General features: G+C 44.5%; 1 long non-coding RNA gene across 1 annotated transcript; it reads right to left on the minus strand.

The window, feature by feature from the left end:
• Positions 1-41163: 41163 nt before the first annotated feature.
• LOC142814563 (uncharacterized) lies at positions 41164-55677 on the minus strand. The gene is made up of 2 exons (XR_012894946.1): positions 55366-55677; positions 41164-45225 (listed from the first exon to the last, which is right to left on the minus strand). It is a non-coding gene; the product is annotated as an uncharacterized LOC142814563 (long non-coding RNA).
• Between the last annotated feature and the right edge of the window lie 13468 nt (positions 55678-69145).

Genomic DNA, 69145 nt, shown 5'->3' on the forward strand with positions numbered 1-69145 from the left:
TTTTACATCATAGACGGTTATTTGAAAAGCAATGTTCCGTACAGAACTCAGGCGCGTAGCAATTCGACTAATTCCAATTGTGCTTCGTGTCATCATCGGTACGAATTCAGCCCTTCAAGTCGTGTATTTCGGTATGAGTGCGCTGAACCTCGCCCTCATTGTTTTTAAAGGTCTCTGAGTTGCGACCATCTACCAACGCCTGGAACGACGTCGAAACCAAAACTCAGCCAGTATTGAGGTTTTGTGGACATCATAGGTGACGCACTTCAGCGAGATGCCAAAGTGCGCATCGCCTGTGAGAATAAGTTGAGGTTCCAGCGGGCTTAGCTGGCGTATGGCTTCACCTTTACGCTACGCTGAAGCAGGTGCTTTGAATACGAAACATAGTTCAGGGATTATAAGCAACTCTGAGCTTGTCTATCTATCTATCTATCTATCTATCTATCTATCTATCTATCTATCTATCTATCTATCTATCTATCTATCTATCTATCTATCTATCTATCTATCTATCTATCTATCTATCTATCTATCTATCTATCTATCTATCTATCTATCTATCTATCTATCTATCTATCTATCTATCTATCTGTCTGTCTGTCTGTCTGTCTGTCTGTCTGTCTGTCTGTCTGTCTGTCTGTCTGTCTATCTATCTATCTATCTATCTATCTATCTATCTATCTATCTATCTATCTATCTATCTATCTATCTATCTATCTATCTATCTATCTATCTATCTATCTATGAATCAATCAATCAATCAATCTATCTATCTATCTATCTATCTATCTATCTATCTATCTATCTGTCTGTCTGTCTGTCTGTCTGTCTGTCTGTCTGTCTGTCTGTCTGTCTGTCTGTCTGTCCGTCTGTCTGTCTGTCGACGTCTGGACGTCTGGGTGCTCTCGCGATCGCCTCCATAAACCGGTGCAGTCCAAGATTGGCACGAGAAATCAAGAGGACTTATGAATGTGGCTGTGTAATCATGAAATAATAACGTGGAAATCCTCTCGCGTAGGTCGTGCAACATACCCGTTTACTAAGTGCCACGATGTACGGGTATGTGCCAGAGTTGATTGATAGCCGTAAATATACAGGTTTTTTCGTAATAATATTTATACAGGAATGGTGAAAACATATCTCGGTAATTTAAATGCAGGATCGTTAAGAAAAGCCGACATCAGTGGCATTGGCGCGACGAGTGCAAATTAAAAAAATAAGATCCGGGCAGCAATTAGACCCAAGCATTCTGCGTGGCAGTCGGGTATTATACCTCGATAAGTTTAGGAACTGCGTTGGAAAAACACGTTATGCAGGAGTAATGCCGCTGCAACGTCAATCGTAGTTGCGATGTTGGCAATCTAATTTTATACCAAAAGAAAATGAAACACTCCACATGTGCTTCCACGATACAGGCGTTATGTTGAGTTAACGTCCATGGTTCCAGTGTATAGGCTCCGCTTTTATAGCATTCACCTAACGTTCTGTCTCCCCTTCACCCGCTTGCGTTCTCTTGGAATCCAGTCTGGGACCCCCAGTGACCAGCGGTTATCTTGCCTTCGCGCTACGTGCCCTGCCCAAGACCTTTCTTCTTGATTTAAACTATAATGTAGCTATTACCAGTTTGTTCTCTGATACACTATGTTCTCTTCTTTTCTCTTAGGGCTACACCTAACATTTTCCTTTCCAATGCTTGCTGCGTAGTTCCCACCTTAAGTTGAACCCTCTTTGTAATCCTACTGGTTTCTGCTCCGTAGGTGCCCCGCCGCGGTGGTCTAGTGGCTAAAGTACTCGGCTGCTAGGATCGAATCTCGGCTGCGGTGACTGCAGTTTTAATGGAGGCAAAAATGTTGTAGGCCAGCATGCTCAGATTTGAGTGCATGTTAAAGAACCCCAGGTGGTCGAAATTTCCGGAGCCCTCCACTACGGCGCCTGTAATAATCAAATGTAGGGTTTTGAAATGTTAAACCCCACATATCAGTATCAAATCTGCTCCGTATGTAACTGCCGGTACAATTCAGCTGTTGTATACCTTTTTCTTGAGGAATAGTGGCAATCTATAGACACATGATTTGAGAACGCTTCCCGAATGTGCTCCACCCCCTTCTTATTCTTCTAGTTACTTCTGAACCATGGTTCGGCTTTGCGGTCACTACCTGTCTTAAGTAGACGTGCTCTTTTACAACTTCAAGTGCACTGCTACCTATGTCAAGCACCACTCCCTTCCGAGGTTGTTGTAGATTATTTTCGTTTTATACAGATTATTTTAAGCCCTACCTTCCTGCTCTCCTCGTCTATTCAGTAGTCATGAATTGTAATTCGTCCCCGGAGCGACTCAAAAACTCAAAGTCATTGGCGAAGCACAGATTACCAAGAAACGCCAGGCCTACGTGGTATGCGCAGCACAGTCACAGCGAAAGCTAGAAGAGCGACCTTTCAGAGCCTTTTCAAAACACTCATTGGGCATCTACTGCAAGCACACTTGCTTGATACCCACTAGGGCATTAATAATAAAATTTTGGGTTGTAGGCTAGCATTCGCTAAGCTACTTTTCCTTATTCTTCTGAGAAGCGTGGTACCTGCTAAACCTTTGCAAGAAATTTTGTGCCAATCATCCATGCAGTGGCTTACGAGGATGAAGAATTATGGCTGAAGTGGGTGGGCGCCACAGTTAATAGGAAAACAAGAACAAGATTTTATAATGGGTTAAAGCATTGCACGTCCCACTCGTTACGCTATTCACATTGTGCGACGACTGGCTTTCTATCGCTGTTGTAAAACGCTTTATGAGTCGTATTAACGCGATTGCTTTCTCGACATCAAGCCTGCCCAAGGAAAGTTTAACAACAAATAACAGGCACCGGTGTAGCTCGGCTTCCGCTGGAGACGGACGTGTGATGGCTCGCTCCGTGCGAGGTGCTTCGGCGGCCGCTGCTGGCCGCGGTGTTGGGTTTCCTTCTGCACCATCGGAATACCTGTTTTTGTGGCCTACATTGCCTTCGAGTGCCAGTATAGAACAGTGCGTGTTTTTGCACGGTGATTTGAAAAGAAGACCATACCGGTTGGAAGACTTTCGGGCCCCGTTAGAAGAAGTGGGACTCATCAAGGTGATCACTGACATTGGAGCTTTCCAGATGAATCACATCTGGCTGGTGAAGATGCGAGGCAAGGCTGACAAAGATGCATTAATCAAAACGGGTGGACTTCAAGTCAAGGGTGGCTTTTGTGCAATCATCGACCCTATCCAACAGGACGTCACCATGAAAATCCACTGGGTTGACTTTGCCGTCTCGAATGAGAGCATTCGACAAGCGTTGAGTGACTTTGGTGAAATCCTGGAGGTTTCGAACGACAACTGGACAATCGCGGGCTTTGAACACGCGACATCGACGATGAGGGTGGTGCGACTGAAACTGGAGGAATACGTGGTGCTAGAAGACTTGCCACACCTTATTAAGTTTGGAGGCGGCACCGATCGTCTTGTGGCCCCAGGTTGGGCATCACTTTGCCTAAGGTGTCACATGCAAGGACATATACGACGAGACTCCCAGACTCCCCGCTTTGGTGTATGCCCAGCTTTTGGGCATGAAAGTCAAGATTGCATCAGGGGTTATGCAAGAGTTAGGAAGACCGCGCTGCCAACAGACGACGCTCAAGAGAATCTAATGGACGCCGAGGAGGCTTAGAAGTTGGCCCCTGGCAGCGACGCCATGGGACGCGACGCAATGGTTCAGGCAACTGGAGAAGAGACAGCCGACGCGCCAAGCAAAATGGCAAAGATTCAATGAAGGGATCAGAGGATTCGGCCTCAACAAACAGCCATCTGGACATTAAAGAAACGATCGAGGAAGACATGGGTACCAGGGGCGAGGTTGGTACACCAGATGCCAACGCAAAATCTCCGAAAGCGACCGCGGGACGCGGCAGGCGTACCCGAGTGGAAAACGCGGAACGCACCTGAAACGCCAGGAGCGTCTGTGGAATCGCGTCACGGGCGTTAAGAGTAAAAAATTGTGCCCTCGAAACCCTATCGGCGTTTTCGTCACCGGTTCGGGGACAGGATCGAGACGCGTAAGACACCGGTTTTACCACTGCACGGTATACGAGACACGGTATACGCAGTATTTTAGTTTCATCCTTGTCTTCAACATGGCTAGCATGACTGCGCCTTTACGCATTGGTACGCTGAATGTACGTGGTCTAGGAGCGCATCACAAACAGTACCAGCTGAAACGCTTGATGCAAGAAAGAGACCTTGATTTGCTTGCGGTCCAGGAGACGAAATTTAGTACTACGGACGCTACTGATAGCTTGGTGTCAGAATTTTCATTGCGGTACAATGCATTTGTGAGCCATGCGGTGGGAGCATCAGCCTGATGTATTATTTTTGTCAAGAACTCTCTTGGTATTGTAGTGGAAGAGGTCACAAGTTGCTTACATGGGCGCTTCGTTTTGTGTGACTTTTGTTACGGGAACAATAAATTTAGAGTTATCTGTGTATACGCACCTACAAATTCGAGAGAGTTTGTTTTTCCGTGAAATGCAGGCCTACTTTGAATGTCAGAAAGGTGTGATTCTCTTGGGTGACTTCACTTGTGTTCTGGCCCAAGGCGATTGTACGCATACTGCTAAATTAAGTGATTAAAGCGTTGATTTGCTTAGAGATAGCCTGAAATATAGATGTGCCGAGGTGTATATGCCCTGTTACTGAAATGGTATGAAGCCTTTGTGTTCTGTACATGCTGTAAATAAATTTTTTCTAAACATAAGTACTTTTTCTATGACGTGACTCTGTTTGTGAAGGGTGGTAGTCGCCAACACTTCACATTTTCAAGGCTCTAGTCACGCACGACTAGAACGAGCATATGTTTGTTCTGAGATAGTACCTTTTTGTCAGAACTATGACATTTATGCCGTTTCCTTCAGTGGTCATTGCTTAGTCTCGTTTGGGATAGGTCGTAAGTGCAAAAAGAAAGTTGTATGGGAAACGTGGAAACTGAATACTAAGATAATTACGCATGAAGAGTTTGTTGATAAGACAAAGAAGGGAATTGAGAATGTTTTGAAAAACACATAAAAGAGTGTGACGGAAAGATGGGAATCATTTAAGCAAAGAATGAAAATGATGACAATAGAGTGTGGTTGCCACATGCAGTATCAAGCGCGAAAACAGGAACGCGAGCTCCGGGTGGAGATAAATGATTCGGTGAAAATTGAAGCAGAAAACCCGGGCTTGTTTACACATCAACTGCAGGATGTCAAAAACAAAATTGAATGTCTTGAAGAGGATAAATATAAAGGCGCAATTATACGCGCAAGAGCTGATATTTACCTCGTAGGTGAAGCCTCGACAAAGCGAGCCTTGTTAGATGAAAAGGCATATGCGCGAGCTCACGCACGACATACCAGAGATAGATTGAATGGTAAAGTATTGAGACAACATGAATATATCAAGAAAGCTTTTGAAAGCTACTATCAGGAATCGTTTGATTATCGTAAGCCAAAGGAGCCAGGTTTTGTAGATGCATTCTTGATAGAAATGCCGACACTTTGATGCTGAATACACAAATTTATTGGAAATGTCTATTAGTATAGGGGAAATTCAGAAGGCTATCGATGATCTTGGCATGGGCAAATCACCCGGTCCAGATGGCATTAATGCCGCCTTTTACAAGGCTTTCAAGGAAGATATGGCCGCAGCACTGCATGTGGTTTTTTCAGAGTCCTTAGATCGATGAACTCTGCCTTCATCGTTTAATCGTCCGCACACTGTGCTGATTTCTAAAAGAAAAGAGCAACATGTCTTACGCAAAGTGACAGGATGCCGGCCAATCACTCTAACAAACGTAGATTATATGGTGTTTATAAAAGTTCTGGCTAGGAGGTTGCAAGGAGTTATATACAAGTTGGTCGGGCGACATCAGACTTGCGGCCTCAAGCGTAGGAGCATATACAAATATTCATGTCGCCAGAAGCGTTTTGGAGTATTGTGACGCTGCACTTCTGGAAGTAGCCATGTCACAAATTGATCTAGCCAAGGCTTTCGACATGGTTCCACAGAATATACTGTTCACGCTAGCTGAGTACGTTGGTCTTGGTGCGATCATATGTAAAGGTATTAGATTGGCATACAACATTTCAACCACAAATTTAATAGTAAATGGAGAACTCTCACAGCGCATAAAAGTACTTTCCTCCGTGCTCCAGGGGTGTCCTTTAAGACCTTTGCTTTTTGTTCTATTTTTAGAACCACTGTATCAGAAAGTGATTCACCATGCAGGGGTTAATGAATTCAGGTTGCAATGATATGAAGTGCGTGTTTTGGCATATTCCGACGATATTGCCTTTTTTTGCTGTGGAAAGAGATAGTGTCACTTCGTTATTAGAAATCACTGAAACGTTCTGTGACACGAGTGGAAGTTTAATGAACAAAGAATAAAGCATTGGTTTATCGCATGGTAATTGAGATCTCACTCCCATTTTCATTGGAAATATTCAGTGGCTCACGACGCCTAGTCGTTACGTAGGGGTACCATTGGACAGGTATCAAGACACTGAAGCGTCTTGGCTTGAAAGGGCTGAGGATCTACGCGCGACAGCCGATGGATGGGGCGGTCGTGACTTACATCAATTTTCTCTCGGTGCATGTAAATTGTTCCTGGTTGCTAAAATTATGTACATTTTGCGAGTACTTAGTGTGTTTAGTTGTACGCGTAAAAGCATTCATAAAATCCACAGGATTTTTGCCACGTTCATCTGGAGCTCTACATGAGAGCGAACATCTAGAACGAACTTGTTTCGGCATGTTAAGCAAGGAGGGCTGTCTTTGTGTCATCTGGTTCTTAACCAAGAATCATCACGTTTCCTGCTGGTAACAGACCAGAGAGACAGCCTTTTATGTTCTTTATTTCAAACAACGCTATTACATAACATGCCTGACTTCATTGTATCTTCAGGTAGGGATGAACGACACACCTTGTCGCCGTTCTTGTGCAAAGTTGTGTTCTCATATCGTTTCTTAAGGGCAAGGTTTTCGATAGATTACCTAACTATAGTGAAAATAAAGCGCCTTATGAAATACTTAATACGGAATGTTTTTACTGTGCCCCTTTACCGTTCAAAGTATGAAAACTCATATGTACAAGACGTACTAAAACGAGGGAAAAACATGTGGACACCACCCAGTGTTAAAACTTTCTTTTTCAAGCTTCATACGGGAACCTTGCCAGTGAAAACGTGGCTTGAAGAGAGAGAGAGATGTATGCACCATGTGGAAGCAGCTGTCTCCTGTGTAACAAACCTGGGACCATTGAACATGTATTTATTGATTGTAAGAGTGCCATTTTCTTTTGGGACATTTTACAGAGGACTTTAAAAAAGATTTACCTCTTACTCCACATGGAATCCGTTTTTTGCCTTGTGATAGTTCTGTGCAGCATTTGGACGTTATTTTCTTACTTAGTCTTAATTCGGTTTGGCGTAGCATGCTATCGTACAGACAATGTGATGTAAGAGTTCTATCTGTTCATGAGTGCTTCGTGGAAGCTTTTTTTCAAAGTGCGAGATGTGTATAAGATTACCGACTGTGTTGAAGATGTAATATCTTTGTTTGATGCGTTAACACACATGAAACACGTGTGATGTGTGATTTTCAGATTAACTTGACCTGTAGTCAAGAAGGCAATAAAGAAACAAAAACCGTGTAGCTCAGTGGTAGCATACTGGGCTGGCACACAGCGGACCCGGGTCCGAGCCCCACAGTGTCATTGGGGCTAGGTCATGCCTGCTTAAGGCAAGTTTGACAAGTTACAAGCACCGGTGTAACTATGAGGTAGAATATTGGGCTGGTACCCAGTGGAACCGGGTTCAAGCCCCAGTGTGTCATTAATGCAAGGTATTTTTTTTCTTTTGCGCGATGTGGTTCCGGACACCGGCGGCAGCGGCGGTGGCGGCGGACAACATGCAACTGCGCGTGACCCGAAAAGTGATGTCATAACAGCTTTCGCTGTAAAAAACCATCCATTAACTATTATTCCTAACTCTTCCTGTTCTAGGCCTCTGAAAACTTCCTGTAAGCATGCCGTAAATAGCATTGAGACATCTCATCCCCTTCTTTTACAACATTTTAATTGTTATTCTGTCCCTTTCTTTATGAAACACTAAGGTGGCAGTTTATTCACTGTAGGTTTCTTTCAGGATTTTTAAATATGGTTTGTCGACGCGCCAATTCCACAGTGTCCGCATGACTGCTCTACTGCATAAAACGTTTCCTCGTAATCTATGAAAAGTATACATAGTGGTTGTGTGCATTCTGAGCGTTTCTATATCAGCTGATTGATAGTACGAATGTGAGCGATAGTTGCGTAGTCTGTAAGAAATCCTGCTTGATTCTTTTGTTGAATAAATTCTGATGTTGCCTCAATTATGCTACCAATTACCTTCGTAAATAGCTTGCATACGACGGAGAGCAAGCTGATCAGCCTGTAATTTTACAGCGAAAGCTGTTATGAGATCGAAACTCGGGTTACCGAGCCGTAGCTGTCCACCGCCTCCACCGCCGCCGGTTTCCGTAACCACAAAACACGAAATGAGAAAAAAAAAAACACTTATGAGCAATGACGCAGTGGGGCTCAAACCCGGGTTCGCTAGGTGACAGCCCAGTATTCTACCACTGAGCTACGTTGGTGCTTGTGACTTGTTGGCAAACTTGCCTTAGGCAGGCTTGATGTCGGGAAATCAATCGTGCTAATACGACTTATAAAGCATTTTAAACAGCGAAAAAACAACCAGATGTCGCACAATGCGAATAGCATAACGAGTGGGTCGTCCAATGCTCCAACCCATTACAAAAGCTGGTCCTTGTTTCCCTATTAACTGTGTCACTTATCCACTTCAGCCATAGTTCTTCATCGTCGTCAGTCACTTAGCCCCGCCGCGGTGGTCTAGTGACTAAGGTACTCGGCTGCTGACCCGCAGGTCGCGGGATCGAATCCCGGCTGCGGCGGCTGCATTTTCGATAGAGGCGGAAATGTTGTAGACCCGTGTGCTCAGATATGGGTGCACGTTAAAGAACCCCAAGTGGTCGAAATCTCCGGAGCCCTCCGCTACGGCGTCTCTCATAATCATATGGTGGTTTTGGGACGTTAAACCCCACATATCAATCAATCAACCGTCAGTCACTTCATCAACAATTGGCACAAAATTCCTTGGAAGTGTTCAGCGGATACCACGCTTCACAGAAGAATGATTGAAGCGGCTGAAGTGACAGAAGCATAGCGAATGCCGGCCGAATACCCGAAAAAATGTATTATCATCTCCCTAGTAGGTATCAAGCACGTGTGCTTGCAGTATTTATCCAATGAGTGTTTTGAAAAGGCTCTGAAAGGCTGTTCTTCTAGCTTTCGCTGTGACTGTGCTGCGCCTTCCGCGCAGGCCTAACATTTTTCAAATACTTGACGTCCCCTTCCTAATAGATTCAGATGATGTTAGCATTCTTCCAAGATTCTGGTACCCTTCCTATCAGGAGGCACTCTGTAAACAGCGTGGACAGTTATTATAACACAATCTGTCCTACGTCTTTCAGCGGATCTTACGTTAACTGATCCTCACCAGCACCTTTGCCTTTTTGCATTCCCTCCAGGCTTTCCTGACTTCTTCTGCCATTACTGGTGGGATGTCATCTGGAGTAGTACTTGTTCTTACATTATGGTCGTGGTTGTCCCGGCTACTGTACAGATCTCTGAAATAATACACCGCTACTTTAATTATCCTATCCATATTCGTAGTTACTTTGCTCCACTAGTGGGCTCGTGATTATGTGTATTTTTCTTTTCTTTCTCCTATCTCTTTTCTCCCCTTCATTTCTTCCCCCAATGTAGGGTAGCAAACTGGACGTGTGTTTGGTTAACGTCCCTGCTTTTCCATGCGTCTCTCTGTGTCTCTCGTGTCTTCCTTGTCGCTTAGTGCACACATGTGGTTCCTGATTATTCCAAGTTTCCTATACACCTCTTCGACACTTCCTCCATTCCTTAAAGCATGTTCAATTCTCTCCATAATATTCCTTCTTACACCAGATACCTTACGCTTATTAATCAACTTCGAAAGCTCTGTCAGTTCTATGTTGTCTGTTCTGTTTGATGATTTAATGTTTTCACGTTTCTTTATCAGGTTCTTACCCCCGTATTCACAAACGCTCCTCGACTCGACTTTCACCCTTCACTTGACAGAGTTGAGCACTGCGCCGCCCCTCGGCTGAAAATGGCGCTGCGATACTCAAGAATCGCAGCAAATTATCGCTGATGTGCAGTGACTTGTGAGTACGGCGCTCCCATCGGCTTTCTCAAGTGAAGGTGGAGCGTTGAGTGAAGGGACGTTCTAGAATACGGGGGTTAGTTTCCTGGGACAGCTGGCTGGAGTCCTGTCTAACTACAGTACGTCCAACTTTCACTTCACACTCCATAATGATACTCGTCAGATTATCATTCAAACCGTCAACACTAAGGCAGGTTTCTTCAATAAGAGCCGCGTATTTGTTCTTAATTATCTGTTAATTTGGAATATTGACCGTTTATTCGTTTCTAAATAAAGTGGTATTCATTTATTTAGAAAGACAAAAAGAGAGCTGTTTACCTCACTCAGTACAAGAATCTAATAAATAACTAATAAATGGGAAGAATGCTGCAGAATATTACTGCACTTGAGTATGTCATGTTGAATACGCAACGAAATGGTATATTCGAGTTTAAAAATTGGTTTCAAGCGCACTGAAGACGCGGACAATGAAAGTCTACAATGGAGAACTAATTTTTAAATGTGCACGTGTGGAAACTAGCTCAACTCACCATCGCCATCTTGTCGTGGCATCAGGGCGTCTTGCCTGTGGTTAAAAGACACTGTTGTCGTCAGTGACCCCGTCACAACTGCCTCGACAAACGTACTTCAGTATTGACGCGCAAAACGTTCCCCTACGGAACTTGACGAGACTAATACGCTTCAGAATGAAAAATTGAGTGAATACATTGGTTCGCATTGTCGTTATATGAGTTTAGAACATACGCACACAAATAGACGAATAAGCAAGGAACGCAGTAAACAGTCTAGGAACTGCCACCACAGCGTTCAATTAAGGAAGGAAGGAATAGAAACCTATGAACTATTATTAATATATACGAAGAAGAAGAGCAAGGGCCACTCATCATAATTGAACCAAAGCAATGATGATTCGACTACGGCAGAGTATATAAAGTAAAAAAATGCATGAAAACTACGCATGCCGATCCATCGACGAACGGTTCTCCAGAATATGCGCTTCGTTCTTCCAGCTGCTTTTTGACGCAAACCACGCTGTTTGTAGCTCTTTTAATGTGCAGAGCAAGATGGCTGAATGACGTCCGTTTTCTCACGCAAGAGACCTTCAGATCTGGGGTTCTCTACACTAATGAACAAACATTTCTGGGAACTCACTTTCTGCAAATTATCATAGGGGATTGTTCTGCCTTCACTCTCAGTAAAGGACGATTGCTTCAGCAGAAATGCGCAGAATCAATCGCGCACAAACCAAGTGAACCCTTCCTGCCACAAAAAGCACGTTTTGGCGGTACGAGGGCACGTCACTTAGTTTGTAGCGAAAGTCCGTTGCTTTTTTTTTAATTTCTCGAACAATAGTTATGCGCATTTACTGTGACCGCAGCAAACCGGCGTTTCTTTAGCAATTCACTGTGGATGCTCCTCTCTTCACAGGGGACCGTCGCATGATTAAGATGTCCTTACCACCTCTCGGCGGTGTACAGTCATGCGTTATGAATAATTAGGAGCCACAAGCCGGCAATAAAGACCGGCACTCCACAGTGAAAGCCGAAAGAGCCTTTATAACAAGATTTTTTTTACCATTTTTTGGGTGGATGCTGCAAGCGTACTTGCAGAGTACCCACTATGCCATAAATAATTTTGTAGTACGCACGCATTCACTATGCCTTCCGTAGTCATTCTTCGATAAGCGTGGTACACTTGCAAGGGACTTTGTGCACTTTTTTGTGTTGTGACTGATGACAATGAAGCATTACGCCAGAAGCTATAGATTGTAATCCTCACTATCCCCCACAGTGGGCATGCGGCACAGTTATTAGGTGAACAAGATGAAGCTTTTGTAAAGGGTTGGAGTATGCGACGACCCACTCGTTGTGCAGTCCGCATTGTGTGACACCTGGTTGTTGGTTTGCTGTTTTAAAACGATTACCCGACAGCAATCCTTTCCCTACAGCAAGCCTGCCCAAGGCCTGTTTGCAAAGGAGTCACAAGCTCCGGCGTGGCTCCGTGGTAGAATACTGGGATGGCACGCCGGAGGCCCGGTTGTAATCCCACTGTGTGCTTGGTGTTCTTGTTTACTGATATTTTTCCTATTTCGTGCGATAGTGTTTACGGACAACGGCGGCAGCGGACAACTATATACGGCGCCGCATGAGACCCGTGTCGCAATTTTATATAACAGGTTTCGCTGTGAAAGGTGGAGCTCACTCAGACTTGTCCAAGAAATATATCCCACGCTTGGGGCTCACTCGGACTAAGACTCACGAAAATATTACTCACCCGGACTTGCTCAAACTTGCACTGAACGCCCGATCTGAGTCTGAGTGAGTTGAATAATGCATGAGTTTGTCGTCCACTCATTAAAGTTAATCTTCTCTTTGCACTTGAGCCATAAAGATGGGTTCTCGTTTTTGCTGCACCAGACTCCCAATAAAGTGACAACACCAGCGCAAGTATAAATTCAAACCCGTCTGTAACGAACCTGTAAAAACGAATCCCCCTGTTAAACAATGATCAATGCTATAGGCTGGTAGGAAGCTAAGCATTTCCCGCTACTTGGGATGCCTCTTCCTGATCGTCTGCAGACACCTTGCAACAAGGGAGGCGAACTTCCAGAACAAAACTGTTTGTTAAAAGTAAAAGTCAAAAGCAAGATCAGGTCAGGTCAACAAAGATTATTGCCCAGCGGCGGCCGATTCCCGGCTCGCGCATTTCGCATTCACACGTACACCTCGTTTATCAACAGTCGTGATATGGGGTGGAACCACTGCTCGAATCTCTCACCCGATTCCGACCAATATATGCATCAGATCGTAATACTGAAATAAGAGGCGGGGCTATTCCAGTCTACATTGTAGCCACCCTCTTTAGAGCCCGCCCTCTATAGTACATCTTCGGAGCAACACTGCGCAATAACCCCATCAAGGTCCCAGAGCTCTTTTGTTTACAACTTCCTTCTGTTTCCTTGTAGTCAGCCTGGCATGGCGGCGTCACTCGTGAGTCCCCAGCTGGCTAGGATGTCGCCAACCCCGAGCAAGTTAGCTTGCCTTTGGCCCCACGCGAAGTCAAAGTGAGATCTCTCCTCACTGTTGTCATTTTGAAGTCAAAGATGCGTGCCGCCGAGGGGTCCCCAGTGTCCGCAGTCAGCCTTCCCCTCCTCGGCGCCCCCCCCCCCCCCCCCCTCCTCGGCGAAACGAGTATTCTCTTTTCGTTCACCACTTTACGTGAAGCCTGGCCGGCGCTGCCACGATCCTCTCAAAACCGCAAATTGCTTTCGCTGGTCACTCCCAATGCGTAACAAACTCTGCCTTCCGTGCCGCGCCAGCTGTGGCCCACGCCTCAATTTCCCCGATGTCGCAAACGACGAGCGCCTCCGGGGAGGCTTTTTGTACACACACGGGCCCCTCTCGACGTACACAGATGGTGGCTCGACCATCGTCTGAAACAAAGGAATGATTCTGCTGCCGCGACGCAGTGGAACCAGTGCAGCGGTGTCAAAACGGGTCTGTCGAAACCATTAAACAATTTGAACACGTGTTCTATGCGCTGCCCGCTGACTCACCCACGTGAGAGTTCGGCTCGGTGAAGTCAACTCCCTCACAGTAACGAATACCGTAAGCTTTTGAACAATGCTGGTGCAGTATAACTCACTCATGATGGGCATGCATTTCGGTATTTGGGAATTTTAATCAACTTCGTTGCACATTTGAAGAGATGAGGCACACTCCCCGAGTCCCCTAATAGGTCTGCTTGATCAATTACATGGAACCCGGTCTATCTTCTGCAAGCGTTTTGAGGATCATTTCCGAGTGACGCTCAGCTACTTTTCTGGGCGCTGTATAACATATTTGGGCCTCCACTAGTGTCTTTTCCCTACTCTAGCATTTCCTACTTTAGCGCCTATCTTTTTGCGCGAAGTGCATCAACGCGTCTATTTTTGGTAAAGACTAAGCGCAGCCATCGGACACAACTCAAGCGAATAAGGGAGCTTGATGTGTGTTTAGGATTTCACGCTTGTTTTTAAACACATTGATGTGCTTTGTATACTCCCTTCTTCTTTTCCCTTTCTGTCCTCCTCTTTTTTTCCCTCCATAGCCCAGGGTTTGCTTTCTGATAGTAACGTTACCAGAGATTTTCTTGCAGTTATTTCAGCCAATGGCTGCGCCAATTCCGTTACTAAACCAACAAGAATTACACCTACAACCGAATCTCTTATTGACCTTTTTATTACAAACTTTGATGAGAATCGTTATTTAAGTTCCGTGGTTGGCTACGGTATTAGCGACCACTTTCCAGTTCTATTCGCAGTTAAAACACAAGTAAACAAGACGGTGCCGAGGCGGCGTCTAGTACAACGCGTTACCGGAAATGGACTCGAGGCCTTTAGGGAGGCAGGTGCTTGTGTGAATTGGGCTCACGTCGTCGCCATGACGGATGCAAACGTCGCATACAACACTTTTTTTGGAAAATTTGTAGAAATATACAATACTTATTTTCCAACCCGCGCCTGTTTCCCATCTAAAAAAGCAAAAAAAGGGTGGATTACGTCAAGCTTATTGAAAAAAATTCGGAAGAAAAATCAAATGTACAAAAAATTTGTTGAACAGCGTAATCAAGAACTATTTTCGCAGTTTAAACTATACAGAAATAAACTCAACAAAGAATTACAACAGGCAAGAGATGCGTGCTATTACGCTCTGTTTGAATCCTGTCAAGATGACGTGAAAAAAATATGGACACAAATAAATACGGTAGTTTTGCAGTCGAACAATGTCATAGCTCCCGTTGAGATTGTTGTTGATGGAGCTAGCGTCACGGGCAAAGACATGTGTGATGCCTTTAACGATCATTTTGTTAGCCGCAGGACTGAATGTGCAGCACCGCCAAATGAAAATTTTTATTTTTATAACAGTAATTGCATGTTTATGAACTCAGTGACATGCTCAGAAGTTTATTCTGTTTTTATGAATATGAAAAATTCTCAAAGCCGGGATGCAGATGACGTCCAGATAAAGCCGGTGAAATACGTCCTTGATATATTAACCCCAATACTTACAGACATCATTAACCTCTGCCTTAATTCAGGCGTTTTTCCCACCGAAATGCAAAAGGCAAAAGTGTCCACCCTCTTTAAAAAGGGAGACAGGAGATGTGCGTCAAACTATCGACCCATGTCAATATTGCCGGTATTTTCTAAAGGGCTTGAAGAAATAATTCAGATTCGGATGTCATCATTTTGTAAAACTCATAAATTAGTTTCTGACGATCAATACGGCTTTGTAACACACAAATCTACGGAATTAGCACTACTTCAACAAAAAGAATACGTATTACGCTCCTTTGAAGAAAAGAAAGTTGTTCTAGGCGTGTTCATAGATTTTTCTCAGGCATTCGATTGCATTAATCACAACATACTTTTATCGAAACTTGATAGGTATGGCTTCCGCGGTTGTGTTCACTTTTTACTCGCCTCTTACTTAGCCAGTCGCACACAGTATGTTTGTATTGATACCCACAAATCATCTGTTAAACGTATAATAGCTGGAGTTCCACAGGGGAGTATATTAGGACCTTTGTTGTTTAATTTATATATTAATGATATTTTAAGCTTATGTCAACAAGCTAAGTGCATTTTGTATGCCGATGATATGACCATACTTTTTTCCTTGGACTCGTCTGACCAGATTGGAAGGGAAACTAACGCTGTCTTGCAGTCTATTCAATGCTGGTCAATTACTAATCGATTAAAAATAAACGCAAACAAGTCTAAAGCTATACTGTTTCGACCCCGAAATAAACAAATCATTGTTCCGCAGTATGTTGAATTTGGTTCTGACTCAATAGAAATCGTGGAATGTCTGAAGGTATTAGGAGTGCACTTCAGTAGTCACCTTACTTGGGATGACCATGTTAATTCTGTAATAATAAAATTGTCTCGCATTGCAGGAATTCTTAGCAAACACCGCCACTTAATTCCACCTAAAGTTAAGTTACTGCTTTAAAAATCTTTGTTTGAATCTTATCTAAATTACGCTCACCTAGTTTGGGGAACTACTACGCTTGCTAATAAAAATAGACTCAATTTACTACAAAAAAAATCCTTGCGTTTCATTTGGAATTTGAGCTTCTCGGCCCACACTGGTCATTTATTTCAGAAATACTGCATTACCAAAATTTTCGATCTTTATAATGTAAGATGAGCTCTTAGCTTCAAGAAAGAACTAGCGAAAAATTGCAAAAATTTATCTGAGCTGGCCTGCCTTTGCCCGAATGCGCCTGTATACACTTGCAGAAACACTGAACGATGGCACGTGCCCACCTTTCGTACATCATACGGTCTGCAAACATTATCTAATACTTTGCCATGCTTACTGAACAAATTGGAAGCAAGAAACATAGATATGACGCGTACTTCCAAAAAGGAAGTGCGTAGATTGATAGCGTCATCCTGGTAAGGTTTCTTTTTTTTACTTTTTTTACTTTTTTCCTGTGTGTACCGTTTTAATGCATTATGCATCCAATTTTTCGGGCCTTCAATTACTAGCCGTTGGTTTTCCTATGTGTAACATTTTAGTGCATATGCATCTCAGTGTGGGTGATACCCTGATTGGTGTAACCATTTTTTTTGAAGCGCTTATTCCTGTTCTGTTGTGTGCAGTAGCTCATATGTATACTTTTTATTATCAGTCTTTCTTTTATCGGTGCATCTTTTTTTGTAAATTGACACTATTTGCACTTTTGTATGTTTCAGTATTGCCTCGTCGTTTCTCTTTTTCTTGTTTGTAGCATTCCCATGTTTTTCGAATACAATATCGTTTCTTTGTTTAATTGTTAGCGTGCATATATTTTTTACTTGCATATTTTTGTTATCGCAATAGAATTGCGATACTTTGGTGTGTTGTGTCTATTACTGTAAATATCTACAGCATGCATATCTGCCGTCTGCTGCTGACGTTTGAATTGGGCTGACGGGCCTGTCAAGCTGCTTGTATGCAGCTTTTGTAGTCAGCCTTTCAATGTATTCACGATAAATAAATAAAAATAAATAAATTTAAAATAAAATAAATAAATAAAAATAGGAAATGTGGAAAAAAAACCTGGCTACGACCACTGGTTCTTGATTTACCATTATCCTCTCCCAATTGACCCTTATTTTGACCCTTCTTTTACCCCTCATTCGGGATTTACCGTTCTTGGTTCTTGATTTACCCTTTCTGATTTTCTCTAATCCTTGCGCTCTCGTGCTTACTTTTGTTCAAAACGTACTAAAGAAGCATAAAGAAAGAGTAATTTGACTCTTCAAATAGACCAATCAACACGCTTTGTACATCTTTATACTCTTGTCGCAAAGGAATAGGATTCAAGAGAGAGTAGGTGCTTATCTTTAAGGAGAGTCACATATGCGACAAGTGTGGTCTTGCCGGCATCATCATCATCATCATCATCATCATCATCATCATCATCATCAGGCTGACTACGTCCACTGCAGGAGAAAGGCCTCTTCAATGTTCCGCCAGTTAACTCGGTCCTGTGCTTGCTGCTGCCAATTTATACCTGCAAACTTCTTAATCTCATCTGCCCACCTAACCTTCTGTCTCCCCATAACTCGCTTGCCTTCTCTGGGAATCCAGTTATTTACCCTTAATGACCAGCGGTTAACCTGTCTACGCGCTACATACCCGGCCCATGTCCATTTCCTCTTCTTGATTTCAACTATATGATATCTCTAACCTACGTTAGTTTCCTAATCCACTCTGCTCTCTTGTTGTCTCTTAAAGTTACACCTACCATTTTTTCTTTTGATTGCTCGCTGCGTCGTCCTCAATTTAGGCTGAACCCTCTTAATAAGTCTCCATGTTTCTGCTCCATAGGTAAGTGCCGGCAATATACAGCTGTTATATACTTTCCTCTTGAGGGATAGTGGCGATCTCCCTGTCATAATTTGAGAGTGCTTGCCAATGTGCTCCACCCTATTCTTATTCTTCTATAGTTACTTCAATCTCGGGGTTAGACTCCGCGGTTATTACCTGCCCTAAGTAGACATAGTCTTTTACAACTTGAAGTGCACTATTAATAATCTCGAAGCGCTGCCCTCTTCCGAGGTTGTTGTACATTACTTTAGTTTTCTGCAGATTATTTAAGACCCACCTTTCTGCTCTCCTTCTCTAACTCCGTAATCATGAGTTGCAATTCGTCCCCAGAGTTACTCAGCAATACAATATCACCGGCGAAGCGCAGGTTACTAAGGTACTCTCCATTAATCCTTATCCTTAACGTTTCCCATTCTAGGCTTCTGAAAACCTCCTGTAAGCACGCGGTAAATAGCATTGGGGAGATTGTGTCCCCCTGCTTTACACCCTTCTTGATTGGTATTCTGTTGCTTTTTTTATGAAACAATATGGTAGCAGTTGATCCCAGATTTCTTCCAGGATGTTTATATATAGTTCATCGACGCCCTCATTCCGCAGTGTTTGCATGACCGCTGATATTTCTACTGAATCAAATGCCTTCTCGTAATCCATGAAGGCTATGTATAGTGGTTGGATATATTTTGAGCACTTCTCTATAACCTGATTGATAGTATGAATGTGGTTGATTGCTGAGTAGCCTGTTCGAAATCCTGCTTGTTCCATTGGTTGATTGAATTCTAATGTTTTCTTTACACTGTTAGCAATTACCTTTGCAAGTAGTTTGTGTGCTACAGAGAGCAAGCTGATCGGCCTGTAATTCTTCAAGTCCTTGTCATCTCCTTTCTTATGTATTAAGATGATGTTAGCATTCTTTCATGACTTCAGTATTCTTCCCGTCAGGAGACACCTCGTAAACAGGGTGGCTAGTTTTTTTAGCACAATCTGTCATCCATCTTTCAGCAGATCTGATGTTACCTGATCCTCACCAGCAGCTTTGCCTCTTTGCGTGCTCTCCAAGGCTTTTATGATTTCTTCTATCATTACTGGTGGGGTGTCATCTGGGTTACTGCGAGGTCTTATAGTATTATGTGGTTGTCCCTGCTGCAGTAAAGATCTCTGTAAAACTTTTCCGCTATTTTAACTATCCTATTCATATTGGTTGTTATTTTGCCTCCAAGAGCACATCCTTCCGATTCCTTTGTCAAGGACTGACGCTGCAAAGCAACTTCGTCACCTGGCACGTAGTCTGTGTCTGCAGGAGTGGAACACCCCAAGCATAAGACATACGAGACTATACCAAATAATCCATCGACTGGAACTTCGACCTCCATCCGGACTTCGTCGACGTGAAGCTTCTCTTCTTTGTCGCCTTTGGTTGGGGGTTGCCATCACAAAAGCATATGACCGACAATGCAGAATGTGACGTCTGCTGCACCAAAGAAGACATCGACCATCTGATATGCCATTGACCATGATTTGCCTCTGAAAGACAGAAGCTTTCGGATGCATTGCGACAATTGGACGATCGGCCACTCTCTGTGCAGATGCTACTGGAACACTGTCCTCGCCTTCGTCGGCTCAAAAAGCAGTCAGAGCTGTCTTGTGCTTTTTGAGCACTACACGCCTACGTGACCACCTTTAACTTTTGTGCAGTGCCACCGCTGCATACGCGCCAGCCGATTGACTGACAATCCTTTTTTTCTCTCTTTCTCTTCTCTTTCCCCTCTCTCTCGTCTTTATACCCCCTTCCCATTCCCCCAGCGTAGGGTAGCAAACCAGGAATGTGTCCGGTTAACCTCCCTGCCTTCCCTCTTGCTGTTCATCCCCCCCCCCCTTGCCTTCTTTGTCCCTTAGTGCATACATCCGATTTTGCCTATCCCAAGTTTCCTCTTCACTACTTTGACGCTTCCTCCGTTTTTCAGAGCGTGTTCAATTCTCTCCATGTTATGCCTTCTTACATCAGATACCTTACGCTTATTAGTCAACTTCGAAAGCTCTGACAGTTCTATTTTGTCTGTTGTACTTGAGACTTTCATGCTTTGGCGCTTCTTGATGAGATTCTTTGTTTCCTGGGAAAGCTTGCTAGTGTCCTGTCTAACTACCCTGCCTCAACTTCCACTGCACACTCTGTATTCATACTCGTCAAATTATCATTCGTTGTGTCTACGCTAAGGTTGGTTTCCTCAATAAGAGCCGTGTACCTGTTCTGAAGCGAAACTCTGAATTCCTGTACTTTCCCTCTCAGTGCTAGTTCATTGATTGGCTTCTTGCATATCAGTTTCTGTCGTTCCTTCTTCAAGTCTAGGCGAATTCGGGACCTACCATTCTATGGTCCTTGCCAACCACTTTCACATCCTGCACGATGCCTGGGTGTGCACTCACTATAAAGTCTATTTCGTTCTTACTTTCAACATTAGGGCTCCTTAATGTCCACTAACGGTGTCCTCGTTTTCGGTAGAAGGTGTTCAAAATTCGTAAATTATTGCGTTCTGCGAATTCTACTAGTAGCCCTCCTCTGGCGTTTCTAGTACCGATGCTATAATCTCCTACTGCCTCGTCTCCCGCCTTCTTCTTCCCTACTTTTGCGTTAAAGTCTCCCATCAGAATAGTATTACTCATTGCCGATTCCACGTCTTCATAGAAGCTTTCAACTGAAGCGTCATCATGGCTGGACGTAAGTGCATAAGCCTGTACCACCTTCATCTTGTACCTCTTATTGAGTTTATTTACAATACCTACCACACTTTCATTAATGCTATAGTATTCCTCTATGTTGCCAGCTATGTTTCTGTGAATTAGGAACCCCACTCCAAGTTCTCTTCTGTCGGCCAAGCCCCGATAGCAAAGGACGCGCCCATTCTGTAGCACCGTATAGGCCTCGTCTGTCCTCCTAACCTCACTGAGCCCTATTATATCCCATTTAACAGCCTCTAGCTCCTCGAATATTACAGCTAAACTTCCCTCGCTAGATAAGGTTATAGCGTTAAATATTGTCATGTTAAGGTTACCAGCAAGAGTAACACAAAACTTTTTTTGTTAGAGCGTACAGTAAATTAATAATTGCTTGTTGTTTCTACTGTTTCTACTGCAGATCAACAGTGTTACAATTTAGTTTAGTGGTCCATACTTCTCTCGTGTGCTGTGCTTCTGTTTTACGTTTCTGAAGATGGGAACGGCAAGGAGAAGCAACGACAACTTGCGGCACGCATCATGCTTACGGGCATAACAAACGCATAATAAAAAGGTTGTTTGCATGCATTACATTTAGGCTTAGACATATACAACTACTCGATGTTTTCAGATACGTCTTGCTAATAATAAGCTCGCTCTTACCGATCGTGTGTTTTACTCGCAATACCGGGTTCGAGCATACCATTCGAATGTAAACACTCAGCCGAGGAACTAAAGCTATTTCGCCAATACGCAAGGCCCAACTCCTTCAGCGTTTGTTTGTTGTCATCCTTGTTTTATCCGTGTTTTTTACTACGCAGTAGGCCTTTAACGTCTTACAGAGCATACACAGAAGAGATAAATGTCGATCTTGTCGACCATGCAGACTGGACACACGCGAAAAGAATGCACGCTATTGTTTCCGTAGCCCGACAGGTGCGGTGGACAGAGTTCGGATGAGAAGGCCACAAGACGGACCAGCTGCAAGACAGCCAGCATATAGTAAAAGCGAGACGATCCGGAGCGTCCCAGAGATTCGACAAAAAACCGTGGTATATACGCTTTCCGCGTGAATCATTCCCAGCAACGATCACACGTCACACGAGCCCTGGCCTCTTACTCACTGTCGCATTTGGTCCTCGGATACGCAGTGCTTTATATAGCAATATCTTACCACTGGGAAACCGTAGGAAAAATAGAGCGAACGATGAAAGGAAAGTAGAATCAATTGAGGCTAGCTGAAAGGATGATCTGCAGCGGAGTAATATTGCGAAGTAATGCTAAGCGATGCGCGACCAAAAATGTAACTTAGAAGCGTGGCGGTTCGTGCTAGTTGGTATGACATGACGATAGTTATAGCGCGAGAACAGAATGGCGAACGTCTCCTTTGTCTCCGTCTTCGTCTGCTTCTTGTACCTTTGTCGTCTTTCTGTTCACGCGCTATAACTATCGGCGCTAAAGAGATTTTTCAGTGTTACCAATAAATGGTAACAACCTGACAAGCTAAAGGACGCTTCTTTTTTAGAATGACCTCCTGCCGCTAGAGGGCTTTCTTTTTTGATGCAGCCTTGAGTGTACGGCTATAATACTAGTCTCATTTTGCATTATACTAGTTACTTACACATTGTTCCTGGCGTGAAGAATACATGTGGACGTGACGAAACATTCTCTCCAGTAACCTTCAGTGTTTAACGATGATTCTTCGTATTAAGCTTTCATTTACTCCCGCACTTCTGTCTAGTTTGCATGGTAGGTTTTAGCTGGTAATTTTATGTTAAGTTGTTTCGTGCTTTGTTATATTATCGCATGTTACGCTATATCATGTTATACGATGATACGATGTTACGTTATATTAACCTCATTGATGAAACTCCTGAGCTGAATGTCGTGTCGGCTAGAAACTTATCATTTCCTTTGAGTAGAGTCATCCTTCACTGCATTACCTGAGTGGGCTAGAAAGCTAATTCGTTGTTCTGAAACGCCGTAGTTGAAGGCCGTGGACAATTTCGGCAAATTATTATTATTATTATTATTATTATTATTATTATTATTATTATTATTATTATTATTATTATTATTATTATTATTATTATTATTATTATTATTATTATTATTATTATTAATTTATAAGGCCTCAGATTTTAGGACTCAGATAGGACAACCAGACAAGGCAATAAGCCCAACCAGTGGTCTGTCGCTGGATGAAAACCTCATCTGCTCATGCATTAGGCGCCTAAACCCGTCCTTATCAAGTGGCCCACATAGCATGCCTTCTGCCATACTAAAGGCTTGTGGTGGTATATTTGCCCTAATACTGACCACAATACTTAATAACTGTCTGAACGCTTCCACATTTCTCAGAATATGAAAAACTGCGTTTGTGTTTCCAGTATTTAAGTCAGGCCGCAAAACTTACGTTTCTATTTATCCCCCGATTTCTCTACTGTGTGCCACATTGAAGATATTTTAGCTCGCTCTTCACAGCATATTGTGTGTTAACGTGAAAATTTTATTGATTCCTAATAAATACAGGTTTCTTCCTGGCTGCTCAACTAAAACAAATCTTCATAGTTATGCAACCCAGCCACCGTTCTGTCAGAGAGGACAGCTTGACGTTGTCTACTCTGACCTGAGCAAGGCTCTTCATTTAGTCAGCCATTCACTGTTTTTCCAAGCTTCCAAACTTTGATGTTGACCCGTCTGTTATGAATGTCTTACACAGCTATCTGCTTAATAGGTCATGTTGTGTTGCCGTAAAGGGCCAAAGGTCTTCCTTCTACGAAGTTACTAGCGCGGTCTCTCAGGGGTCGGTATTAGGCCCGACCTTACTTTTAATTGACTCTAACGACGTTTCTTTTGCAATTCGTCATTATGCCTTTTTTTTGTATGCCGATGACATCAAGATATTTAAGAAAATTTGTTCAGCCAACGACTGTCGCTTGCTGCAGTCAGATTTATGGTCTTTCTCTGAATGGTGTGCCAAAAATAACCTTTCCTCGAATAACTCAAAGACCAAGTTCATCAGTACATCTCGCAAAACATCCGTCGTGTCACATACATACCCTGTGAATACCATGCTGCTATGTAACGTTTGTGGGTTCAGTGATCTTGGTATTCTTTTTGATAGCATACTCAATATTTTGTGCTCACACTAAACGTATTGCCACAGGACGCCTTCGTTCTCTCGGCTGTGTTTGCAGAATATCTACAGCCTTCCACAAAATGTACACCGCCATATGTCTTCCTCAGCTTGAATATGCATCTGTGATCTGAGATAGCAATGCTAAATCTGGCCGTGGCGTCATTGAGCGAGTGCACAAAAATTTGTAAGCCTTTACAATCATCGTTTCGCTATGCATGACTCCGGATCTCGTACCAGCAATGCCAGATTATTATCATTGCCTCCACTCCCGACAAAATCGCGCTGACCTCTTATTTCTGTACAAACTAGTTCATGGTATGTTATCCTGACCTTTACTTCTCAGTTGTGTAAATTTTCAGATTCCGCATAAGTTAACTAGAGAGAATCTACCACTTCATGTACCTGCCAGCTTCTTTCAACACGCTACTGTTCACAGAATGCAGTCTATAAAATGTTAACTTTCATGATCTTGACGTTTTTCACAGTCCGCAGTCATTGTTCTTATCTCAGCTCTGAATTGTTTAAACATAGTTTTTCACAATTTACAAATTCTTCCCATTCCGTCTTTCAGGGAGGTTTCTGCATAAATGTCTATATTCCCCTTTATTTTTCACTTCCTTTCGTTAGTTTTGTCTTTTTATTCTTCCCATTTTGCGCGGACTTAGTTTTTTACTGTGTATTTTAACAGCTTATTTGTTTTTTAGAGTTCCTGTTCTGTATTATTTGTATTGTTTTATTGTTATTTATTTTTTAATATATATTTGTATTGTTTTATTTGTGCTTGTGCCTGCACTAAGACCCCAAGGTTGTTCCAGGGCACGTTAAGTATATTATTATTATTATTATTATTATTATTATTATTATTATTATTATTATTATTATTATTATTATTATTATTATTATTATTATTATTATGAACACTCTACTATTCACAAAATACAAAGTCTCTATAGTGTTACCTTCCATGAGCTTGATGTTTTTCACAGTTCTCTGTCATTGTTTTTATTTCAGCTCAGCCCTTCTTTAACCTAGTGTTTCACAATGCATAGATTCTTCCCTTTTCCGTCTTTCAGGAACGTTTCTACATAGTTGTGTATATTAACGTGATAGCGTTAGACAGCTCGTGTCGCAGAAATTCCACCATCGGCGTGGGCACCGCTGGTTATTAGCGAAAAATGGTCCGTGAGGGAAAAATCGAGAAAGAAGCAAATAAAATGAATACAATTTTCGGTCCCATCAACGATCAAACCCGGCCCGTTCGAGTGGCAAGCAGGTGTCCTACCCCAAAGCCACGATGTTATTTGCAGCTGTTTCGGGAAAAAAACACTACATAAATGCCATGTAGTGGAAGGAGTCTCCTTAATGCATTTTTTTTTTCGACAGGTGTCACGACTAAAATGAGCCCATTCGGTGATTTGTAGGCGCATTTTGGAGGCCATTGAACTACGTCGAACAAGACCGGCATCGTGCGATTAAAGCCGCTAAAACACCAGGGCACGTTAAATAAACAAATAATTGATTGATTGATTGATTGATTGATTGATATATTGATTGAATAATGCTGTATTGCTGATTAACTCGGAGGAAGAACCGCAATTCATGATTTCTCAATAAGACAAGTAAAGCAGAAAGGTGGGTCATGAAATTATTCTTCAGAAAGCGAAAATAATGTACACAGCCTCCAAAGAGAACAGCGCTTCGAGATAGGTAGCGGTGCACTTTAAGTTATAAAAGAATAAGTCTACTAAGGACAGGTGGCAACCGCGCAGCCGAAGCACGATATTGAAGTAACTAGAATAATAAGAATAGGAAGGAGCCCATTCGGCATGCATTCTGAAATCACGAATGCTGTATTGCCACTATCCCCCAAGAGGAAGAGATATAACAGCTGCACCTTACCGGTACTTACCTACTCAGCAGAAACCTGGGTAATTACGAAAAGGTTTCCGCTTAAAATGAGGACGGTGAAGCGAGCAATGGAAAAAATAGGTGTAATCCTAAGCGACAAGAAGACAGCAGAGTGTACCAGGGAACAGACGGGTGTTAAGGACATCATAGTAAAAATCAAGAAGATATGGTCCTGGGCAGGGCTGCTAGCGTGAAGGCAAGATAACCGCTGGTCATTAAGAATCGCAGAATGGATTCCAAGAGAAGGCAAACGGCTGAAGGAGAGACAGAAAGTTAGGTGGGCTGATGAGACGAGGAAGTTTGCGGGTATAACGTGGCAGCAGTAAGCACAAGATCCAGTTGACTGGCGGAGTACAGGAGAAGCCTATGTTTTGCAGTGCACGTAGTCAGGCTGCTGCTGGTTATTATTATTATTATTATTATTATTATTATTATTATTATTATTATTATTATTATTATTATTATTATTATTATTATTATTATTATTATTATTATTATTATGTTAGACTGGTGATGATGGCGTCGTATCATATATGCTCGGTCATGTGTTGTGGCTGTGTCTGTACCACGTGGTTTTTTTTTCGTAGCTTTGTATTATCACGGGGTTTTGTCTCGGGGTAGTGACTTTGGCGAAGGGAGTTGTCAGCGTGTCCAATATTTGTTAGCAACGCGAAATGAAGCGTCTTGCTGGTGCCCCTCTTTCCGGCCCTCTCATAACGTTCTTACTTAGTTTTTTTTTTTATCAAGTCTTCTGTACAGAAAGCATCTACACTTCGTCACAGCTCAGCTACGTAACATTAAGTGCACAGTGTACCTGAGGTTCTGCAGTCTCTCGTAGGGACTGCTGCCTGACATCGAACATTTTCTAGGCTCCCAGCATCAATTAGTTTGTCTGTTTGTTTGCCGCTAGAAAGGTATCCTAGTTTTTTTGCTCATAACTGGCTGTAACATTTAGGAGCACGCTGTCTTTCCTTCTTAAAAGCTGCCAAAAGTAGGACGTCCGAAGCGTGAGAATGTCGTCACAGCTCTATTACTACCGATGCACCTGTTGCATTCGTGAGGTCGATACAACGTCTCCTGAATTCTTTCTCGTAGAGTGAAATCGACCGCGGCATTGTGAACATTAATAGTCTCGAATAGTAGGACCAGGGGCAATATTCGTCTCTGGGACCAAATGATATGTTTGTGCTAATAAATATGTTTGGCACAAATGCCTGCGTGGTGTATGCCTTCAGTATACTTTTTTGCCTTCATAATTGTGTGTATGTGCTCCAGTACACAACATTGTGAAGGCACAGTAGTCACAGATTAAGTAGTCCCATGCTCATCTGGCCACCCTTCCTGTCATCTTCTTCCAGCTTTAAAACCTTATCGCCTTCTCTCATACAAACAAATGTGTCTAATCAGTTGATCAGAAGAGAAACGCACTATACTAACCTTGGCAGGGGCGCGTATCATATCCTCGCTTAGACGTTATTTGGAGACGCCGAGTCGCCAGAGCCAAGAGTTTTGTACAAAGTGAAAACGGCATTCATGTCCAAAAAGTCTGGGTACCTTTCCATACTGCGTCAGGTACCGGCACAATTATTTTGTGTGGTTTTAATTACCACGTTCCTCATTATCTGGTTCGAAGTGAGTGTTGTGTCTCAGCTTCGTGGGCCAAACTCTTCTCGCCATGAACTGCTTATGATAATGACTGAAAAGTAGGGGGACAGAGGGAGAACGTGAATTATCAGGCGTAATGGTATGCAGCCACGGAGGAAAGGAAAACAAGGAGAGCACCAGGCAAACATTTGCAGGCTTCATGCCAACAATTGTTGACATGGAGCCAGCAAATGTTTGCCTGGCGTAAGATCCAGTACAAGCTTCACATGGAACGTGACTTTTCAACAGGCAATCTGCGTTATATCAGTCGTCTCGGGTGGAGTGCTGTCACCAACGCAGTAATCTCCAAAAATAAGGGTGTTGTCTGGAAGCATGCTTAATTAGTACAATTATTATTCTAGCATCATATCAGCCGATGCAGGAGGGTAAGTTTCAATTTTAAAGCGCTTCCGGGTTTTTTATGAGATTCGATTCGATTAAGCACTTTGCTTCGTTTGTTTCTTTGTAATGCTCTTCCGGACGGTTGAGTTTTCCGAAAAAAGGTAATTTTTTTTCAGCCAGCCCTCAAAACTACTTCAGCCAGTTTAATTACTTCATGAAGAAAGTTTCTTCGAAATGGTTTGGTGTCAGGCTTTAGCGAAGTATATCTGCGATTTCAATAATAATTATGGGGGCTTTACATAAAAAAACAGCAATTCGAATATGAGGGACGTTGGAGGGAATAAGTGCATATTGCGTCCACTTTGTTATTTTTTTTCCTGCCCCTAAATCGCAGTGCACTGGCATCACTCATTTTTGCCTCCACCAAAAATTTGGCTGCGATGACTAGGAGTCGAACCCGTCCGCTCGTGCTTAACAGTGCGACGCCTTACATGCTAAACTACCACTGTAGGTGATGTTTAAATTTGAACCATGCAAGGGGCGACACTCGCTTCGTTATAATCGCTCGTATACCCACATGCTAGTGTGACGAGCGAGTCCACGTGGGTATCTCTGATTGATCATAAGAAGCTGTGACGCTTGCGCGCCTATACAACTATTTTCTTCCCACTTTGTCTCACAAGACGAATCTTCCATTCTTTTGATTCTTCTTTTTTGTTGGTTTTTTGTTATGCTAAGGCTGCCATGGGACGATTAAGCTATTTGGAGCAGCTCGGCTGCTCACTTTGCTGCGCTGCATTAGGCAGTAAAGAAGCGAATGATTGATGATTTCTATTCGTGAAGACCTTACGATTTGATTTTGCCTGCGCTTGGCACGTGGTGTAAGTTGGCTCACAAAAGGTCGGGTGCGTCGTCATTCCGCCTGCTCACCGCCGCCGTCAGGGGGCTTTGACCCACCGCAACCTTGCGGCCGCGCGGCACTGACTGCAGGCTTCACTGCCGGCATGCTCGCAGAAATGCCGCCACGCAAATTCGTCATCTGTAGATGTGTGCATGCACGCTCGCGCGAAGGCACCGCTACGGCGTCGCAGAGCCCAGATGGGGAGAGTGTGCATTTGTGGTAGGAGAGGGACTGATCTCCCTTTCCCTCTTACTCCTATGCGATGAACGCCAGGCACCGTTTGCCGCCGCTGGCGTCGGGGCGCACTGCTATCTTGAGGCGCCGCGAGGGGTAGTTTGATACGACCTATCGCATTTTTTTTCTCTCGCTCGAGAAGGTGAGGCAAGAGGCCATCCCGCACACAACCGCGCAATGATGTGGACGTACGTGGCATTTCGTTCGCAGAGTGAGAAACTAGAAGGAAAGAAGAGTGCTACAGTTGCCCGGCGAGATATTAAACGCCACATGGATACAAGGCTCGCTCAATGTCGCCGCGCAATCAAGGAGGATGTGTGCACTGTGCGGGCATTTGCACATGCCGGCGGCCGGGTCGTCGTCGCACGAGGCATGCGCTTGAAAGACAGGAGGCGACATTTCGAAGCAGCTGTGCCGACGTGCCACCTCTGAAATGTGTGACGTACTCTGAGTGGTAATGTCATAGTGCCAATGGCAAGCCCGAGAGCGGCAGTAAGATATGTGCCTCGTGGCGTTTCGCGGACGCGTCGCCAGCTATGAAGCATTGTGTTTTTTTTTTTTTTTTTGCTGTTACGGGCTTCAGAGAAGTGTCTTTGTCTTCCAAACAAGAATTTTGTGATAAGTTAGTCCTACAGTTTAGATTTCTAAAGAGGAAAGCGCTGCCTTTATTCATGGATTGCATAAGCGGTAACAAACCGTGGATTTTATCAAAGGAGTGGCTCAAGCACCCTTAGCACTCGGTTATGCAAGGGCGGCTGAGTGGACAGCATCGCGATATGGGACGCCTCACGAGCCTGCGTTGTGGTACCGATAGCCGTGTCTCGCCAAACGATGTCAAGCACCCCGATTGTGTCAGTCTCTTTCGGTGTGTCTATATTACAATAAAAATATAGAGGGACAGTTTATTTCGTTCACTCCGCTGGCAATCTGAAAGTGAGGATGTGGCAACCAGGAAAAACGCTTTGAGCAAACGGTGTGCCGTGCCGTGCACAGAGGTTGGTAGCGCTACACTAACATACGACATCAATCCGTTCAAATTCCCATGTTTCTGCCGTAGGTACGAAAGTATTGCAAATGAGGAGCAGAAGCCACTTGGAACGTAACTTCACTCACTAGCAAGAGTCCTTGAATATAGGTGCAAGCATCGAAATGGAGTGATTACTATAATTTATAGAGAAGATCATTAAACCGATATAAAGAGCTCAATAAGAGGTGTAAATTTGTGAGAAGTCAAGTACGTGGTAAAGTGCGGGGGTGAGTACAACATCTGAAGCACTAAAGACAGGCGCGATGCCTGTATATATGTGACGCAGGAACATCAATTTCAAAAAGACGGTGATAGAGTCGGAAGTGTGTTGTCACTTGTATTTTATCTCAACTACATGGTTATGGGGTGATAGGTTACGTTTCGCTGCTGCATGTTCGATAAACCGATAAGATCGGTAAGGAATGGGAAATAGAGGGGGGAGGGGGGCATTCAATAAAACGAAACCCCATAATTCAGCTCACGAAACTAGGAGTTCTGATACCTTTGTTTGCACTGTTGCCAATCTGAGATTACGTTTTTTTACAGCCATAAATACATGGCATTGGATGACGGAGTGTGAAACGATATTGGATCATGGCGCTCTTCATAAGTGATGAAGACCTTTTTCGTCGTTAATAACCAACAGCAAAGACATCCACAAGTGAAAGCGCATGGGCACGATGCCTGATCCCGGACATCCCGGTGCTAGCAGAGCACTTCGAAGCTCACGGCGCTGCTGAAACAAATTGAGACGGAGACCATCGCGACTTCATATCGAGAAAGGCATAAGTGTAAGCCAACGAGCGAGCATCTAGAAGTTCCACACTATTACGTTTACGTATGTCTTATTAGTTTATTAGGCATACGTGCATGTGAACTATAATACAAATCAGATGTCAACGACGGTTAGGTGACGCCACAGCCATTTCAACCTCAGCCATTGACCCAAACCGTCATGCCAGTTTACTATCAAAACCATGCAAGTGCCTGACATTACCGTGGCTGCATAGGGGCTCGCTGTGCCATCTGTACAGGTTACCGAAACACTCTCAAACCACAGTGTCATCATGCGTATGTATATCTATAATACGCGCGACAGACCACTCACAGTGCTTAAACGTTATGCTTCTGTCTCTTTCCTTTGTGCTCATGTCACTAACTTGAGCTAGGTCACGTATAAGCGAAATAAACAGCGAAAAAAAAAATAGAACAAGCACAGTTCGTGATATCAGACCGAAGGCACGTTTGCTGGCGTCTCGCTTGTTCTTGTGTCAGAGCGCAACGCATCGAGAGGGGAATATTCCTGCATCGTTTATATATATAGGCCTTCTGCATGTTACCCCCGTATCACTGTTCACTCATTCAAGCTTCGCTATCATGGCGCAGCACATTGCCCCGGGCAGCGATCCACTCTCGCGATGCTATTCATTACTCGGGCAGCAGCTGACTAAGTCCGTGATCTCTTTACGCAACGTTGGCTTCACGGCCGTCTGCTCCGTAAAAAATGACGAAGACGTGGCCTCTCCAAACTCGGGTGGACTTGATGACGACTTGTCTCAACAATTACACAGGGGGCCACTTGTTCTCTCTACTCGGTGGCGCAGACCTTGCGACGAAGTATTCGTCGGCTCGTGAGACCAGTAATACGACGCGAATCTCCTGGTGTAGCGAGTCGCCCACTTACCAGCGCCACCCAAGCGATCTGCTTGAAGTCATTCGCTTAAAATTGCTCGCCTCTTAAGTTATAGACAAGCAGACATTGAAGTTTCTTTATTATGGGCCAGACGAACCGTTAAGTTAGCTATCTTTCGAGGCGCAGTGTACTCAAGTTCTGTAATGGCTTTTCCAGACACGCAGTTACGCCATTTTCATCGTAGAAAGCAAAAAGAAAATGTAAAAAAAAGGAAGCGAATAGCGTGTGAAACCTGTCTTGCGTTGCATCCATGCAGTTGCTTCTAGCAAATACCTACAAGACCGTTTTGCGACTCTGGTCAACTCTCGGTCACTTAGTTGTATTAAGCGCAGTTGTGCAAGATGTGACTATAGGTAAAGCAGCATTAATGTCGAAAGCTTGCTTGTTGCAAGTCACAACAGTGCTTTTACAGCGAAAGCTATTATGAGATCAAAACTCACGTGACGCGCAATGCCGTATGGTTGTCCGCTGCCGGTGTCCGCAACCAGAGCACACAAAATCAGATAAAAAAACCTAGTACCAATAACACAGTGGACCTCGAATCAGGGTCCGCTGCGTGGCAGCCCAGTATTCTACCACTGAGCCACACCAGTACTTTGAACTTGTCGGAAAACTTGCCTTAGGCTGCCTTGATGTCGGCTAAGGAATCCGGTTATTACGACTTCTCAAGTGTTTTGAAACGGCGAAAGAACAACCAGTCGTCACACAATGAGAATAGCGTAAGGTATGGGTCATGCGATTCTCCAACTCATTACAAAAGCTTGCTCTCGTTCACCTGATGACTGCGGGGCATACCCACTTCAGGTATGATTTCTCATCGTCGTCAGCCCGTGCATGAACAATTGACACAGAATTCTTTGCAAGTGTTTAGCGGATACCACGCTTCTCAGAAGAATTATGAAAAATAGCATAGCGAATGCCGCCCTACTTCCCAAGTTTTTTTTTATTAATGCCGTAGTGGGTATCCATCAAGTGTGCTTGATGCAGTTACCCAATGAGTGTTTAGAAAAGGCTCTGAAAGGGCGCTCTTCTAGCTTTCGCTGTGACTGTGCTGCGCTTTCTGCGCAGGCCTGGCGTTTTTTTTTTTTTTTTTTAGGGGCGGAGTTTCTTAGGGTCTAGCCTTGTCATCGTTTGCATCCGTTATTCGGAGATATGAAAAAAATCTTTAACAAGAGCTTACTATCAAAGTTGTGACGGAACATAAAACACCTACAGGCACAAACGCTTTAGAGTATTCGGTGACCTCAACGTAGACATTAGAGAGTTTAAGAATTGGGGACCCAAGGAGCAAGAGGACCCAAGAAGCTTGCGACACGACACGCTCTTGCGTTCGTTTTGACCCAAGGCCCGAAAATTGAAAACTAGCCTGGGCCCCCAAGGCGCCTTGGGTCGCCAGCTAGACCAACATTTGCACAAACATTTCTGGCGCGCTCACACAGCTTTAGTCTTGTCTACCTTAATTTCAGTGTCGTGTAATTAATAAATAATTATGAATTCACTCTTTTTCGAAAAAAATATGCGAATTGTTTTGGGAGAGAGAGACAGGAAGATAAAACAAAAAAAACTAGGGGACTCTAGAGCTTCGGCCCCGCCACGGTGGTCTAGCGGCTAAGGTACTCGGCTGCTGACCCGCAGGTCGCGGGATCGAATCCCGGCTGCGGCGGCTGCATTTCCGATGGAGGCGGAAATGTTGTAGGTCCATGTGCTTAGATTTGGGTGCACGTTAAAGAACCCCAGGTGGTCGAAATTTCCGGAGCCCTCCACTACGGCGTCTCTCATAATCATATTGATACGTGTATGGAACTGTCGCCCCGACACAGTTGAATTGGCACCCAAATGAAGAAGACGACAACGTTGTTGTTGTGGGTTGGACTCTCGAGCTTCTCCCGTTGGCCTGCATGACTGTGCGCTCTCTAAGCCGTTAGCAAGACCAGCTCTCGGTGAATAAATCTTCCCCGTGACAATATGTTGGTTTTGGGACGTTAAACCCCACAAATCAATCAACTCTAGAGCTTCGCCTTTAGGAGTTGAACGCGATAACGACATCCTGTTTCTAGTGCGTACTTCAAACACTTTCAGTGCATGAAACCTTTTCGAATGAGCTATGCACCCACTACGTGGCCTTAAGAGAATAGGCGCTGTAGCGTGTGTGCCTTCCGTAGTGGGGTGCCGGCTTTCGACCACGGAGCCATTATGATAATCACGTATTCTGACGCCCCTCGGCAATGGACGCTTGTACCATGAATTATTACTGCGACATTTTATGTTGCATTGTGAATCATGTATACATGACACATGCGTTTGTGAAACATGAAACCTACTTTCACTGCATTTCCAAGCAGATTAATTTTTTTTCACTGTTTTCACAAGCAGAAAACGCGAATGACCATTGTGCTCAAAGCTAATAAAGGCTCCCCAGAGCTATCCTCAACACCTTGCACGTCACTTTCTTTTCCTATGCATCAACAGATAATATAGAAAAACAGGACAGGGTCGTCAGTGAGTTCCGCTGGCATCAAGGTGCGATCTTAAAGGATTAGGTGCGTGGAGTGAACAGAATTTGAAATTCGCTTTTAATATTGGGTTATTTCTAATGACAATCTCATGTACAAACGAAATCAGCGTATTCAACAGGAGCAAGAATGTGGGCTGTTAATGCTAGCATACGCTGGTAGCCTCATACTTCAGTGCTGAACAATGATTAATGTTTATCCAGCTCTACAGCGGCGAGCGTGTGGCTCACGGGACGGCTTTATGTCCTGCACACTGCACATGTCATCATTTTCTTGTTGGAACCACTGCTGCATGTGCTGATGTAATCATAGTTGTTGGGGTTCAACGTACCAAAACTACATTATGATCATGAGAGGCGCTGTATAGTGCTGGACTCCGGTAGCTTCAACGGCCTGGTATTCTTTAACGGGCACCTAAATCTAAGCAGGGCCTCAAGCATTTTCTCCTTCATCGAAAATGCGGCTGCCGTGGCAGGGATTTGATCCCGTGACCTGTGAGTCAGCAGCTTCGTGGCTTAGCCACTAGACCACCGTGGCGGGTGAGCTTTTCTTTGCTGGCAACCCGTAACAGTGTTTATATTGATGCAAGAAAGGTCAATTTGATTCATTATCCTAATGATAGGCGTGAAGGAAATCTGGTAGCCGACTCACCATCTTTCAGGCAGCATAAAGTATTTTAAGAGGTAAACAGATGAACCTAATCAATATCGTGTACAACTACAACAATGACGAAATGTGCATTTCACGTGGTCCAAAGCGTATGAGATTGTCTGAAGCAAGTGGTGCAAAGTATACTGTGTTTACTCTCACAATAGCAGCCCTGGCTTATATTGAACCTCCTATCTCACGCTGGCGTATTAAAATAAGTTCCCCGTATGGGGCGTCTGCGCAAGGAACCGTTTGGTGTGTGGCAACATCACGGACCCAAGCCAACGGAGGGAGGGAGGGGGGGGGGGGGGTTCGACTCTCTCCTTTGCCTCGCCGTGCGTGGCTCAGCTGTTTCCGGGGAAAAGGGGATCCTGGGAGTTGAGCCAATACTGGGTCCTTGGACCTTTAAGGCCCCCGGCTTAGGCAGCACACTCCCTTGGCTCCAGCTTCACGTAGACGGCACCCCTGGACTGACCCACCCAGAAAAAATCGGCAGTGACCTTTTCCTATCTCTCTTTCCCCTGATCTTCGTCTATTTATCTCTTTCAATCTTTCATGTCATCTCCTGACTTCTGTTTACTTCCATCTTCCAGGCGGTAAGAGGTAACCTTGTGTATATGTCCTTCCTTGGGCACTATATATTTGGTTATAGTAGCCGTGTACAGCTGGCGTCTGTGCTTTCATTACGTGTTACAGCGTCACCATGTTGGGCTCGGTGGTGGGCGGCTGGCATGGCCGCCGAGTATATTTCTATACATATGAATATGACCTTTCCAAACTTCCTGAGCGCCCTCTAGGAAGAAGACGACGCACCGAAGCAATACATAGCATCTTTGCTTGGCCAACAGAACATTTTCCTCGTTTTCCTGTGATTCACTGCACAGAGCCTCAGAATATCGTCATAACCCTGTCCCCATTTCTTGTTGCGAAGTGTCTTTCTGATACAATAGGACCCGGCTAACAGGTCACCATCAGTGGTGACCTGTTACTTGAACTACGAGACATAGCACAGTACAAAAAACTTTCCAACCTTGTGGCATTCGGCACTGTTCTAATCACGGTGACCCCTCATCGGTCAATGAACATAAATCAAAGGAGTGATCTCCGATGATGATCGTCTGAACTTGAGTGAAGAAAAGCTCCTCGAAAGATGGAAGGACCAGAATGTAACGCAGGTGCAAAGGATTAGGATAAAGCGTGAAAACAAAGAGATCTTGACAATAATCCTAATCGTAACTTTCACGTCATCTGTTTTGTCCGAGTTCCTAGAAACTGGCTACACAAAAACAAGCATCAGACCACACATTCCCAATCCGCGCAGGTGCTTTAAGTGCCAGCGCTTTGGCCATGGATAGCAGAGTTGTAGAAGCCGACTGACCTGTGTCAAATGCGACAATCACGAACACTCCTCTAATACTTGTGACAGTCCGCTCCACTGTGCAAACTGTTATGGTGGGAACGTGGCATACTCGAGAACCTGCCCTACTTAGAAACATGAAAAAGAAATAATTACACTGAAAAATGAACATATTTCATTCAAGGAAGCACGAAGACGGGTTGCACCGTTTTACGGCACATTCTATGCTGATGCGGCGCGTCGGGGAGCAGCACCACACCGGCTATCGCCACAAGCACGGCCCGCGCTGAGCGTGCTGTTGGCTGCGGCTCCTGCCCCAATGGAGGAAGTAGTATGGTCTACTCCACCTACCCAGCAAGAAAGTACCGCTACTCTAGGGCTGCTGGCGCCAACACCAACGGCGAAAGCCTGCGCCAGGCATACTCGCTCGCCCCTTGCCTCGCCAGAGGCAATGGGCACCACACCTACCCCAAAGACGCATAATGCGCCTATGGAGCGGCGAGAGTCCCTCGACCGCTTCAAAAGAGATAAGGTCAGTGTTAAAGGGCTGGAAAGGGTCCTTTAACTTAAACACCATTTTTGTACACACAGAACTACTTTACACATAAAATGGCGACACAAATTTTACAATGGAACATCAAAGGGTTGCTGAGAAACCTCGATAATATCCAAGAACCTTTTCATGGACATTCGCCAAAAGTGTTGTGTGTACAAGAAGCACACCTAAAATCTCAAAACATGAACTTTTAACGTCATTGTGTTATATTCCGAAAGGACCGGGATGATGATGTGGCGTTATCTGGTGGCGTAGCCATTATAGTCACTCAAGGAATCACACGCTCACACTTACCCCTTTAAACATCCCTTGAGGCAGTGGCTATTCGAGCCGTCATCTTCAATGAACTTCTCACCATTTTCTCTCTTTACATACCCCTGCATCACCACCTTCAAAAAGAAGAATTTCAGGCTTTACTCGATGAACTCCCAGAACCATATCTGGTTCTTGGAGACTTTAATGTACACAGTAGTTTATAGAGTGATTGTCGCTGCGATGAACGAAGTCGTCTGATTGAACAGTTCCTTCTCTTATCTGGCGCTTTTTTCTTGAATCAGAAGCAACCAACATATTACAGCTTGGCCAACAACGCCTTCTCGTCCATAGATCTCATCATTACATCCCCATCATTCCTACCTCTACTCCAACGGAAGATTATTATTAATCCTGACGGAAGTGACCATCTTCCAATAATTCAGAACACATCAATAGATAATGCATGCCCTCCACAGGCTCCGAGATTGTAGATTGACAATTCCGACTGGGAAAAGTTTCAAAACGCCACTCGCCTAACTTCGTTTAATTGACGTAACTTGAGCGTAGATGCAGCTGTTCAATTCTTCACAGCTTTTCTAATTGATGCTGCTGCAAAGTGCATCTCACAAACGGAACCGTGCAATAAATGACGCGTTCCTTGGTGGAATGGAGTGTCCAAATTCACGAAAAGAGCAAAATAAGGCATGAAAGATGCTCAGGGATTCGCCGACAGCCGAGAACCTAGACAATTTTATGAATATAAAATCCCAAGGCAGAGGAACACGCAGACATGCGAGAAGAAAGCTGGCATAAGTTTTTTTTTTTTATCCTGAATCACTTCATATACTCAGGAGGCGAGAGTTTGGAACATGGCAAGTAAGGGAGTAGGGCGGCAATCTCATTCGCTTAGTTTTGTGAGCACACAAGGCGACAGCTTGGAGGACCAGGCGAAACTCTCTCGGGGCGCACTTCTAACGGGTCTCCAGCTCGTCGCACTGTACCACCTCGTTCCAGAGATGTATACAAAAGAATAATCGAAAAACAGAAACTAGAACGTGAACCTACAAAACACGAACCACACAATGAACCTTTCGTCTTAGCTGGGCAACAGGCATCGCTAAACTGCTGCAATAAATCCGCTCCAGGCTCCAACCGAGTAGTATATGAAATGCTAAAACACTTGCCCTCTGAAACAGACAAAGCGCTCCTTTCCTTGTATAATGCCATTTTGTTTCCCGGCGAGATTCCTTCTGCCTGGGGAGAAGCCATTATTATTTCGATTCTAAAACAAGGCAAGGATCCATCATCCGTCACAAGCTACAGGCCTTTCGCCTTCGCAAACTGCCTGTGTAAACTTTTCGAAAAGATGATTAACCGCCGACTTTTACATTTTTTCAAACAATCTACTGAACACATACCAGTGTAGATTTCGTGAGGATATATCCACTACTGACCACTTGTTACGAATCGAGGACCGAAATCGTGATGCTTTTGTCCATAATAACATATTTCTTTCATTGTTTCTTGATATATAAAAGGCTTATGACACCATCTGGTGCTTCGGCACGCTGCGAGACCTCTCACACTTTGGAGTACGAGGCAGCATGCTAACCATAATTAAAAGTTACTTGTCCGACCATACTCTTCGTGCCCGGGTGGGGAATGTCTTGTCGCGAACATTTGTCCAGGAGACGGGAGTGCCACAAAGTGGTGTCTTGAGCTGCATGCCTTTTACTGTAAAAATGACTACTACCTTACATTCCCACATTCCACGCAATATATCTTATTGCGCATATGTCGGCGAAGTTCAGATCACTTTTAAAACCTGCAATCTTGGAATCTGCGCGCTGCCGCTCCAATTTGGTTTGAAAAAGTTTATTAAATGGGCACACGAGAATGGGTTTACCTTTAACCCGCAAAAAAGCACACGCTTTTCAAAGAGAGGTTCCCATACTGATCTGACCATTCACCTTTACGGCCAGGACTACAGCTGTGAAAACTGAACACAAATTTGTAGGCATAATTTTAGACATAAAATTGACATTCGTACAGCACATACAAAAACTCAAAAACAAATGCCTGAAAGCTATGAATGGACTAAAGGTCTTGTCGCGCACATTGTGGGGAAGCGATAGGAAGTGCCTCATGAATCTTTATAAAAGCATCATACAACATGCGCTTAAACTATGGGGGGATTCTCTATCATTCTGCCGCACCAAGCGCTTCGAAAATGCTCGACTGGGTCCATCATTTAGGCACCCGGCTTTCTACGAGTGCTTTTTGCACTTGTTCTGTGGAGAGCCTGTACATAGAATCGAACGAGTGGTCACTGCAATTTCAGAGTTCTTACATGTCCTTGCTGTATTATTTCAAAGTGAATGCTGACATCCTACACATTCGACTACTAATGATATGTCGAGTCCTGCACTGTTTTACAATCGGCCTTCGTTGCGACAACCCTACTCGATTCGTGTGAGGGGCCTTACTCAGGAAACCGGTGTACCACTTAAACACTTTTTGATGGCTCCCACAGCACACCTGCCACCGTGGCAGTGGCATGTACGGCAATGTGTCTTTCTTAGAGGTTACAAAGCATGCACCCATTGTACACATCCACACCGACTTAAAAGAACTGCAACATAATTACACTTGTCCTGAATTCTTTACTGATGCCTCAAAATCTTAGACTGCTGTTTCGTACGCAGCGGTCAGTCCATCCTTTTTAGATGCCGAGGCTCTGCATCCTAACACAAGCATCTTCACCACGGAAGCTTTTGCGATACTTGCGGCTGTTGAACACAATAACGAATTAAAGCTACAAAAGGCAGTAATCTACACATATTCCCTAAGCGTCATAATAGCTCTGAAAGCTCTTAAAAACACAAAAGCCATGTCCTTGTCTCGCTCTATTCGGTATTATATATGCACAGTGTACAAGTCTAAACAGCATGCTGTTGTATGCTGGGTGCGAGGACACCGCGAAATCCAAGGTAACGTGATGGCGGACCAACGAGCTGCATCAGCCCATGAAAGCGCTGTTAATACATCCGTAGCTATCCCTTCCTTTGACCTAAAACCACATCTTAAACGAAAGCTCAGAGCTTATTGGCAGAGCACATGGGATAGCCACACAGAAAATAAACTATACGCCATCAAGCTCTTTCTTGGTAATTGCCTGCCAGTATCGAAATCACGCCACGCAGAAGTTACACTTACAAGGATACGAACAGGACATACACACAGCACACACTCATACCTTTTGTGCGGTGCGTTTTGTGCGGTGTCATAGAATCACTCACTGTCAACCACATCCTCATCCAATGCAGTGAGTTAGACTCTATTAGATAAAAATCATTTTCCGTTAGCGTTCCGTGAACGCATTCCACTTCATCCTGGGATGTTCATGGGCAAAGACCACTTTTTAAATATCAGTCATTGCTGACGTTTTTAGATGAAAGTCAAAGCTTCAACATCTTATACAAGGAAATTCCGTAGCATAACCTCTACGGAGAGGTTTTTGCTGCGGTAGCAACTCTAATAAGCACCTGCCTCTCACTCTTTGGTTTCAAAGGGTTTGAGGAGGCATACGTGCTATTTTACAATCGCTCACTTTTAGATACCATGGTCACTCGTAATTCGTTTCACACCCATGCACCGAATAATGTATCACTGTCATAATTTGATACTTTAAACACAAATTTTACGCTTTTGTACAACTCGTGATTTTAGGCCTTTATTAAGCCGTAACGCACCCTGTCATCGCAATTATTGGTCTTTGCTGACATCGTGTCAAAGACATGGCGCTCTTTGGCCACCCATGGCCCTTGCGCCACAAAACTCCACTAATCGTCATCAAAATAATAAGTGTACACTGATCTGCCTCACTTCATTATTTTTATAACACTGAGGCTGTTTGCCTCGCATAAATTCGCTGCATACTATTTTATAAAGTTTTTTTTTAGGAACGCTGATAAAACATGACGTGAGGAGATGCATAAAAAACATGGTGGCATATAGCGAACAAAGAATGAGTCAGGATAGAGATGACAACAGAAAACTTGTCATATAGTGAAGTGTTTATTTCATTTCTATACATTTTATTTACTACTTCACAAAGCAGAGGGCATGGGAAGAAGACGCTCAGCCAATCTTGACTATGCCCCCCAGACTGTGGCCAGTGTCACGCAGTTGTAGTACATGCATTTTGCGTGAAAAGTGTACAAAAACCAAATGAAAACATTCATTACATGCAGAGAGTCATCAGCATCACAAACAATATAAGCAATCAGATTACTTCAAAAAGGCGATTCCACGTTTGAAAGTGCAAATTATAAAAACGCAGGAAGCTCAGACTTGAAACATACATCGATGCCGACACCATTTTATGCTAAAACATTTCTAAGAGACGGCGAAGTAATTCATATCCGTTTGAATCTAGTTGTGATAGCGTCGACGTAACATACCACGCATGTTTCGACCGGGGGGATACACTTTACCATAGTGCTTTTTTTTTTTTTTTTTTTTTTTTTTTTTTAAAGGCTCTTCTCTAGCCTAGGCGCTGAGCCGTGCCCCCGCGACGGGAGGCAGAAAATAGCGTCCTTTTTGTCTCTTCCTCTTTCATTAATCTCTCTCTCTCTCTCTCTCTCTCTCTCTAGCCTTCGAAACGGCAGAATGAATGTTACGCTTTTCACTGAGACCTTTCTTGCATATGTCTTAACTGAATATCCAAGTACCTTCTTGTGGAATATACACATAATATATTGAAGAAAAAAAAGGTTCCTGGCTGGCCAGTTAAGGAGATAAATAAAAGATTTTCAGCACACGCAAACACACGCACAAAAACGAATGCGTGCATATATGGGCCTACTTGCATATTTCCATGCGTAAATCACCCAGAGAAGTGGTTTTTCAGAAAGGAGACGCAAAAAGGACGCATGCATTCATGGACCTTTTGACATATATGATTGATTGATTGATTTGTGGGGTTTAACGTCCCAAAACCACCATATGATTATGAGAGACGCCGTAGTGGAGGGCTCCGGTAATTTTGACCACCTGGGGTTCTTTAACGTGCGCCCAAATCTGAGCACACGGGCCTACAACATTTCCGCCTCCATCGGAAATGCAGCCGCCGCAGCCGGGAATCGAACCCGCGACCTGCGGGTCAGCAGCCGAGTACCTTAGCCACTAGACCACCGCGGCGGGGCTCACATATATGATAAGGTCCCGTTAAAACTTATAACATAGAATGAGGCAGTGCAAGGATGAACTTTCTTTTATTGCTTTACAGTTACACCGTCTCTTTTCTTGTACAAAATACCTGCATTGCATAGCATGTGACAAGAGACAAAAAAAAAAAAAACTCCAGGCCTGCGTGGAAGGCGCAGCAGAGTCACAGCGAAAGCTAGAAGAGCGGCCTTTCAGAGCCTTTTCTCAACACATGTGTGAAAGCTGCAACTGTATAGAGAGTATTGAACATCTCTTGTGCCACTGTGCCCAATTTGATGAAGATCGCCGGGCTCTCCAGTGTGCCTTGAATAGACTCGATGACCAGCCATTTAATGAAGCAAACATCTTAGGAGCCTGGTCACGCAGCACGTCAGCACAAAAAGCCACACGAGCCCTCTTGAGATACTTGATAGCAACTTCATTGAGGGACCGCCTGTGAAACTCGGCTTTGTGTGTGCGATGTGACATGTGTCTATCCTCTCTCTCTTTTACTCCCCTCTCCCCCTCCCCAAGTGTAGGGTAGCAAACTGGGCGCATAGTCTAGTTAACCTCCCTACCTTTCCTACATTCCTTTTCTCTCTCTCTCTCTCTCTCTCTCTCTCTCTCTCTCTCTCTCTCTTTCTCAACACTCATTGGGTAACAACTACTGCAAGCGCTTGATACCCACTAGGTCATTAATAATAAACTTTTCGGTAGTAGGCCAGCATTCGCTATGCTTCTTTTCGTCATTCTTCTGGAAAGCGTGGTATCCGCTAAACACTTGCAAGGAATTTTGTGCCAATTGATCATGCAGTGGCTGACGACGATGAAGAATCATGGCTGAAGTGGGTATGCGCCACCGTTAATAGGGGAACAAGAACAAGCTTTTGTAATGGGTTGGAGCATTGGACGTCCCACTCGTTACGCTATTCGCATTGTGTGACGACTGATTGTCCGTTCGCCGTTTTTAAACGCTTTATACGTCGTATTAACGCGATTGCTTTCCCGACACCAAGCCTGACTAAGGCAAGCTTGCAACAAGTCACGAGCACCGTCGTATCTCAGTGGTAGAATACTGCATGGACTGGCACCCAGCAAACCAGAATTTTGAGCCCCTCTGCGTCTTTGGTGCGAGGGTTTTCATTTCGCGCGATATGGTTATGCACACCGGTGGCGGTGGTGGACAACTGCACGTGATCCGAGCTGTTATCTCATAAAAGCTATCGCAGTAAAAGAAGAATACGTCTAATATAAGGCGCTGGACGTCAATTGCTTCTACTGGGTTGAACTGAGGTATATACGATGAGTCACCATCATCGCACGAAGCTCCTTTCCAAAAAGCGAACGCGGCTCTTAATATACTACGCGCGGAGAACGTTGAGAGCCACTAAGAGTGCGTAATTCTAAATTCGAGACCTCGTTAAAGGTTGTCCGAACTGCGGGGAAACAGGACAGAGCTGACGCGAGTCACAATATCAGGACGTAATCTTGTGACTCCATAACATTACATGCAATTTCCGCAGACTCTCTGCACTCTATAGGTCGAGTAAGCGGGGCGTCTATTTCTTGCGCAGCAATCAAGATCTACTTCGTATGCCCTGTTTCCTTTTCTTTGTTATTATTATTATCGCCGGGCACCCGGCACAAAATGTCGGGAATGGTACACACGTTAACTTCGTGATGCTCGTCATGGTAATGGTGACCGCACACCTTGCTAGAAAAGCAACGCAATCACGACAGACTACGGTTTCTGCTATAAGAGAAAAAGGAATCACTTTTGACCCGGTCTTTTCATGGAGTGAAGGGAACCCCTGAAGAAGCTGAGATGTACTAAGTAAAAACTCAATTAGTGGTTTATGTCAGGGTAGAAGAGCTCATTGCCCTCGCAGCCTGCTGAGCGCGACGGAGAAGGAAAGCGTAGAGTGGAGAACCAATACACGCGTTCACAGCAGCGTGGACGGCGCAAGGCCATAAGTTAATAAACTGTGAACTCTGTAGCGTTATTTTTTCTGCGGCACCACGCTCCAAACGAATCAGGGACATTTTTTCTCTCTTTCACGAACCTCATGCTTCTGTGCAAGCTTTCACGGACTTTATTTACACTACAGTACCAGAGAACAGCGCAGAGAGAGACGAAAGGACAAAGAGCCGACAAACACGAGCGCTGATGATTACTTGAAACTAGTTATTTATTTTGAAAAACACGCAGAAATAAAAAAAAACGTACACCGGTTCGTCTCTTTCTGCGCTGTTAGAGAGTTCAATATAGAGCACCAACTAGCCTATACCTTGACAATACACACGTTGGATGAAAATCGTTATGAATGCAGAAAGGTTCAAATGTGGTGGTGTTCTGCTCGAAGTGCTGCTGTTCTGGTTTTCATACAGTACTTGGGCGTAATGCCGACGTCATTATTAATTTAAACATGGCGTGAAAATTAGAAAAACGCTGTACTTTCGTGACAGGTTGAAATCTTGCTCACTCTTATGCACTCAGTTATTAGTTGGATGTTCGTTATGAGAATTTGCTTCATTTCACGTAATTTCATCAGTGATTTCATAGCACGGCGTGCCACATCGATCATATTTAAGCGGTAGCCGCACTGCGCATCCACTCATATCGAGACACCATTTCGCTGTCTCCCGAGTACTTGTACGGCCGCCGGTGTCATTGCGCCAAGCGGGCATGGCTCACTCAGCTGGCGCGCGACGCGTTGCACTGCCAGCGAGCACGCGCATCCGCTGCTGCAAGAGCGCGCGCCCGTACATCCACAGGACCTGGGCGTCCTTTGGCCGACGGTTCCGCGTGGCGAAGCCAAGCGAAGGGCGGCGCGAAAACGCTGCGCTTCTTCGACGGCACGGCGCGTGGGCCTGGGCGTGTGACTCACATCCACGACGGCCTCCTTTACCTCCTGGACGTCGAGAAGACGGGACGTGAGAGAAAGAAAGGAAGAAAAAAATGAGTTTGAGGCTAGCTTAGTATCGGATTGCACGTAACCACCTAACACGGGATGAAGAGACGGCGAGCGGACGAGTGCCCGCGCAAGATTTACGACTGTAGACTAGGCAACTGGAGCTAACGCCTGAAGCAGATAGTTTCATCTACGTTGGAGAAGGTTCTGGGGTGGTTGTAATATTTATGGCAACAACGGTTACGTTAGAACCAACACAACGTTTTCATGGTCGTTACAGCTGTGCATATGTTGAATGCAAGCGGAAGGAAACTTAATGTCAGGCTACACTTCGAAACTACGTTTGCGGAATACGATACAGGTCACTTCAATGTAAAATTAGTCTGGTGTGTAAGTTGGATAACAGCGTTGCGATTGATCGACAATATTACAGTGGGTCAATATTACGCCCCAAGGTCGTGACGTAATATGTTGTAAAAAGTTCTAGCTAGACGATTCGTACATACATAGGTGTCGGTGTGTATCCGAGCCGAGTCTCACCTGGAGTCGCAGGTTTTTCCACCACAATAAAAATATCATTATTATAGAAAATTTGTCTTGTTCTTTGCCAGAAAATTGTGTGAACCACTGTCTAGCGATACACAGCCCTTTTTCTTTTCTTATTTACTTTTTTTGTTGAGGGCCAGGCGTGCATTTTTTCAACACAGCCCTTCGGCCTGGTCTGATGCGTGCCCGAATGATTATTGTTCGTGCTCTTCAGAGCGTGCCATCTCAAGCACTGCTTACGCATCTTGGCCTCCCAATATGTTCCTCAGTAGTTCAAAGAGTTGCAACTGTACAAGTACACACAGCAAGCGTCCATATCACTGTTCACATGTTACGAACACACATTTAGGCTCTCTCACGGCTATATCATTACACCATGTAAAGCCTGTTTGCCAGCGTGGAATGAGCATGGCTCATTCTGGTCTTTTGTCACTAGTCAGCATGACTAACTTCGGTTTCTAGCCTGTGGTAAGCACCCGGAGTTTGCATTGGGGCACGTCCACGAACATCACTTGTGTCAAGGATGAAGACTCGGTCACTGACCTAGTCAAGGTGAAAACACAGAGTCGTTTAGGGCTCAGTACGGGTTGCTTCATCACACTTGCGGTTATGACCAAGTAACCCGTACTGGTCTCAAAACGTGTTTTCGCATTGACTTGGTCAGTGACCACGTCTTCATCCTCATCATGATACCTAACAACACCCACTTTAGTTGAGCTATCATCTACATCACTTGTGTCCTGAAGCTCCTGCAATCGCTATGAAGACATAAATGCAATCACCATACCTGAAGCCGCTGTCTCTGCTTCGCCTTAACGAAACGTACTTTGGCAAACATACACAGTTGCACGATGATCCCACATATTGTAATAGCTCCAACAGAGCAGTGCTTGTTCCTGGCGATGGCGTATATTCGCAGTTTTCTTTTCTAACTACAACTCGTTCTTCAAAGTACCGTCACATACACACTTCAGCAGCCACGAAAATCGTTCGGTGGAATACACCGATTCATAGCTATCCCTACGAACGCCAGAATTATTCTTGCATCATATATTACGCGAGTAGGTAATGTGAAACGAAATAAAATCGCGATGTTCACGAAATCTTATGTTCTGTAAATGTATTATTTTTGTGTTACTTTGTTTGCTCTTTTTATAGTTTATTTTTGTACCCCACTCTCTTCTGTAAAGCTATGCGCGATTGAGGGTAAAATAATTGAAATAAAATGAAATCGCTCGAGAAGAAATATGACATTTTCTTCACTGGTTATTTAGCGTTGCATAATAGTCTGCAACCACAGAACCTACAAAACTGCACGCCAGGTTTATTTCACAAACTTTCTACAACTAGCGCTTTTAGTTAGTTCCTCGCTAACAAGTTTGTTTATGTGCTGGTTGGAGAAATCCTGTAACATGAGGGGAGCGTCCTGAATCAGGACCACCGGGTAGTGAATAAGAGTGGAGCCCTGGACTTAGGGCTCCACCCAATTAGCTGTTCAATTGCCATTTCTACTAGCTTCGATGAAATAAAAATTTATTTTTCTCCCAATTAGTGTTGGCTTTCTGTCTATCCTATATGTTACGATATTCGCATGCCTTCAAAAACTTCACTTTGCGATACGAACTTTATGGTGTCGCATGTGGCTTGATGTGACATAAAAAAACGATCTTTTTTTGTAATATGAATGGGCAACAACCCGGTATTTGTCTATTAATGTGGCGATGCGACCGACCCCTACTGTGCCTCAGCCACTGAGGAAGAAAATTTCTTCCTACATGACCACGGCCACAACCTTAAAAGTAAAAGATGTTGCCCTGAAAGCTAAACTCGGCTGCCTTGATGGCAGACGAAATTCGGAGACGTCCTGGGGCGTCGGTCTAGGCTTTCCTTCACGAACAAGGCCTGAATTGTCGCACTATGCTTTCTAAAGCCGATTTGACTTCATGTCGTTGAAACTGCGTGTTAGCAGACGAGGCAAAAGCAATGCTGTCCACATGTCCCTCGTCTACCAACAAACTATTCAAGCGAAATGAACTACAACCCACTCAAGCAATTTCCCATATCGGTTGGGTTGGACCTGTCGAACGCGAGTGAACTGTCTCTGGGCATTCCTCGCGCTCATATTAGCCACCTTTTTTATTTTTTTGTGGCTGTGTGCTTTTTTCTGTATTCCATTCGGCATTCCTATCTAGTATTCCTGCTCATTCGATAGCCTCCCTGCCTTTCCCATCGTTTCTGTCTATTCACCGGACGTAGGTTACTGATACGCTTAAGAATAGAATTACGATGAGTTCAGTAACAAGGTAAGTCAAACAACACAAAACGAAAAAAACTCAATCCATACGTGCTGCATGCACACACACACACACACACACACACACACACACACACACACACACACACACACACACACACACACACACACACACACACACGCACACGCACACACAAACACACACACACACACGCACGCACGTGCGCGCACACACACACAGAGAGAGAGATGACATAACAGGAACCCTTGTACACTATCGTACCTCTCTCCCTGTGTTTGTCTTCCAGACTACTTCTACTTTCGAAAAAAGGAAGTGTTCACTCCTGTTGCGTCAGATTATAGCAAGTGGGTTACCTCGGCGGATGCAATAGCGATAGGAAGCAGACTGCACGATGATGCAAGTCAACAACTGAAATTTCGAGCACTGATGACCTGCCTTTCTCTCCCTCTCCTCTAAATTTACGAATTTACACAGCTAATTTAGTCCAAATGTATTTGATAATACAGTAATTGAGACGTCATCACCGGCCTCGTCTCGGTGTGATGACTTGGCATGGAACGTAACAAACGCAAGGCTTCCTTGGCGATGATGCAGGCAAACGTCGAAAAAGACGCCATTCGCTCACGCCAGCGCTGTCCGCCAGCTCCGAAAACAAAACTGGCACGCTCAACGCACCCGCTGCGCTGACTGGGACACGGCCGTGCAAACGATGCCTGCCAAAGCGAGCAGTTGCGTCGTACACCGACCAACCACCACAGCGAAAAACAGCGGCGCAGCAACGGAAAAGAGCCAAGCGCCCGGCGTGTACAGACGTCCCTAACGCAGAGGGGACGTGGGTTCCGTGACGTGGTGCGTCGGTTTGCAGTTCCAGCTACGCCGGGCTCGAGGTCTCCGTCGCTCACTGGCATAGTACGTCACCGTCCCATTGTTTGTGCTTTTTCTGTTCGGCGTAACCGCCGCCTCGTGCCCCTGTCACTGCGGCCCGTTGTAACGAGAGCGAGCGCTGACGAATCGGCTTTGTTCGAGCGCCTCCATGGACGCGCCGTTCTTACTCGCCGCTCTTTGTACTTTCATCGGTGGGCACTTTTCACCGCGTCTCTTCTTCATCGGGTTTCAATTTTCTGGTATGCTTAATTTTCTCTAGGTGCTATTCAGACACCTGCTCTGGGTAGCCGGCAATGTCGAATCATCGAAGACTACAGCGTCAGGCTCGTCATCCCTTCAGCCAGATGACACTTGGGTCTTGCCTTTCTGTGAAAACGGAAAAGGTACAAGGCTATTTAATGTGCTGAGGGGTATTCTTAGAGAGAAGAGTCTCATTGCGTGAGACATGGAGTTCAATAACACAAACATTGTCACACCCACCCTCACCCCATTTCCCCAAGATGCGCACTTATCGTACACCATTAGCGTAAATTTCATCTAACTGCACTCCTTTCATTGTGTATCGCGCAGTGCGCAGGGCACGAACAACAAGCCGGCTTACACACGTACAAGTTTTCCACTGTCGTGGAGAATCATAACTATCGTCTCAGACCGTATTTGCTCAACAACATGCTCAAGACTCCTGAAAACATATTTTGCCTTGAGGGCTCAGCCTGCATGACTCTGGCTCACCAAAGTGTTCCTCAATCAGACTCATTGGGAGTCACTCACTAAATTTAACTCAGACAGACTGATTCGGACCGCAAAACAACTAATTACTCAGCCGGAATCTCTCCCACTTAGGATCACGGCTTGCCCTGAGTTTGAGTGAGTCGACTAATGAGTTCGCTAGCGTAAAATTCGCTTTGTCAATCTCGGTGTCAATGTTTTTAATGCCAATATCTCACAAAGTAGGTGCTGTACTGTAGTCCTTTTGATCTTGTACCTTCAAATACAAGTTTTCAGGGGTTTCATACAAGTGAAGCCATTTTTTAATGAAATACTCCGCTCACACGAGATATGTTTATGAAGAACTGCCCGTAAAAAGTGTTTGTTGCGAGAGGTCATGGCACCTCTTCCCATTATAAAGACCCTGTTAAATATTTTTCAGGTGGTGCATGAATGCTACAGGGTGTTAAAATATGCGTGAATAGACTTGAGCATAAACGAAAGGCTGGGGGCAGCAATGAAGATGAGTAGATAGGACCGACAGTCTGAAACAAAACGTGAAGCTACTCCGACTCACTCCAGAAATATATTTTACGCAAGTGCTCGCTCAGGCTCAGGCTCACCACTATTTTGCTCGACCCGACTTTTCTCTCGGGTTCAAACTCACAAGGAATATTGCTCATCCGGACTCACTCAGAGCATACTCACCGCCCGATCGGAGTCTAACAGGGTCGGCTAATCGCCCAGTTTTTAAACCTATGGCTGTCAAAAAGCTGGCTTGCATTGCAGTTCTGCTGTCTTGGTGCGAGTTTATACAAAACTTCGCGTACTTGCGTGGCATGTCAATTGGTCAATTTGGAATGACAGATTTCCAACACTGCCAATGTGTCGTGACTGCTGGACGCCTTCGCTTCCGGCAGTCACTATTGGCGAGATGCTACAATTTTTCCCTCTTGGCTCTGCTTTGCTTGTTGTAGAAGTGGCCTTTACGAAACTTTTTAACCTTCGAATGACTCAAAAAGACGAGTGTGATAAATGCGACCTCACAGGGCCCTCGCTATGGAGAACAGAGGTGATTGTGGGCGGTTTGCTTTGGCAGCGGACCAGTTTTTGCGACGAATCATTCTTTAAAGGCTGGTTCACACCGGCGACTAGAGCCAGTCGCGCGACCGAGGTGGTCGCTTAGCGACTGGTCCCAAAGCGACTGATTTTGGTCGCTTTGGGTAATCGCTTGCTGCATGATTTTTCAGTCGCACGACGGCAGTCTCGCGACATGAATGAAGTGCATCGCTACACCCAGGACTTTGTATTATACTTTGTTTTATTTTTCTATGCTATTAATCGTTGGTGGTTAATAAACTTTATTCAAATCCAACGAGGAATCACTGGCCTGCGCTAGGCCTCCATGAGGCGTGGGGCATCGTGTGATGTCCTCAGTGATAGCCCTGGCTCGCTGAACAGCCCAGATTTGGTCCACTGCACGTACATAATCGTGCATAGCAACTTTTCGATATGTAGTATGTTAATACAAAGGGAAGATCACTTATCGCATATTATTAAGCTGGCACTCTGAAGCTACAAAATTCTGAAAAGAAGGCCACCCAGTGAATAGGACGGTGGTGTTCCAATAAGATAACGTAAGGTGTAGACGCGACGTTGTTAATCAGTAATGAGGAAAAAAACTGGAAAATGGATTGGCGAGTTCAGGGCAGTGTTCTTCGTGTGTATACACCAGAATGTCTTGAAGCACAATTCTTGACGCATCCAGGATGAAGCATGCCATCCAATTGGCGTATACAAATTCAAAATGCACTACTTCATTTTTCGTATGAAGCTCTGTTTTTCCCACAAAATCTTGATTATTTTGCCATTGTCACCGATACACATCTCGGACTGGTTGTATGCGGGGGTATAAGGTAGCATGTCTGTGTGAGCGGTGACCCATGGGTATCCGGTCATTTAAGTCATCATCCTTTCTCGTCTAATTAATCAATAATATAATGGTTGTGGTACAACACAAAAGCGTTCTTTTATTATGGGACGACCACCTAAGCTTCTCTAACGTGCACCTAAATCTAAAGCCACGCACCTCTAGCATTTTGCCTTCGTCGAAATGCCACCACCGTGGCCTGGATTGGACACCACGATCTGCGGGTGAGCAGGGCAGCAGTGTAGCCACTAAACCATCGCGCTGGTTTTTCCTTCATCACTTACTTTCAATAAAAGTTTGATTAAAATCATCACTAATGTGACACGGATAAAGTGTGACTCGTGTCTCCCAAGACTTTGCGAAATAAACACACAAGCAAAGTCACCTTTGTCTGTTGTAACTGCAGGTCTAGTTAGTTGTTCGTGGGAGCATAATAAGAATCCCTAAACAGGGGCGTTCAGAAGAATTCCTTCAAGTACTTAAGAAATCGCGATTGTTTTTTATTTCTATTCTCTCAACCTCCTTTCAATAAAAGCAGCCGGATTACGCAGAAGCGATGACGTGAAAAGGGGGTTCAAGTTATGTTCGTTTGCTTCCGCAAGTTTAACAACTGATCCCAAGCAATTGGTAAAACTTTGAAGTGCGAAGCATCTTAGAGGTCCGGCTGTGGTATGCTCTCATCGCATGCTATTGTAGCTTGGCCAAGCGCTGACAAAAGCACGAGTAGTGCAGTCAATTGTAGCATATTGAGCACGCGCTCGTGTCAAGCAGTAATTTTCTTCTTCTTGTTTTTCGAGCGCCTCGATGACGATAAGTGTGGGGCACTTCATGTACCTGGGCTGTCGTGTGTGCTGTCACTCGGCGTAGCACAGCCGAAACCAGGTATCAGAATGGTAAAAAAGAAGAAGCAAGCGAGAAATACTAAGAAAGAGCAAGGCAGCGGGAAAATAGGGAGAGAAAAAGAAAGAATAAGAAAGAAATAGAGAGGGAAGGGTCTTTAGAAGGCAGATAGGTCGGCTAAAGCTAGTTCGCTCTAGTCTGCTATACTCTGCACAGGAGACGACGGACAGGGAGGAAGAGAAGTAGGGATGAAGGGTTATGACGAGGACAGAAGCGTGTTGTGGGTATATACAATAACGACGCAACGCTGTGGCTTCGCTATAGTCTAGTCCTGTACGCTTTAGGAAACCTGTCACAAACCTTATTTTGCAGTTTCTGATGTAGTATGATCAAACATTGCTGATAAAATGCCACTTTCAGTGAGCGCTGCTACTGCTACGCCTATTGTAGATAGTACGAAATAAATTGAAATGAAGAGAAAAAAAAAGACCGAAGAAAGAAAAAACCGGGAAAAAGAATTTCTTTTAATATATATATATATATATATATATATATATATATATATATATATATATTTGTTCTTACCAAGACACATCAGTGAGAAAGGGAATAACATTTTATTTTTCAGTTACTGCAGGGTACAGGGCTGGGCTGGGTGCCCCCGCCAGTGAGTCGACCGAGCGACCATGACTCTGAGCAGCTTCCTTGAACTGCTAGATCGCGCAGAGTTACTTTCCTGGCCCTGAGCTCAGCAACGTGGTCCGCCAATGCACCCGAAGGTCCTCATTGGAGGCTGCATCTCTAATTTCGTCAATTAGTTCTGTACACTGCAGAGAACAAGCGCTAGTGTGGGCCAATTCCTGCCATACGTGCGCGAGTCGTTAATGTACAAATCGTTGTAAATGTGTTTCATAATTACAGGATTAGTGTATACCCTCATAGTTTTTTCGTGATGGCAGATATCTTCACACGTTTCTAATAATGGCACATGTCCACATTATAATGACATTGATTTTGTCCTTGCTAAGGTCATGTAGGCGTGAGCCGGGAGACTAGCCTATACCGGAGCCCCGCTTCTTCAGGCGGCGACTAGACCTTAGGTCTCGCTGTCGTGTTGAGCCAGACGGACAGCACAAAGTAACAGAAAAAAAATATTTCAAAAGACCTACAACAAGTGATAACTAAAACATCACAAGCAAATAAATTAAGTGCATTCTTTCAATCCAAAAGGACTGTTTGTAGGGCTTGAAACAGGTGTGGCTGTTGTCGAGCGCTGTTATGGAGGTTATTACATGTGTTGCGTTCCGATCAGGTCAGTTTATAACAAGAGAGAACTGAAAGTCCTGCAATAACAACTTTCTATTTTGCAAGCACCTGGTATAATAACGGAGCAGCATAGACCAAAGGCAGACTGGGAGGAATTAGTGATTTTATTTAATAGAAAGAACTTGTTACAGTTGAGACAAGGGCCTCTGTATGACTTACCACTGAAAGGAATACCTATCACAAAAGTGCACAACAATTAAAACACGTACCACAGCGGCCCAGCGATACTGCCATTATTCTCCCTCTGAGCGCTGTTTTGTCGTTCTGTATACCTGACAGAAAGGACGGCGCTGGAGCGGAATGCCTCAAATATCTTGATAATAGAAAGATAAGTGTGTATTGCGTCAAATTATCAGCTGATCCGACGCCTTGTGGGAATTGGTTTATTGTTAACCAGTCAGGTTTATTCTGAAGCAATTATGCATATTTTTTTCTCAAAATGGTGGCGAGAGGGCGCTTTTTGCCCACGCAGTGATTTTGTGGTTTATTTGTGATAAAATGCCAAAAAAAGAAAAAAAACTATTCCCCCGAGTGTACCTTTCTTTTTAGAAAAATTAACGGAACATCTGTCGGGGACACTTAATCGTTGACGCTTTCGTTGAAATTCTCGTGACTTCAATGCGAACATATAACTTCATTTGCCAGAGTGGCGGCGTAATGAGGATAATGATCGAGAATCTATTCACAGCATCAACCTCTACGTGACGACGTCTGCACAGGACAATCGCCCGAAGGCTCCAAAAAAAGTCATTATGGCAGTTGTTAGTGCGATATCAATGGCATCTCGAGATTCCGCCGGGGAAGTTATCTCGCTAGAGAAGCGATGAAGACTCGCTAGCGCTCCCAGAATACGCGATTGTTTTAAATAAATCTAACTGCAAACGAAGTAAATTTTAACAAAAGGAAAGCGACCGCACATGCCTTTGGTTGCAGCTGAGCAAGCCCGACAGCTGCGTGCATTAGAGAGCAATGACTGCGAGCCAGCTGTGCAGGGCTCGAGTATGTAGTATTAGTCATGGACGAACGAACCCGAGCTCACAGGAAAAAACAGCCAATTTGTAGAAGACGAGGCGTGGATTCTTTTTTTTTTTTTCATCGCATGGGCGTTTGACGATCCTCTTAAGTATTCAGTGAGGTATAACGATGTAGAAAAATGGTAATTTTTTTCTGTACAATGTTCTTTTGTAGTCGAGCTCAGTTAATGTTCGTATCGCGCCGACGCTGATGAGGCAAGTTAGAAATATTGTCTTAAAGGGCCCCGTAAACCGTGTCGCTCGTGTAGACACCAGCAAAACGAGCGGTGGTGTCCTTCTCCGTCCTCTCGTCGCTAGCGCTCGGCGCCTCGGGCGCATCACGGCAGCTCAGTGAACGAGGCAACGTCGAAGCGAGAATGACCACCACAGATTTCCTGGGAGGGGGAGGAGGAAGGGGCGAGTGGGCCACGCGACCACTATCCTCACGCATTCGTGTGATTGCCATCCTTTTAAGCTTGCCGCACAAATATCGCAGAGCTTCACAATAAAAAAAAAATAATACAGAGAACTCAAGGACCTCAAAGAAGTTAAGTCAACTTTCTGTGAAATCATTTTTGCTTTAAAAAAAGCAGCAAGATATAACATAATCACGAACCGTTTGGTGCACAAAGAAGCATCTGTGCCAGTACGCCAGTGTCAAGAGCAATCGCGTCGTCAGCAAACTGGAGGCCGAGGCCGACGTTCCTTGGAAATGGTCGAGATGGCATCGGGATGAACCTTCAGGGTCGACGCACGGCGTGGTTAGCTGCGATGAAGGGAAGCGAACATGTGGCCGCGCTTACCACCGCCTAGCTCGGTGATCTGGAAGATCAACAAGAAGGAAGTGGTTGTTGCGACAGAACTCCGTGTTGCGACAATTAATCGACATTCGCGCAGCAGCTGCTTTATCGCTCACGAGTGTCTGCGGGGAAAGAGCAGCTGTGCAGATCTCACGTGCCACAGACAGCATTACGGCTGTTTTACGGCATACCCCGAATCCTCTTTTTTTTTTGGCAAATGAAGGTGTGTTCTACAGGTTTCAAGAGAACAATAGCTTATGCAGCCTTTACTACTTTAATCGGACATCTGGCCTTGCTTTCTTTATAAAACTACTGTCTCACTACAATCGCTTACGACCTAAGAATAAATGTTACAAGCTCCACCCTACAAACCGCGGCAAGCTCTTCAATCCTATAACACCGTCATGGAAACTAGTTCATTTCGCACGTTAAGTACATTTTCTGTGCCAGATTAAAACATGTGCGTATCCCAAGCTAAAGGTTCGCCGTTCGTACGTAAAATATGATATTTCTTCGAGCAGTGATGTCGCAATATCTGAGTCAATGTGCCAGGAGTATCACATGTTCGACTTAAAACCAGAGGCATGAACATGTGTCTGTTAGGCAAGACCAACACTGGCAAAAGTGCGTGGTGTCACGGAAACGAGCATATGTGATTGGATATCTCACATGCCCAACTGAATGAACGGCTTTATGCTCTCCCATTGTAGAGTACCTCGTACTCTAAATCATTAATACTTTTCTCTAAACACAATTCTTTCAGGGTGGGCCAGTGATGAAGGTGGTTGGGGCTTGTACTTAATCTTAGGTTGTAATCGACTATAGTTGGATAAACCTTGAATAAGTCCGACAGTTATTGCTGCTGATGCCCGGAGCTAAGCTGCCAGTCGTCCATCGTTCGAAGAACATCATCCACATCATCCTCGGTCGAGAATTTGAATTTAGAACAACAAAAACCATAGAAGACTAGTAGCGTACCAGGCACAATGTATTCTCCAGAATACACATACGCCCACGGTCACTGTGTAAGGAAGGATAGAAAGAAGGAAGGAATAGGAGGGAAAAGAAAGGCAGGGATGGTAACTAGACTAAGAGGACCGGTATACTACCCTACACAGCGGAAGGGGGGGGGGGGCAGTTTTAAGGAACTCTATATAGGACTACAAATATCGTTTCTGGCTCTTTGTCTCTGGCCGTTATATTCTGTACACCTCGCTTAGCCACCGGTTGTTCCTTTTGAATATGCACGTACAAATGCGGGTGGTAGATCTCGTTATAACAGCGATTGTTTACAGCAATGAAAAAAAAAACATGGTGATGTATCATACTTCCTCTCGGGTGCGCTTTTATTGTATGCACTGAAACGACGGGAGGACCATTTGCTGTTTTGGGGGGTCTATCGAAGCGAATAAAAAGTCAGGCTTTTTGCCCAATCTTATATTTGAACATTTATTATTATATATATATATATATATATATATATATAGTATATATATATATATATATATATATATATATATATATATAATATATATATATAATATATATATATATATATATATATATATATATATATATATATACTATATATTTATATATATATATATATATTTGTGTGTGTGTGTTCGGCGAATGCATGAGGTGCTCAACCTGTGTTTTTTTCTAAAAGATCATCTAACGTAACTTCCGGAAGCACTTGTTCCCGTTTATCGATTTGTCGATGTGTCTATATTTATTTATTTTCTTTTTTTGTGATATATGTAATTACTTGCCAGTATTCTCACTTCCAGTCGCTCGTGTTTTTACTACTTTCAGTTGTTTCAAACGTTTCACGCGCTGTGAGTCACTGATCGGCATTGATTGCGGACTTGTTCCAAATTGTTTTCTCTGGTTGTTCAACATTTTCGTATGTGCACTCCACTCCTGACTGGATTGTAAAGCAAGCGGGAAGTATGAAATTATATATAGATACGTGAATAGAAATATAAATAGCTTCATATCCGCCAAGCGAATGCTCATAATGGACACAAGCTCCATTGACGGAATTATACACGATATAAAAATATATACACATTTAAACCATATGCGAGCTATGTATGCACGCTCTGTATACCGTATTTCGCACAGGTCCCTCACACCTGCGCATCGACTAAGAACGACGGCGAGCCTCGACGACAACCTGTCCGAAATCGCGATGGCCTAAGCAGCTTTGCTCCTAATATATAAATAAAGAAAATGCTCATTAAGTCCCATTTTTAGGAGATGATTGGTTGATATGCGGGCTTTAACGTCCCAAAACCACCATATGATTATGAGAGACGCCGTAGTGGAGGGCTCCGGAAATTTCGACCACCTAGGGTTCTTTAACGCGCACTCAAATCTGAGCACACGGACCTACAGCATCTTCGCCTCCATCGAAAATGAATCCATTGTAGCTGAGATTCGGTCCTATGACTTGCGGGTCAGCAGCCGATTGCCTTAGACACTAGACCACCACAGCGGGGCCATTGCTAGGAGATGAATACAAGGGAAGCATGCAATATGAACTTACCTTAGCCTAGACATCCACTTTGTATGAACCAGACGTACGCAAGCTGCAGTATGGTGCACACGTACGCCATCGTACGGACAACGTCGTGCACGCGATAATGTTTTCAGTAGTGCGGTGTAATACGTAAGGCGCTCTGTCCTACACGAGACACTTCACGCTCCTAGTTTCTCCACACGCCAGTACATCAGCCCTATCTTTATGTAACGCAAGCTGTTTAATGACAAGTCCGGATTTCCCTTTATCGCTATATTTCTTTGTCATCGTTCGAAGCGCCACTTTTTTTGTGCAAAAACTGATTAAATATGTTCACGGTGTCGGGCTCTTTCACGTACTTATTTGTTCCGCACAGCCAGTGATGAATCCGTGCCACCTCGCCCATCTGCCTTTCAGGATAGCGTGAGATTTAAAGACGTTGAGTAAAGTTAGGCCTTGAAAAGATATAAAAAGTATAGGTGATTTCGTTTTTGGCCCTGGTGTTGGCTCTTCTTTTTTTATTTTTTGTCGCTCGTTTCCACGGTATGTCAATTTCTGTCCTTTATATCTTTCCTTTTACTGATGTTTTATATTTGTTTGCTTAATTATTTGTATGATTAGTTATTTCTGTCTTTTTTTCAGCATTCCTCTTCCAGCTTTTATATTGGTTGATTTCTTTCCATTTCTTGTTAAAAGCACACCAGATTTCTTTCTACAAGCACACCATTACTGAAGCTGTTCACGAGCGCTTATAAAAATTGAATGAGCGATTGAGTGAATGAACTTGTGCCCAGTCGCCGCCACAACGATGAACACACCGTTCCTCCGTCTACTCAAAACACGCCTAATATAAGGCAACGCGAAAGTGCACGCCAGGTGCGTCTAACTCACCTGAGCAAGCGGGGAGTGCATGTCAGGCGATTTAGTCCCGCAAGAGCCGGAATAGAGATGCCGTAAAAGGTGATGGGGGAGTATAGTTTGTGACATTCACCCTGCAGGAAACGTTACGATTTGACGGAAAACAATTACCGTATCTATGCGAGCGCCATTTCTGGGGAAGATATACGGCGTTCAGGATTGGCTGAAATCTGGACGCCGATTCTGTAGTATGGTGTTTTGTTTTACAGTTGTGTTTCAGTAAATGATGACGACAGGATTCGCCTCGTGAAAAAAGAAGCGCTTTTACACAAGGCATGCCGTGTGGCTTCCGAACGTACTTAAAAAAAATTAAATGTGGGATGAAGACAGCCATGCAGAACGCGGGACGCATGCAACGTGTTTGAGACCCCTGGTATATGCGACTCATGCTAAGGTTATGCGAATGTGAAGTGTAATCCAAGCCTGTGAAGCAGTGGGTGATGATCGGGAAGGATGTGATTGCGTCAACTGTCTTTCAGGTTTTTTTTTTTTTTGCGCACAATCTACTTGACATATTTTGGGCTGCGAGTGCTTCGAACGTCGCATTTCATCTTCCTTCTATATATCCAAGTTCATCGCCAGTTGTTCCTCATTAGTACTGCAGACAGACCGCTGAGCCTTTCAAATGAGCACTTCCGCGGCCCTTGTCGTTGTGATTGGTACACTGCCATCATAAACGTTGTTCTATTTTTTTCTTTTTTTGCTTTTCTCTGTGTTACGATACAATTCCTTTTTTTCGCGTTACTACTGCACTTGGAATTCCTTGACCTGTCTCGCTTCCAGTTCCAGAGTTCGCGGTCTTTTTTTTTAATTAATTGACGTTAACAGACAACTAACTTACGTTGCCTTCCAAATAGAGCGAAGTTTCATCGATATGTTTTTAAGGACAACCGGAAAATAGAACGTATTATATAAAAACTGTATGAATCATATTGGTCTTCAAAAAAAAAAATAAAAAGGAGGAAAATATGCAGGGTCCGTCAGCAACCAAGTAAGCGTGTGATTTACATATGTATCGGTCAAGATCCACTTTGTCAGTTGTATCATCCAAGTCTGGGCAAAAATTTGGTCGTATTAAGCGCATGAAAATGCACAAGTTAAGTGGTCCGGGAACAAAAAAAGCGTACTAGCCCAACAAACGCACTATACAGAATCGTATCATCGAGGTTCCACTGTATTGCTAACAATTAAACAATGCGAACGACGTTTGCAAAGGGTTAGAATGTAGCAGATAATTCTCAAACACTGTTCTATGTTTCTGTCTATAATTTTAAATACTTGTTATCACGTTGCTTCGAGTACTTTTCAAGGCAAGCACATTTAAATTTTCGTTAAATATTAAACGTAATATGTTTCTACCCACGGTTCTCGCATTACACGACCTTAAACTTTTTTTTCCCATACCCACAAGGAAACAGAATCATTTCGTTCAAAAAATTGCAGATCTACAACGAGAATCGAGCATATACGAAGCATGAATGAGGAAGGTTTATAGGTCAAAGTAAAATCAGCACAACGTTACGAAACGGAGGTTAGTTATGCCGTACTTGACTTCCAAGTCATGACTATCATATTTGGATGTTTCATTTACCTTCGTCATCTAATAGAACGTCACCTGATACCAACATTGGTATATATGAAGCGAGTGAAACGGCCACGAGCATGTTATGAGCGTAGCATGTAAACACGTCTTACATGACGTGTATATCATGATTATCATGTTTGGACATGTCATTTACATTCGTCGTCCATTCACGCCACGTAATACCGAATTTAGTATATGTGGAACTAGCGAAACGTCTGCGAGAGCGCTATGAGCGTAGCATGCAGTCATATTTCACATGAAACGCATATCATTATCTGGTTTGAACGTTTCATTTACCTTCGTCGTTATTCACTTCCGGTAATACCGAATTTGGTACATGTGAACCTAGCGAAACGGCGGCGAGCGCGTCACAAAAGGCCGAATATACTCCGACGCAACGTTGACGAACGCGCAGGCTGGACACAGCGACGCCACGCTAGCGAAACGCGAGCTCTCAAAAGTCTGACGCAAGGCGCGACCAGCGTCCGTTGGTGCGACCCGGTGGCAACCGGCGCGATATGCGACATGCTGCGTTTCGCGCCGACGACGTTCCTTAGACAGGGCGCTAGGTGGCGGTGTGACTTGCGGACGCGTCTGCATCGGTTCCGCCAACCGACGTTGTTCAACTAAATCTGAGATGCTTTCCCTCCGAGATTTCTACTGAAGAGGGAGAGAATAAAATGAGGGAAAGGCAGGGAGGTTAACCAGAAAATGGAGCATCCGGTTTGCTACCCTGCACTAGGGGAAGGGGGAATGGGGAAGAAAGATTGAAAAGAAAGCGAAGAGGGAAATAGACGTGCGCAAAAAAAAAGGGGGGGGGGGGTGCTACGGTCTATACAATAGGCCGCTGCCACGCAAAAAGTTCAGTAAGGCCTTCACTAATTTTCTGTGAGCACACAAATCATGTCGTCTTTCCGGCACTGATTGTTCAGACAAAGGTCTGTCTTCAAGGCGAGCTAACGCAGCAGCTAGTTGCCGTCTTTGCACGCTGTAACGAGAGCGGTGACAGAGAACGTGCTCTATAGTTTCATCGCTGCCGCAATGACCGCAAGCAGCACTGTCTTCCATGCCGATTCGGAAGGCAAAAGCTTTGGTGAAGGCGACACCAAGCCATAGTCGGCAAAGCACCGTTGTCTCGAGTCGAGAGAGTCCAGACGGAGGCCGGAGTCGGCGAGACGTGTCCAGTCTACGCAGTCGCGTGTGCCGTAAGTACTCGGTGTTTCACAGGGATTTTAATTTTACATTAGCGATTTTTCGTATGGTCATTGCAGCATCACTCCTTGAAAATGGTATGGATTTTTCTTCACCATCTTCGTGTGCTGATCGGGCAGCTGCATCGGCATGTTCGTTGCCCAATATGCCGCAGTGACTTGGAAGCCACTGAAACGTGATTCTGTGTCCTTCGTCGAAGAGGTGGTGAAGCAGCTCTCTAATTTCCAGCACTAGTTGTTCATGAGGTCCCCGGCGTAAGGCGAATATCAAACACTGTAGTTCTGCCTTAGAGTCCGTGAAGACGCTCCATTTCTTGGCTTCTTGGTGTTTCTACTGGAGCAACTCCGGGAAGTTTCAAGGAACACCTGGATGCCCCATTTATCACGGTAGGTCCACTGGAACCTTTTTTGTGGGTCCTTTCTCCGACACCAAGGGTTAGGCCTATTTGTGCTTATACGCGGCATCGGGCGCCGCAGCGCAGAAAGGCGGAACTTGCGGTCGCTTGTTTGGCCGGCCCCCGAGGAGGTCATGCCTCATGGGGCTATGGTAGAAGGAGAGCGAATCTCCAAAGAAAATGCCGAGTCCAACGGCTGGATCACCGCCCACAGAAAGCGTGACGCGGATAAAACCCGCTTCGAGCACGAGACGCGCTCGGCTCGGCAAACTGGAGTCCACGTTGGCGTCGCTAAAGTCAGCCAGCTGAGAAAGGTTGCCGCAGCCTCCAGGCTATCGCGCCTGCCCACATCGCACTTTCGAGTGGTCGTCCGCCCGGTGGGAGGGCTGGACGTGCGAACATGCAGTCAGTTAAAGGTCACGCAAGTTATTTTATTGGCTGCCAGGCTGCCCCCAGCGGCAGCCGAGGAGGATATCGTGTGTGCGAACGCCATGCAGAATATCTTCGTTATAAGCACACCCTCCGAATTGAATCTAAATGCATACTGCAAAGTGCAAGAAATAATCCTGGCAGACAAAAAGGACTCTATCGCGGCTTACATTGCACCTCCGGGAAATACCTGTAGAGGTGTGATCAAAGGAATCGACACCAATCTGGCTGAAGCTGCGCTGCAAAGCCTTTTTGTAACACACAGAAACCCGATGGTGCTTGGAGTCAGGCGCATAAAACAGACGCCTACCGTGAACGTACTGTTCAACGGCATGAAAGTACCCAACTATGTTCACTGCAGCCCCAACATGCTATGCTGTACCCTGTACAAGAGGCAGATCGACACTTGCCGTAACTGCGGCCGAATCGACAACAGGCACGACGCCTGCTCTAGGCCGACTGAAAAAGTGTGTGAGAAGTGCGGGACTTCGATCATCGCAAACGGACACGAATGTGTGCAACCGAAGTGCGCGCTATGCTGAGACGCTCATCTCACGGGTGACCGTACCTGCAAAAACAGGTACCAAGTTCCCTACGTTGTAAGAAGGCAACGTAGAAAAAAATTGGCAGATCCCACGCACAGTGGGAATCGGTGATATGCGAAGCACGAATGAGAAAGGTTGATATGTCACTTTAAAATCAGTACAACGTTACGAGGTGGAGTTAAATAATGTTATACAAGACTGCCGTGTCATGATTATCATGTTCGGATGTGTCATTTACATTCATCATCTGTTCACGTCACGTGATACCAAATTTAGTATATGTGAAGCTAGCGAAACGTCTGCGAGCACGCTATGAGCGTGGTATGTTGTCATATTCTTACAGGACACGCGTGTCAGGATTATCATGTTTGCACCAGTCATATACTTTCGTCATCCATTGATGTCACGTAACACCAAACTTGGCGTATGTGGAGCTAGCATAACGGCCGCATCATGAAGTGCCCAATTTACTCCAATGCAGCGTTGACGCACGCTGGGCACAGCGATGCTACGTTAGCAAAACGTCAGCACTCTATAGTCTGACGCCAGACGCGACCAGCGTCCGTCGGCGCGGCCCGACGGCAACCGGCGTGAAATGCGACATGCTGCATTTCGCGCCGATGCGTTACTCAGACACCACTGCGTCTCTTTCTTTTCGTGACGGAGGAACGCCGGACGCGCTGAAACGCGCCTGCGTCAAAGCAATGCAGCGCGGCAGGCGCCTGCAAGTATATGGCAGGACCGGCACCTATAGCGTGACAACGCCCGCGTGACGCGACGAAATGAACGCCGGCGAGCACGCGCACCACGTCACGTCGATGGCGCCTTGACTGTGGCATGTTGTTCTCACATGACACGCATCTCATGCTTATCTTGTTTGCACCAATCACATACTTTCGTAATCCATTGGTGTCACGTAATAACAAGTTTGGCATATGTGAAGCTAGCGAAACGACCGTGAGCGCATCATGATTGGGGCATGTAGTCAAGTTGTTACATGACGCGCATGTCGTGATTATCACGTTTAGATCTGTCATTTAGCTATGCCATCCGTTCGCGTGACGTAATACCGAATTTAGTACATGTGAAGCTAGCGAAACGGCCGCCAACGCATCATGAGCGTGGCATGTAGTCATGTTGTTATATGACACGCATCTCATTATCATCATGTTTGCACCAGTCACACACCTTTGTCATCCATTCATGTACCATTTTACCAAATTTTGCATATGTGACGCTAGCGAAACGGCCACGAGCGCATCATGAGCGTAGCATGTAGTCATGTTGTTACATGACACACATGTCATAATTTTCATGTTAGGGTCTGTCGCTTGTGTTCGCCATGCAATCATGTCATGCCATACCATTTTTGAAACATGTCATGTGAAAGAAACCACCGCAAGAGCAGCAATATCATGAAATGTAAATAAATCATGACAATCATGACATAATGTCATGCTTTCCATGTAATGACTAGTCAGTTATGTTCGTCATACAGTCATGTTATGTCATACCAAGTTTAGTGTTGATACCATTATCCAAACGGCTGGGAGAGCTAAAAGTCGGAACGTCTAGATAGATAGATAGATAGATAGATAGATAGATAGATAGATAGATAGATAGATAGATAGATAGATAGATAGATAGATAGATAGATAGATAGATAGATAGACAGATAGACAGATAGATAGATAGATAGATAGATAGATAGATAGATAGATAGATAGATAGATAGATAGATAGATAGATAGATAGATAGATAGATAGATACGCTGAAATTCGCCGAAGTTCGCCAGGAAATACTTCGCACTTAATACTCTGCACTGATCTTTGGCCCTGGGCAATCATAAAATGCTTTCTGAAACACGTTTGCGTCGGAAAAAAAAAATCAGATCATATCCACGGAGTGAATGATGATGAGTGGGGCGAAGCGTCCATCCGTGCGTCCGTCCGCCCTTGTTTCCATGCTTTCGCCCGTCCGTTCGTTCTTGCTTCCATCCATCCGTGCATCTGTCCTTGCGTCCGTCCGTGCATGCGTATATCTGTCCGCCCGTTCGTCCATCTGCCCGTCTATCAACCGCCCGCATTTGCTGAATGAACCATCGAATTGGGCGGTCACGAACCTTGACAAGCTAGGAGGGACAAAGCCTTAGCTCTTCGGCACAAACCCGAAGCTCTTTAAGCCGTAGGACAAATCTACGGCTTAAAGAGCTTCGCCCCTAAAGGTATACCTCCTCAGCGACTTCATGTAAGTGAGCGAACATTTAATCGGACGGCGCGTTGTGCTGTGAAATGGTGTGTTTGCCGGTAAACTTCTAGCTCATCATGCACTGTAGATAATTTCGTCCAAGAAGGTAAAGGCAATGCTGTCGTTTTTTTCGGCAAAGATATGAAATTAGTAAAATTGTAACACCTAAAGCGGATAGTCAACTGACATGAATAAAAAAGTGCGGTGAGGATATTCTGTAATAGGAAGTAGCACTAGGGAGCTGCAAACAAATCTAAGTAGGTCGTTACGTAATGCGGAAGGTCGGCTATAGACGTGGACGACAAATGAAGCTATATGATTCGTTCGAGCAGTTTGAAACTGAAACGTTCGAGCTGAATGAATGTCACCGTGCTCTCAGTGTAATCACGACAGTGGTGAAATAAGAAAAAAAAAAGTGAAGTGAACTCTATATATACTGGAAATGTAGGGAAGGTGCGGTAACGTAATTTCCGATGGCGGCGGAAATGCTATAGGCCCGTGTGCTCAGATTTGGGTGCACGTTAAAGAACCCTAAGTGGTCGGAATTTCCGGAGCCCTCCACTACGGCGTCTCTCATAATCATATCGTGGTTTTGGGACGTTAAACCCAACAAGTCAATCAAGGTGCGGTAACGTAAGAGGATTACGGGTAATAAAAGTTGTTGCTGCTTCCATACAGAGTACCCAGGTTTGCCTATTTTTCCCCAATTTGGCTACCTCTGTAGAAAACGCATATTGGCTACTTTTTTGGCTAGTTTCTTGTAGCCTCGATTTGAACCGAATTTTGAATATCTTGTGACGCTACCGCCGCTGTCACAACATGGTGACTAAGGTGCGTTTTCAGCTTCTAAAACGGAATTTAGCACTTCCGTCACACAAAAGAAAAGACATTTGGGTGTGTGGCTATAGGACTCAAGGACAAGCTGTTGCACGGCACCTTAATTCGAAAACCACTAATTGCTGAAGGTGACTTGCAAGTGTAACTGAAAGCGAACGGGACAACCGAAAGCGTTCAGCATCCACGATGCTCTGCACTCATCGACATTAGATGTCGGGTATTTGAAAAAAATGCTTTTGTCGTTTCTCAGGATTAGATGTGGTATTCGACTCGGGAATAATAATGGTTGGACTTTGTCATCAAGTGTGAAACGATTGCGAAAGTGAGTACAATTTATCCTTTATGTGATTTTGATCACCATGCTACAGTGCTGATTTTATTGTCCCTGGTACTTCTAGCCTTATTAAAAAAATTCACGTATAAGACGCGTGAAGAGAATGTCATTTTGGCAGCAGTCTAACAAACTTAATTGTGCGGCACAAAATGATTGCCTAAGTCGGTAATTTATGCTTTAGTCTCAGAAATTATTATTCTGAAGGGTTTTCGCTCTACATTTCCACACACACAAAAGAAAATTCTCTTGAATAACAACGTCGCAATTGTTTTCACACAAGCATGGACACTCCTAGCTAAATTTACTGCCCTTTCCTTAATTTGGCTACTCTTTGGCTTACTTCCTAATTTTATGACTATTTTATTTTGTTTTGGACCTGAAAACCTTGCTCCCATAGTGATTTCGATCGTTTCGTTACCTTCATTATTCGTGCCCCAAAAGCACAGTGCAAAAGCACAAAGCAATCTGTCGCCGTGGAAATGCAAAGGGGAATGGAACCGGCGTCCTCGACAGCAGGTGGTGGTACGGTAAAAATACGCATTGGAATGGGTTAAAACTGGGTATTTTCAACAACTTCACTTCAGTACAAGTTCACAAAGACAAACAATGAAACAGACAGCCTTCTCCGAAACAACACATGAAACGCTGAAGAATCAAGATAAATCCCCACCCAGGGGTGTGTTTTTAGGTAAAAGCACCCTTTGTAGCAGTTCTTAACCGCTACAAAATTGTTGTTTCTCGTGCGAGTTCAGTAAACGTTTCCTGTGCGCAGAAGAAATATACGCATTTCCGAAGAATTGTCTTATTACAAGGATTACGAATTGGCAGCTGGGGACCAGTTCTCACGGCACGTATTGGATGTATCGGCCATTCTTCGTATATTGGAGCTCCAGTAATAGCAACGCGCCCTTATGTTCTATAACAACTTATGACGTTTTCTGCGGCATGTAATAATACAAAGAGATATTATTTCGTTATAGAATCGAAAACGGGGCATTCTATTTCATTGCGCTTCCACGTCACGCTGTGGGGAAGTCATCACGCCGTCCAAATTGGAGGGTGCTATTTATTACAAGCTCCGGACTCGAACTGCAGTCCAATGGTCCCGCTATGCAGCAGAGAGACTTGGTCTTTCTGTTCCGACGTGGCAGCGGCCCGCAACATGCTAAAAGTGCGTTCCGAAAGACCCAATTAAGTTCATCCATCCATTAATCCTAGAACGGCTCACACACGTTGTGTCATGGCATTTCCCGAAAACCACGTCGGGGATGCCAACACGCAACTGCGTCCAGCATGCGAGATGCGCGAATTAAAAAAAAAAATATTAACTAAAATAATCCATTCACGGAGTTATGCGTGTCAGAAGCACAGTATTCTAATGAGGCACGCTGCGTAGTTAAGAACTCCGGTTTGTGGCCTCCTTGTGTTCTTCACCGAGCACAAAAATAATAGTAATGACTGGTGTTTTACGTGCCATAACCGAGATTTCGTTATGAGGCACGGTAATGATTAGGAGTAGTGTATGGAGGGAGAGAGGGGGCTACGGATCAGTGTCGATAACCTGGTGTGCTTAAACGTGTACCTAAATTTACACTGGGCGTTCTTGCGTATTGCCCCTATATCACGACCGTGATGTTCGGCAATGGAAGACGTGCTTAGCGACGCGACACCTTTGCCCCTAAGCTACAACGGTGGTTGGCAAGAAAGCGAGAAAACGAAAAAAAAAAAAAAACTTGGCCAAGTAGTTCTTTTTTGTTGTCTTTTTTTTTATCCTCGAGCGCCGGTGTCTTCAGCCTTTGAAATCTCAAGTAGCGTGACTTTGGCACCGCGGAAGATTTTTGAGCTCGTGCGGGCCATTGTTCTAGGAGAGCCAGCCAATACATCCCGCACGAGAGTGACGAAGAGCTTGCATTGTTCACTCGCTCCCAGGGGTTACAAAGAGCAGCTTCGACTGGCCATGACAGGAAGTGACGTCGGCGTAAGGCGTGCGCACAGCGGGGACAATGTCGAAGGTGACACATGTCCTCCCGTGTCTGCGGACTTTACTACGAGTGATGAGGTGTCGTGCGTGTTATGTTGCGCATTCCTCAAGTCAAATCGAGTCCCCCAGCGTGGTTTTTTTTTTTCGGCAATAAATTTAACGAAGACACGAATAGTTAATGAGCTTCGCCGTTACCGATTAAGACGAATGACTGCAAGGAGGCTTTGTACCATCGCCAATCTCTTGGTCGCACGACCAACACATGGGCAACTGCGGTGTGATGAGCCATCACCGTCCCATGCCTGCGCACGGGATCAATGAGAAGGATGCAGGTATCTGCATCTGGCCTGGAGGAAGAGTAATTGCGCATGGAAGAACGTTTTTGAAACATTCAGGCGCGCGGATTATAGGCTTTTTTTGGCGGGAAGAAGATATCGCAAAGGTACTAAATCACAGAAAAGAATTGTTTCTCGCACCGTTATTATTAACAGGTGCTCTTGAATACATGCCGGTCGTGCTTTTGTGTCTATGTAGCGTTTGTTTCATCGAACATGAACGTTGCGTTTAGATCGTGGTAATTAGGACACTA

Source organism: Rhipicephalus microplus, chromosome 4 (assembly GCF_043290135.1).
Source record: "Rhipicephalus microplus isolate Deutch F79 chromosome 4, USDA_Rmic, whole genome shotgun sequence".
Lineage (NCBI taxonomy): Eukaryota > Metazoa > Arthropoda > Arachnida > Ixodida > Ixodidae > Rhipicephalus > Rhipicephalus microplus.